Consider the following 68,915-nt stretch of genomic DNA (forward strand, 5'->3'; position numbering starts at 1 on the left):
GGCTCAGGAGGACGCCTCCCACTGAGCATCCAAGAGAGAGGAGCCCAGCACGGAAAGGACGGGGAGGCATCGGAAGGGGTGACAATGCCGTGTCTTCGAGGTCAAAGACAAGAAAACGTCAAGAGAGGTGCTCACAGTTTTAGACGCTTACCTTCCAGAGAAGAAACTGGGGCTGCGGACACTTGAATACTCACGGCCCGGCTCTCCCCCGCTCCCCACCCCCCACCCCCCCCCCACCGCCCCCCACAGCCCACGCTCCCGCTTTGCCGTGGGAACCGCCCCTCCCCTCGCAGTGATGCGCTTCAGTGGGGGCCGATTCCACCCGGAAGCCAAGGCTGGGCTCAGCTCTGCTGCCAATCTGGGCACCGCACTCCCTGGCTTCAGTCCCAACTGATGAGAACCGGCCCAGGTTTTTGTTCAAACCTTTAAATAAGCTGGGTTTTTTTGTTGTTTTGTTTGTTTGTTTGTTTGTTTGTTTTCAACTGAATGACTCTAAAGTGTAGCTGTCGCCGTTAGAGAGACCTGATGTGGTGCCATGGCCCGGCACCTGCCCAGGCAGTGCCCACAGCTCCACGCCCTTAGACGGTCCAGCTCTGATTCCTTGTTATGTTTCACAGATCTGAGTGGGACTTTCTGTCACCAGCAAATCCTAAAATCCCAACTGATAACACGAGGTTAGGTATTCCATATTCAATTCCATCTTCGTCTACGTCTTTTCATTAAACATGGGGAGAGGAGAGCTTGTACTTTCTGAGAGTACACCAGCCTCCTCGGGTTGAGTGCCCAGGTTCAGCTCTGTACTGCACCTCAGCACAGACTGGGCACGGGAATGGCAGTATAGACAGGGCACGGGGTTGGTGTGAAGTGAAATCAGTGAATGCACCCAGAGCCTCAGAGCAGGCCCCGTCCTCAGGAAACGCTATGGAAATGTCAGCTCTTCGTCTTTGTTCCGCTTCCAAAGTCCTCGCGGCATCGTGTCGATAGCTGGAGAGAGACACCGTGGCTTCCGTGGCCAGTGTTTCACCGTCGTGAACACCACGGCCTGGCCGCCTTTGGGTAGGAAGCTCTCTCGGCTGGTGACTGTTCAGAGCACTGGTGGACGCCCTGGCTCTTAGAGCTTGAAGGAGGTAGACTCTACGGCCTTGATCCAAAGACTCCTGTGTTTTTACACCAACGAGCTGTTTGCACTCACCTACTCTCCTCACGATAAGTTAAGCTTATGCCCGAGACCAAGGGAGTCACCACGCACCGCAGGAGACGCAAAATGTTGTCTTTGCTGGGATCACACACTCAAGCTGACCAAGTGCTCAAGGAAATTCAACATCGAAGCAGCCAGAAAGCTCCCCTAAGTGGGGGATTTCCTGAATTTTACTCCCACGTAGTGAGTTGAATGTCTGTGGTGTTTCCGCTGGATGTCCTGGTGCCCTCGGCATTAACAGGGAGTAGATTTCATTATGTTTCTTCATCAGTGAGAACTAGGTTTCTATCACATTTTTCCTAAACAGCTTTCATTTATCACAGCACCCTACGGTTAAGGACATAATCACACACATTTATAACAGAAGCATAGGAATGATCTCCCTTCTCAATTACACTGTCAAATATGCCTTTTTACTGGGGGATGGGTAGAGAGGGGACAAAAGCCGCCATCTTTAAAATATCCACAATCATACACCGCCATTATTTGAATTAAAAGTGTCATCAGGAACTTTCATTCCATGGTCTTAGACTAAGTTGTCTCGAGAGTTCAGAAACAACTTGGAGAAACGATGTTGGCGAGCGGACTGGGAAAAGTTAACTACAGTATTACCCCCGTCCACCTCATCCTCACAACAGACCTGCGCTCGCCTCTTCCTTTACGAAAGGAACATTCACCCCAAAGCCCTAGCGGTGTCTCCACGGGGCATGTGAACTTGGGGGAAGTCGTAGACACCAAAGCATTTAATGCAGAAGGTCATGCACATCAACCTGTATTTCCCCACACAGGCCACAGGCCTGTTACCTGAGTGGACAGGACCCAGGGGCTGACCAAACACCTGCTTCCCACCTACTTCCCGATCACTGCCCAAGACTGCGGCCGGCCTGGTGGCCGGAGCTGGAGCTGGGGCCCCCGCGGAAAGGATGTGTCAGAGCTAAAGAGAACTCAGCACCCGCACCCCACCCAGAAGCTGTAACTCTTGCTCATCCAGTGTCTAGGGGCAACGAGAGGGACCTCTCTCTAGCACAGAGACGTGGGCCTGTGCCTGTTCACTCCAGACTCTTCAGTGGTTCTCCTGGACTTGTGAACACGACACAGTCAAGTAAAATCTGGCCTCGACGCACCCTCTCCAGCCTCACCTCTTACCTTCTTGCCCATGACTAGTGATCTTGACCTTGTCATCGCCTGCGCCCCTCCCCCCCCCCCCCCCCCATCGTCCCACTGCTGCAGCATCCTTCTGTCTGCAGTGTAGACCTCACTTGGTCTGGAACTGCTCTCCTGACAAGCCCCGGTCTGGGCTGGCCTCTCCTGACTCTCCCAGGGCATCCGCTGGCCCCATCGCCACACCCACACCCACTCCCTGTGCTCCGGTCCGCGACCCTCACAACGGAAAGTTCTCCGAGGAGCGTGATGGGGTCTCCCTTGCTCACGGAGGCGTACCTAGCATGGGCAGGCACATAGTGGGAGGCCAATAGATATTTATTGACGGGTGAATGGATAATTGTATAAAGCAGTGGTTCTCAACCTTCCTAACGCCGCAACCCTTTAATACTGTTCCTCATATTGTGGTGACCCCCAGCCCATAAAACTATTTTCATTGCTACTTCATAACTGTAATTTTGCTACTATTAATGAATCGGAATGTAAATATCTGTGTTTTCCGATGGTCATAGGCAACCCCTGCTAGCGGTTCTCAACCTGTGGGTCGCTGCTGTAGAGCCTGGATTGGGTGGGATTAACCGTTGCTGTGGAGCCTAAGACCATCGGAAAACAGACATTTACATTACGATTCATTACAGTGATGAAGCAGCAATGAAAATAATGTTATGGCTGGGGGTCACCACAACACGAGGAGCTGTATTAAAGGGTCATGGCATTAGGAAGGTTGAGAACCACTGGTGTAAATGACAGAAGTTAGGAATACCAAGAAGTGTATCCAGTCACTGGGCAGATCTCCGTGTCTTTGCCTTCCAGAGGAAATGATAAAGCTATTCCTATTTAAACGTTTCTGCACGAATTAAACCTTTTTTTTTTTTCAAGGAGCCATGCCTCCTGCGGCTGCGGATGAGTGTGGCCTCACAGGTAAGTGCTCACAGACATAGCGACTGGCGCCCTCCCTGCAGAGACCCGGCCGTCTCCCTGCCTCCAGCGCGCCTCTCCGGGTGGCTGTGCCCCAAGTTTCACTTTGACGGATCCAGCTCTTCGGCTGAAGATTTTATAGCCTCTTATGTGGAAACACTGCAGATAAAGGTAAGACATTTTATCTTATAAATCATTTATGCTCCTGGAAATTTCATGAAACAACCTCCTGGCCCAATTAAGTCACATACACTAATAAGCAACAGAGCATTTTGGAACCTTGCCAGGAAACGTGTTTCAATATCTCTCAAAAGATATAGGACAACAACAACGAGAATAATAATACTGATGAAGGCGGCTAGCCGCCATGGAACCCCAATGGGGGCCAGGCCGGGCTCTAAATATTTCACACGGACACTCTCACTCCCTGCCCAGCAGCCCTCTTGGGGGGGCCACGGAGCCCCGTCTTACAAGAGGCTAAGTCACTTGCCTGAGTCATACAGCCGATGAGCTGGGATTCACACCCACATCCCCCCCCCCCCCATTCCAGGGCTCTTCGTCACACCACCACTTTTCTGTTTTTAACCCTCTCCCGAGGATATTTTTTCCATTGATTTCTAGAAAGAGTGGGAGGGAGGAAGGGAGGAGGAGGAGGAGAGAGAGAAAGAGAGAGAGAGAGGGAGAGAGAGAAACATCAATTGGTTGCCTCCTTCGCACAGCCCTACCAGTGCTGGGAACTGCAACAAAGGTACTTACCCTCAACAGGCATTCGAATCCTAGGACTGGCGCTCTAACCACTGAGAAACCCGGCCAGGACTACACCATTTTTCTTCTTCTTTTATCCAGAATGAAAGGAAATATGTTGCCAAGGGACTGATTTATTATCTTAGACCTGATTTCACAGGAGCAAACATTTCAAAGCTTCCTTTTACCTAACTTAACAATCCTATTTTCCACACATGTCGGGCATACTGAACTATCTGCTTGTGTCCATATAAACATGTCTCATCCGTGTTGGTGGCCATGAAGGTGTGGAATGTATTCCTGAGATCTCTTAAAGAAGGGGTTCCTTGTGTGTTATTTATTTGGCAAGGGACTAGAGCACACCCTACTGGCCAGCTCATAGGAACTGCAGTCTTTCCCTGGGAGAACATGTATTGGTAACATTTGAAGATACTATCAGATGAATATTTAGAAGAAATTTGAAAAACAAAAACAAAAAAAACCCTGTCTTGTAATCACCCACATATCAAATGAACGCATCTATAGAACACTAAGAAATTCTAAATGCTTCTAAGTTCTAGAAACGAGATAGAACTAGAAATAGAATAACCACCAAGAATATCAAATGTCCATTGAAGGGAACGTAAGGTAAGTGAAAAGTGGCTCGATTAAAAAATAACTATTCAAACAACATCTCTAAAACCCCAACTAAGAAAAAGTCGGTTTTAGGAAATAGTTAAGCCAACACTTCAAACAGCAGACCGATCAATCAGAGCCAGCCTGCTCAATCATCTCACCAGCTGAGCATACTGGGCAGGGGCAGAGTACCCCTAATCCATGGGGGGTGGGGGGGGGGGATGGAAATTGTAAAGAAATTTTCTTCTGTGAGACTTTTCGAAGGGCTGCAGAAGCTGACAGCATGCCTGTGGGTGAATCGCACCTCTTACCAGCACGCATGTCTTACAGCGACCCTCACAGCTTACTGGCTACATAAGCTATATGCCTGTGCCCGGATGTCTCCAAAACATACTACAGCACACTACACAAGCCGCCCTGTAAGAAATGCAATTCTTCCTCCCATTGTCATGTTTTTTAACCGCACACTTATTTATAAATTGGTAAATAAATTTAAAGGCATAGTTACATTTGCCAAAACCGGTTTGGCTCACTGGATAGAGCATCGGCCTGCGGACTGAAAGACCCCAGGTTCAATTCCGGTCAAGGGCATGTACCTCGGTTGTGAGCACATCCCCAGTGGCGGTGTGCAGGAGGCAGCTGATAGCTGTTTCTCTCTCAATGATGTTCCTAACTCTCTGTCCCTCTCCCTTCCCCTCTGTAAAAAATCAATATATATATATATATATATATATATATATATATATATATATATATATATATTTAAAGGCATCGTTATATATACTTTATATATATATATATATATATATATATATATTTTTTTTTAAGGCATAGTTACATTTAAACCATGAATGGACCGAAGTCAAGGCTCCAATGCCAACAGCAGCTCCATTGAAAAGATTTCTTTGTTTAAAAGGAGGAACACAAAACCGTTTATAATTAAGAAACAAAAACACTTATAACTGAGAGCAATAAACACCAACGTGTGCATTCTCCTGTGGGATTCAAAGACTGTGGAAATGAGCGTCCGGGGAGGCGGCAGGCAGGGGGAGAGGGAGCCAGCGTCTGAGCTCAGCAGCGACCCCAGTTCCCCGGGTTCTGAGCCACAGCCTCCCTTTGTGCTCTCTCCAAGGACAGCTTCTTCTTACCCCGAGAGAGGGAAGGGCAACGTGACACTTTGGGTCAATGTGCTTCAGTCTAAGGTTTTAGATGTTATGTTTAGGGTTTTTTACATAAACACACACACATACACACACACACACACACAGCTAGGAATGTAAATTCAGTGAGAAGTGGCCTCAAAATTAAATGGACTGTGAGAGATGTAAAAGAGACGCCGTCTGACTTTAAATGTCCTCCGGGCTGCAGGCGGTTTAAAACAAGGGAACTTCAGTACAAAGAGGTGTTCCTCCCTGCACCCCCAGACCAGTGTTCTCGTCTGTGAAAAGTCAGCGGAATGATCGCCAGATAGGAGCAACCTGCGAGCATTATTTCAAGGTACTTAGCCTTTTCCTCTTAAACTCTTCCCCAAACACTCCATTCTTGGCATGTCAGTGGTATAACGAAATAGCCTTAGACTATTGCATCAAAGATCTGCAGGGTATGAGTCTCCTCATGTAACTCACTCACAGTCGAGAGAGCCATAGCGTAGGAATTAGCACCGCAAGCAACATTCAGTAAGCTACCAGCCATAACCGGCTTCCCTCTCCACCCCTCCAATAAAAATAAAAAAATACGTCCGTTTATTTTGCAAGTTTAAAAGAGAGCAGCAGGGGGGAGAAGTCAGATCCATCACGTATTCCTCGTGTGATTTTATGGCTTTGGATGCTTGACCAACACATGAGCAAATTATTACCGCTCACAGCCACACAGCCCCTGCGCTAGTAAGTATCCCGGGTTCTTCTTTCCCTGAGGGGTGTGTGTGCTGGTTGCTGGGTGACTATCACGGTTTTATGAATAGGGGAATGCAAAAGCATGCCAGCAGGGCGGTGCGGATTACAACCGCATTGAGGCAACGCGGAGCAGCCGCAGCCAGGGTTCCCTTCGGAGGAAACCGGAGCCCGAGGTCCCCATTCAGCAAAAGCTGCCCCGAGTCCTGAGCCCCGGGCCAGGATGTTCTCTGGTCCTGGCTGCACAACAGCCTGCCGTGAAGCTGCAAACACAGGTGAAGGCAAAGTGGGGCGGGGTGGGGCACATGAATCTGCATCTTCTGTGAATCAAAAAATATAAATAACCTAATTTGGTAAGAAAACCGGCAATGAGTGGTGACTAATTTCCTCCCTCCTAAACTAACACTGAACGAAGGAGTAAGTAAGCCGTGAACAAAAAGATGGGATTACCGGGGCTGCTGATAAGAGCACAGATAAGGGAAACAGCCCAAAGCTTGGAGCAGGCCCGGGGGAGGCAGGAGGCCTCTCCCGTAAACATTCGTTTATCTGGCAGCTGGAAAAGGGCAGAGAGATACTTCAGATGTTTGTGTGTGTGTGCCTGTGTGCACATGCGTCATGTGTGTGCGTGCGTGTGTGTGTGTGTGCATGCGCTCCAAGGCTTGCATTCAAAACTAAGCCTTCGAATTAAATTTTAAAGAATGTAAGTAAATAATAGGGGAGAAAAGGCAAATCCTTTCATGGAGCGCGGAGTTAATGGTTAACCTGATAATGGGGTCGGTATCTCTCTGGGATCTCTCGTTCCCTGCGGTTCCCTGCGGTAGGCCATCCCGGTGAGGCCGCTCGAGGCACGACCACGGGGACCCCGGGACCCCCGGGCGTTACTGCTGAGCCGCAGGCCCGGCCCGGCCCGGCCCGGCCCGCCGGGAGCCCCCGAGGGCAGCGGGAGGCCTCTGGCTCCGTGGAGTCCCGCTCCGGGGGTTTGTTCTGGTTCCAGCTGGAGGGTTTCTGTCTTGTTTGCTTTTTTTCTCACTTTAGTGACTCTTGGTTTGTTATCATTTGTATTATTTATTTTTCGGTTAAACTATAAGCCTGAGGTTGCATCACCGGCGGCGCCCGGGAGAGGCCGGCGGGCGCTGCATCCTCGGGCATCAGTGGCCGCGGGCCAGGCCGCGGGCTGGGAGGCCGGCGTGGGCCTGGCCCGGAGGCCGGCCCGGGGGCCCGTGGGGCCCGTGGGGGGTCCTGGCCGGGCCCACGGCCACCGGTGGGCTCTCAAACCCGTGGTCGGGGGTGGGGGGAGGCTGGCACCCCCTCCACCCTCCCAGCAGAGGCGGCAGCAGTGCGGCGGCGCCCTCCCTCCGCGGCCCCACGCCGCCCCCCGCCCCCCACTCTGTGGCTCGCGTCCCAGGTGACCCCGCTGCCCCGGGCACTGTCTGCCCCCGCCCCCGGCCGTGGCCACCCCGCACGGGCCCTCGCTGGCCGTCCACGCTGCGGCCCGCGGCCCGTGGTGAGCGGGGCAGCCCCCGCGGCTGTGGAAGAGGAAAGCCCCCGCGGCGCCCCCTGGCGGAGGCGGGGACGGGCTGCCCGCGCTCGCAGCGCCGCCCGGGCCCCCAGGCGCCCCCTCGCTGCCCCCGGAAGACCAGGGCGGCGTCCCCTCAGGCCCCGCGACGCGGCGGACCCCACGCGAGCGCCTCCGCCGCCTGGCGTCGCCCCTTTAAATGGCTCGCTGCCGGGATTGGCTGCCCTGGTGTGGGCGGGGCCTCGACGTCACGCCCCGCCCCCTAGCGTATAAAGCGGGCGGCGCGGCGGGGCGACGGAGGCCGAGTGCGAGCGGGAGCGCGGGCTGGCGGACGGAGCGGCGGCGCCTGCGCGGTGCGGCCCCCACCGGGCGCGGAGCCAGCCGGGACGGACATGCGCGGGAGGGCGCCGGGGGGCAGTCGCGGCTCCGCGGGGTAAGGGGCCTGGGCCGGGGGGAGGGCGGCGCCGCGCCCCCGCCGCTCGGGCCGCGGGCGGCTCCGCCGCAGGGCGGGTCCCAGAGGGTCGCCCAGCGCGGCGCTCCCCGGGAGGGGCGGGCGGAGGGAGGGAAGGAGGGAAGAAGGGGGCGGCGCGGGCGGGCCTGGGGGCCCTCGCCGCTCCCGCCGCGCACCGGGCGCCCGGACGCGCCTCGGCCGGAGACCGGCCGCCTGAGGGGCGCGGGTGTCGGGGCGGGAGCCGGGTCCCGCGGGCTGGCGGCGGCGGCCTCGCCGTCCCCTTCCCCACAATGGAGCGGCCCCGCGCCGCCGTCCGCGGTGGAGGCTGCGGGTGGGCGCTGCCCGGCCGGCCCCGCGGCCCCGCCGGCGGGTCTGCGGCGCCTCCCGCGCCCGCGCCTCTCCCTCCGGAGCCTCTCCCTCCCGGCCGGCTCCGGGGAAGGGCCCGCGGCCCATTGGGCCTCCCGGCGGCCGTGTGTGTGTTTGTGTGTCTGCACCGCCGGCTCCTGCGAATGGGACGCCTCCTCGGCCGCGATTGGAGCCGCGGCGCTGGCTGAGGCTTTATGAGGGTTTCGTCATGGCGTGAAAGAAACCAGTCTCTTACCTGATAAAAAAAGAATATATATATGAATAGATTGTTAGTCATAAACTTAAGTGCAGGCAGAGCAGCGACTGTAGCTTTAAAAGATGTGCGGCGACTTCGGGGACACCTGCCGCACAGGTAGGGCAGGACCGGTTTCCAGGCAACTGTCAGGGCGAGGGAAGGTGAGGCCAAAGCGCTTTCTTCTTCTCCTTCTTCTTCTTCTCCTTCTTCTTCTTCTCCTTCTTCTTCTCCTTCTTCTTCGGGGCGGGGTGGTGCACAGAGTGGAGCCTTCACAGATCATACGAATGCGTTTGCCGAGGAGACAAACGTCTCAGTTCCCCACAGTGTCCCCTTTTTGTTAAAACTGCTTTCCCCCCTCTCTGTCTGTCTGTCTCTCTCTCTCTCTCTCTCTCTCTCTCTCTGCGTGTCTGTAATTACACAGTTTTGAGTGAAGCTGTATTTAAACAGATCAAAGACCTGCTAGGTACCCATTTGAGGAAATGACCAGATTTGGGTAAGACCAGAATAAAAGCCGGTTTCATGTTTCGGCGCTCACTGTGGCCGGGATGCGAGCGGCCTAAAGAGAAACGGAGGCTTAGCTCGGCCGTCAGCGCGCCGTCCTCCCGCTGCTTCTGTGTTTTTTATCGATTCCAGAGAGGAAAGGAGAGGGAGAGACATCCATGATGAGGGAGAACCATGGATCCGCTGCCTCCTGCACGCCCCACACTGCGGATCGAGTCCACAACCTGGGCCTGTGCCCTGACCGGGAATCGAACCGTGACCTCCTGGCTCCGAGGTCACACTCGCGGGCCGGGCCAGCTGGGTTCCAGTGGCTGTCCGCTAATAGGTGCCAGAGGTCTTGGACTAGCAATGTACAACCTGACACACATTAGATTGTAAACTCCTTAAGGGCAGGGCCTCTGCCTCGCACAGCTTCCATCTTTTAGGCCCGGGCACATAGTTAATGGTTGATAAATAATTGCACGAAAGCAGATTTTACATTTTAAAGTTCAGCAGAAATGAATCAGTGGCTGATAAGGGTCGCGGAGCACACCTGTAGTTTAGTGACGGATAGGAAATGTGCGAGTTATTCCTATTTTGTTAGGTAAAAATTACACTTTCCATGAATTGTCTTTCCTTCTTCCAGCTCCCTAAAAACAGGTCTCTCTTCCTCTGACATTTAACGATCACACTGCAGACCCGAGCGTTGTGTGACTATAACTCTTAACTGCCGCTTCTCCGAAGCTGAGCCACATCACACTTCCTCTGCTCACGCTGACGGGAGCTTCCCGAAGCCGGTTGCTAAATTACAGGTACAACCCAGCACGCCTGCAACCGACCTGACTGGCCACATGCCATCCGGTTGCTGTAGAAAGGGGCAGAGGAGGGAGGAGGTGGTGCCGGGTAATTCCAGGAGTTTGAACGTCCTGGGCTCCCTCTGCCCAGAGAAACAGCTGCTCCCATTCGGCCAGGCCCGCAGCACCCCTCCATGCCGGGGGGGACCGCGCTGATGGGAGCCGAGGAGCAGCCCTGATAAGCGGTGCCGTGTGGCATCCTGCCTCGTTGGCCCAGTGGAAACACATGCTTTGTGCAGGCAGGTGGAACGGGGGGTTCCAGGTTCTGAGTGTGAGTTTGGTAGAGAAGTTGGGCCGTGTGACTCAGTGGCAGTGTTGTCCGGCTCACCAGAGGGTCTCAGGTTTGATTACCAATTAAACACTCTGAAAACCATCCTCTGGTGAGGTTCAACAACAACAGAGAGGTTAGTCTGAAGGTAAGGGAAAGTTAGTGCCAGCTCCCAGCTCGGAGGCTCAGAGAGGAAGCAAAGGATTCTGAGTGGAGTCATTGCTGAGACTTTAATCCGATCCCTGTGCCGTCACACAGGGCAGTGTTACTAACAGGCCACTTCCGGGCCGCAGTGAATACTCGTTTAAATACGGGTTCTGGCCGCATGTGTAGGCCTCTTCAGCTCCTCATGCCACAGTTCAAAAACCATCACCGTTAGAGAGGAATCAGGAGGATGGTCAGGATGGAAGACAGTGTCCGTGGCTCTGAGGAAAGACCCGGAAGGAGAATCTGGACCAGTCAGATTGCCTAAAAAATACTACCCCGCCCGGGGGCGCTTCTGACTGCTGTGACTGCTCTTTCCACCCTTTGGATTTTATACAAAAGCCACCTGAGGCCGGCTTCGGGCTCAGTGGTTGAGCATCGACCTATGAACCAGGAGGTCACGTGCCGGGCTGCAGGCTCCCAGTAAGGGGCCGACTGAGCTTCTCATCTTACGTTTCTATTTCTCCCTCTCCCTTCCTCTCTGAAATCAATAAAAATACATTTTTTTGAAAGTTACCTGCAAGTCCGAGCAGGAGTGGCCTGGTTGGTTGAGTGTCATCACGTGCTCAGAAACATGACTAGTTTGAGCCCAGTCAGAGCACATACCTGGGGTGCAGGTTCGACCTCCAGGCAGGGAGTGCTAGAAGGCAACAGATGGATGTTTCTCTCCATCACTCTCCCCCTTCCCTCTCCCCCTCCCCCCCCTCCTTTCCTCCCTCGTATCCTCAGGTGAGAGTTTTTAAGTCACCCGCAGAGGCCTTCCCTAGCCACCTGTGCGAATGGCTCTCTGGCTCCTCGGCCTTGCTGTCCTGTGTCCTTGGGAGGCCTCACAGTCCGAAATGGCTGCTTTGACTGTTGTCTCCCTCACCAGTTTGACTCCTCGTTGCTGAGCATGGTGTCTGGTCCAGAGGAAGCATTTGGTAACCATTGGTGAAAGGAATTAACCCCTGCCCTCTGAGGGCTTGTGAGCAACACTGAGTCCAGTTCCTGTTTCTCTCGGAGCCGCTCTCGTAGCCATCCATCCACCTCCGCGTCCCTCTCCCCGTCTGGAAACGTGTCGGAGGAGGACCAGGGTCGCCCAGCACGAAGCCACTCTGCAGGGAGAGGCAGGCGAGTGGCCGGGAAATGCGGGGTCCTGGGCGGCTGCACAGGAAGGTGGCGCTTCGTTTCCTGTTTGAAATGGAGCCTGATCCCCTCTTCTCACAGGGATGTTGAGGGACCGAGTGAGATGATGTGAGAAAGTGCTTTCCAATAGGCCTGTGCTGGAGAGGCCGCTGTGCGCTGCCTGGAAGGAGGGTGGGGTGGGGTAGGAAATGGCCCCTGGTCCTGGTGAGGACGCACATGGGGCGTTGAAATGGTGCATGATGGGGGGGGGGGCGCACCGTTAGAGATGGAGCTTCCAAAGAACCGATTAAAGGAGTCAGAGAGCTTAATGCCTTCACCGCCCTTGATTTTATTTTTGTTAATCCTCACCTGAGGATATTTTTCCCATTGATCTTTTTTTTTTATTTATTTATTTTTTTTTTTAGAAGGAGGGAGGGAGGGAGGGAGCATCGATGTGCATCCATTGGTAGCTTCCCACTCACCACACAGGGATCAAAACCTGCAACTTAGGTATGTGCCCTTGACCAAAATGAAATCAAGACCCTTTGGTTTGCAGACCAACACTCTAACCACTGAGCCACATCAGCCAGGGCTCACCCACCCTTTCAGGGGAGATGAAGGGAACAGGAAATGTCTATGGTGGTCAGAGCGCACCTGCCGGGTACCCGAGGGGTTGAAGAGATGGGGGGACTTTGACATCAGGCTCCCACCGTCGCCAGACGTGACCTTGACCGAATAAGTCCCTTACCTTTGCCTCCGATCCTCACCTGAGACTGAGGGAGTCAGCCGTCTCCCCAGGGCTGAGGGTTAAATAAGTTGGTATAAACGGAGCTCAGCACAGGCCTGTCCGGTAGGGTCCGGTGCGCTGTCCTCCGGGGTCAGTGCTCCCGGTGACTGTCCAGAGTGGCTGGCCCCGGTGGCTTTGTGATGCTCGGAGTGGATCTGAACTTCTCAGGGTTTGCTTCCATCACTAGACCACGTGCTGCTGTCACTGCCCCTCCCCAGAGCCCAGAAACGGTGCGGGTTGGGAGGGAGGAGGAGCTCCCGCCTCCCGGCAAGGACGCAGCGGGCCGCCCTGCGCTGGCCTGCAGGAGTCGGTCCGTGTGATGACCAGGGTCGGGAGCCAGGAGGTTCCCTAACACTTAGCGAGGGAACATTCCCAATTATTCAAGAAGTTAGGTCCCTGGGCTTTTCACCTTTCACTCAGCTTTGATTCTGACCATCTGAAGGGAAATTGCCTTCCCGTTGCCTCCGGTTTATCCTTTACAAACAGGCCCGTCTGTGCCAGGCATGGGGACACGTCCGCCGGCACCGCCCAGCCAACTTCCATCTTCACGGGAGCCGAGCTCAGCTTGCATTGGTGCGCGAGTATTTAATTACATTTTATTGACATAACGCAAACCATTAAGCCGCTGAGCTCCAATGTGAAGGCTGCACACACCCCAGGAGCGGGGTCCTCTCGGCCTGGCCCTCCTTCCCCCCAAACCATCACCCAGGAGGGACCCTGTGGGCCTTGGAAGCCTTTTGCTGAGGTAGCACTGAAGGTACAGTGAGTGTCAGACGAGTGAGTTCCCTCCTATTGATCACACCCCAGTCCTCGCCCTGGCCCGCTCAGTGGTTAGAGCGAGGCATCAGCCCCCGGGAGGGTCACGTTCAGTCCCAGTCACGGCATGTGCCTGGGCTGCAGGTTCGATCCAATCGATCGTCTCTCACATCGATGTTTCTCTCTCCCCTCCCCTCCCCCTCCACTCTAAAATCAATGGAAAAAATATCCGTGGGGGAGGATTAACAAAAAATAAAAACAGTTCTACACAAGAGTTCAAATGGCTTGGCTACTAGTGCTTCAGACACGAATCTTTATTCTTATTTCAGAGATTTTCAGAAGGTAGATAAACATGCAGGTGTCGGTTTACGTGGGTAGGTTTAGAATCATGGGGTTTGCCGTGTTCCTAAATCAGTTTCTTTTTACACACTTTGCCCCTAAGGGTCGTACCTTCCGTCTCCGTGGGTCTGGGAGTAGCTGTGTAGGTAATTGTTAAATGCAGCTGAAAAGACCATTTATCGCCCTGAATAAACAGAAATCAGGTTCTAAAACCAGATTGAGAGAAGGAAATTACATCACACTTTTAAATAAGGAAGCGCTGGGCAGAACTGGATGAGTCGAGTGACAAAAATGTGCCCCTCCTCCTCTGTGGGCTGCTTCTGAGATTTATTAATGAGATCTGGTGGCCAGGTAAGCAGATCTAGGTTACTGTCTTAAGGTAGCCTGGTTTTTTAAAGTTCCAGAGAGACCGTCCAAAGGTGAGGTTCACCTTAAGGAACGTGCAGGGTGCTTACGGCGTTGTTTTGACTCTAACCGTAAAGAGACAGTAGGTGCCTTATCAGCCAGAAGTAACGTGGGAGCCAGGGGGGACCCCGTTTTCAGGAGCGCCCCGACTGCCTTAAGTGAACACCAGCTGAGCTCGCGCTGTGCTCGGGGTGCACTCTGGCCACTTTGCTTGGGTTGAGGATGGAATGGAACAGTGCCTGCCTGCTCTGCCCTGAATGGCCCTTAGAATCCTCTTTTTCCCTTGGTTCTCTGCTGATTTGTAGTGTGTGAGTCTTTCACATAATCCCTTTTTTTTTTTTTTTTTTTTAAAGAGATGAATGTTTTCTCAACATCCACGTCACTATTGGAAACTGGTGCGGGACTTCCCGGGAGCCAGGCTGTCCTAGATTCGGAGAGTGGGCAGGAGCAGGTGGCTCAGCTGGCCCTGAGGAGCAGTGAGTCCTCAGAGATCTGGGGGAGGAGGAGCTGGGGCCCGAGCGGAGCAGCCAGTGAGCAGGAAGGGGGACCATGGAGCTGGGGGGCTGAGCTAGAGGGGCTGAGGCTCAGGTTAAAAACGGCCCCTCTAGGAGAGTGGGCCTCCTGGACCAGCGGTGTCCTCATGGGACATCAACTACTAAAATTCTGGTGCACCAGAAAATACGTTTGGGGCTATAATGTTGGTTCATTCACACTGGATGGCTGTTGTTGTGTTGGCTATTGTCATTTTTGGACAGTTTTTTAAGGGAAAAGCGGTCGGTGCCCCTACTGAATCGTCAGGTATCACATGCTTTAAACATTCTTGGGGCACCAGCTGCACATCGCTGACCTAGACCCTGAGCTGGCTGGGAAAGTGGGCGGGGTCTGAAGTGAGTGACAGGAACCCGGTTTGTAGAGTTGGGGGTGCCAGAGGACCACCCACATGCAAAGATCACCACCAGACAATGGACGCCGGAGCCGGGGCTGGAGCCAGGATTGGGGCGCTCTGTGCAGAGGTGAAGGATTAAAATGGGGAGGGGGGTCTAAAAGGACACCCACCCACCCACCCCCCCCACCCCCAAGAAACATGCCGGGAAAAGTTGTTCGCATCTGGGACAGCATCAGCTGCATTTGACACTAGAGCCGAGCTGGGTGTCAGGAAGGGAGCGAGCCCTGGGGTCCGGGGACCAGGCTGCCTGGGCTCACACAGGCCCTCTGCCCCAGGTGCCGGCTCCCGCAGGGCTGTGTGTTCCTTCCTCTGACGGCCGTGAGGAAGGAAGCAGGCTTGGGAACACTGCAGCGCGTTTCCTTTCTAACCTGAGGGTGACCGAGGGCTCACCCCCACCCCCACCCCACCCAGGCCTGTGGCTGCATACCGGAGACCTGAGAGCGATGCAGGCGGCTCAGAGGCTCACCCTCAGTTTGCCGTCCGCGGGCACGGACCACGCGGCGGGTTGCCCCCGATCCGCAGCATGGAGTGTTTTCCGAAAGAAGGGCATAAAATTATATTGCCCTCCGCGCTCCCTGCCTGCGAGTAGGAAGTTCCGACGTTTCATAACGCGCCGCGCACAATTCCCCATTGAGCCGCGGAGGCAGGTCACCTCGATGAATGCACAAAGACACCATTGTGGCCAGGGGCGAGCTGGCGCAGCGAGCACAATTCTTTTTAGACTAGAAAAATTTTTTTCTTAAGAAAGCTAACAAGTAGGTGATGGGAACAATGAGTGAAAAATAACTTTTTCTAGAACATACACATAACTCCCAGGGCCATTGAGATGTAAGTTTAGGATCGAGGCGATTCTGCAGAGGCCGTGGTTACACAATTACCCTGTTGAAAGCTCAGATGTCGGTGGTGAGGAGCCGACAGGCAGTAATTACTAGCCCTTGGCCCGCGGACAGGTGGGGGCTGGGCCCGCGCCTCGCCCTGCCATCTGGGCGCAGCCTCCACACGTGGGCCCCGCCGCCGCTGTGCTCCTGCCCACCCGGTTCTCACGTGGAGGCGGCAGGCGCTCGCCGGGGTCTGCAGTGCCTGCAGGCGCCTGCAGTGTGTGTTCCCTGACGGGGGGGGGTTAGATTGCTCCCAGCTTTACTGATTCCGGTGGAGGAGGGAAAGCACTGCATCTCAGTGATCTGAAAACCAAACCTCCCGCTAACTGAGCTTTACCAAGTGATGTTTTCTTCTCTAGAGAGCGACTGGATACTCTGGAATACTGTGTTAACCTGTTTGACCCCCTGCCTGAGATTTAAATGTTTCCGATGGACCCAAACATATTTATCTATCTATCCATCTATCTATCTCTTTCTCTCTCTCCTTTTCTGTGGAAAAAGCAAACCCTGTGCATGTACGTTCTGACACCGATGGCAATAATAGACGTCACTATACAGTCACTGACTGAGCTCCCTCTGGGCAGCGATGGCTAATGAAGGGACCAGCCTGTATCTGAGCTCAATCAGCTCAGAGGGGTCAGATCTGTCCCTAAATCAAAACAAAAAATAGCCTGTTGCCCCCTCCCGCCCCAGGTCTGGCACACCACCCTCGGTGTGCACGCTTTCGGCGAGAATGTGAGAGCAGTGTAGAGTGTACGCACACATCTCCGAGGGGCTCTGCACACAGCTGGGTCCAGCCCCGTAGGTTATCTGAAGACGGCGCCCACAGAGATGCCAGTCACGTTGGCATTGATGCGATCGTGAACAATAAAGGAGCGTTGAGAAGAGGCAGAGGGCCTGGCCGGGCCAGTGACAAGCGGCATCCTGTGCCCTGACAGGCCGCTGGTCTGATGTCCGGGTGGGCGTGGAGGTTCAGGTTCGGTGCCCAGTTGGGGTACATCCCATAGGCAACCGATCAATGTTTCTCTCCCGAGAGAGGGAGGGATCCCTGAAGCTGAGGAGTCGCTGGCCTCCTTGCCCAGGCCTTGCAGCGAGGCCCTCAGAGAAGGGAATGTGAAGAATGCTCAGGCCGGGGAAGCCGGCCAGCCGCCCGCAGCGGCCAGCGGGCAGAACCTGGTTTTACAGGATCGGGAGGTTGGTGTCTGCCTGTGTTCCTCTCTCCCGAGAGGGCGTCCCCGGAGGGTTTGTCTTCCCGGGCCAGCCCTGAGGTACAGCCCCCGAACTGGTGCTGGCTGTGGGCTGGCGAGGCCTGGGCTTCGTGCGCCTGAGTCCTGAGCGGCCTCAGGGGCAGGGGGAGTGGTGCGCGTCCAGGGGGCTGCCCCTGCACCCCCACCAGGAGGGCCCCTCTTCCTGGCCATGGGTATTTCCCTCTGCTCAAAGCACTGCACATCTCAGACCAGGACTGGGGAACTTGCTCTCAGGGTGTGCATTTGAAGTTCCCTCACAGGAAGGAGGAAGGCTGTGCCGGGAGAACGGGGAGAATGCGTCTCTGTGCGGCGCTCGGACCCCGTGTTTCTGAGCTGTCTCTGCACCTCTCATCCTTCCCCCTCCAGGGACCAGACGCTGCTCGCCACCTGACGCCCAGGGTGCAGGATGTCCACCGCGGGAGTCGCTGCCCAGGAGATCCGCGTGCCGCTGAAGGCATTTCTGCACGATGGCCAGGCCCTGGGGAGCCTGAACACATGCTGGGGCCGCCGCCGGGAGCTGGGGAAGTGAGTGGGGGCGCGAGGGGCGCGGTGGATGGGGCGGACGGGGTGGGGTGGGTCACTGGTCTCTGACCGAGATGTCTTTGCTGCATTTCAGTAACTTCCTGAACATCCACCCGATCGCCATGGCCTACAGCCTGAAGGCGACCACTCAGGCCCACCTGATGTCTCTAGGTACGAGTCCCGCAGGTCCCAGAGGGCGGCCCGGGGGAGGGAAGGGGGCGGGCGGGGGGGGGGAGGGGGGAGGGGGCAGGTGGCAGAGGGCTGTTAGCGGGTCCAGCTTTGCTCTTTAAAAAAGAGGAAACAGCCGAAACCGGTTTGGACTGAAAGGTCCCAGGTTTGATTCTGGTTGGGGGCACCTACATTGGTAGCGGGCACATCCCTGGTAGGGGGTGTGCAAGAGGCAGCTGGTCGATGTTTCTCTCTCATCGACGTTTCTAGCTCTCTATCTCTCTCCCTCTCTGTAAAAAGTCAATAAAATATATTTAAAAAAAAAAAAAAAAAGAGGGAACAACCTGACTGTTCCAGCAGCAGTGTGCCCCCTGGTGGCAGCAGGTCTGAAGATACCCTGTCCCTCTCACACTCACGTCCCTGGTCCCAGGCAGGAGGCTCCACAGGCGGTCTGTCCGGCCGCGCACAGCCGTGTGCGAGGGCACAGGAGTGGGGATGTGGGCAGGAGCTCGGAACGGCACACAGTACACCACACGGCCCTCGTCATGTGGCCATCCTATCCCTTAGGCTTTTGCCGGGAGCTGCTGTCACACTGCAGGCTGCCACCCTCGTGGCGTTCCCGGGCGCCAGCCGGGGGCTCCCTCTTATCTCGGCCCCGCCCTCTTGTGACCTGGCGCTGCGGGTGGCACTCAGGGAAATTATATGCTGCCGTCTTCTGCGAATTGTGCACATGTCACAGAACCTGCCTGCGTGTGTAGGCGTGTGCCCTGCGCATGTGGGGGAGATGGAAGAGATAGTCTGTTCTTTGAACCAGATCATGTGCGCTCACAACTCCAGGCTAATTACACCTGTGGGGCGGCGCGGTGTCCGCGGCCCGTGACGGCGCAGGCGGCCGCCCCAGGGGAGGGTAGGCGGTGGGCTGCCCACGCGGGCACTGCTGGTCCTCACTACCCCGTCCTTTGCAGGGCGCGCCTCGGCACCTGCCCCAACCAGCGGCCACCGCCTCGCTGAGCACGGCCCCTCTCAGAAGCCCAGCCTGCCCCCGCTCGTCCTGCCCCCGAGCGAGAGCCCGGGGCCCCTTGACGAGGACCCGGTGGTGTGTGGCTTTAAGAAACTGTCGGTCAACGGGGTGAGTGCCCCCACGCCCCCGCTCACGCCCATGAAGAGCGGCCCGTCCCCCGTGCCCTGTGTGGCGGGCTCCCGGCCGCTGCCCCCACTGCCCATCTCCGAGGGCCACTCGCTGGACGACACGGACTGCGAGGTGCAGTTCTTCACCTGCTCCGACACTGCCTTGCTTCTGGGAGACGGCGCGGCCCCCGAGTTCAAGTACGGCGGGCCCGGCCGGCGGAGCTTCCGTGGCTGCGGGCAGATCAACTACGCCTACTTCGAGACCCCGACGGTGTCCGTGGTGGACCTCAGCCAGGCCGCCGAGCAGACGGCGGGGGCGCAGCCCTCGGACCCGCCCGCGCCGCAGAGCCACCGGCGGCTCCGGCGGTCGCACTCGGGCCCCGCCGGCTCCTTCCACAAGCCGGCCGCCAGGGCGCACGGCCACGTCCCCCGAGCCTCCCCCCACCCCGACACAGACAAGCCCGAGGTGCCCCCGCGGGTCCCCATCCCCCCGCGGCCCGTCAAGCCCGATTACAGACGGTGGTCGGCGGAGGTCACGTCCAGCACCTACAGCGACGAGGACAGGCCCCCCAAAGTGCCGCCCCGGGAGCCCCTGTCACGGAGCAACTCCCGCACCCCGAGCCCCAAAAGCCTTCCGTCTTACCTCAACGGCGTCATGCCCCCCACCCAGAGCTTCGCCCCGGACCCCAAGTACGTCAGCAGCAAAGCGCTGCAGAGACAGCTCAGCGAGGGCTCCACCAGCCGGGCGCCCTGCATCCTGCCCATCATCGAGAACGGGAAGAAGGTCAGCTCGACGCACTACTACCTGCTGCCCGAGCGGCCGGCCTACCTGGACAGATACGAGAGGTTCTTCACGGAGGCCGAGGAGGCGAGCGCCAGCTCCCCGGCACAGCCCTTCCCCGCCGACGGCGGCCTCGCCGCGGCCCCCGGGACCAGGGCGGACGTGGGCGGCCACGGGAAGCGGAAGCACTTGTCCTACGTGGTTTCTCCGTAGCCTCGGTCCCGGTGCAGCAGAGGGTGGAGTTTTCCAGTCTGAGGTCCAGGTGCAGAATAAACTTGAACTCTGTGCAGAGAGGTGCTGTCCTGCTGAGGACCCCGTGCCCAAGCCCCTGAGGTGTGAAGGGCAGACGGGGGGACACTCGCCCACAGCATGTGCCGTAGGAAACGCGCGGCCTGGCCGTAGCCGGTTAACCAGTTAGTCACGTCTCCGCGAAGTGTCTGCAGCCGCACCAGGGCTCCTGAGAGACCGCACACAGCGAAGGAAGCACGCAGTGTTGGGAGTCACAGAGGATTATTTTTGCTGAGACGTTTGCAGATTCCTGGCTCTTTGGTCTTCATGTTTGTTGGATGTATTTTGCAGCCTTTTCCGTGGGGAGCGGGTGTGTCCTTACCGTGGCTGTACCTTCCCAGTTAAAACCGCCCAAACCCGAGACGTGCAGACTTCACTTCCTGTCGCTGCGGGGGACGGGCAGCTTACCTGCCAACCATGCTTCCACCCGGACGTGTCCCGCTCCTCTTCCTTCAGCCCAGTGGCCACCGGCACGCTGCCTCACGGAAACGGGGGACGTGGTGGCTCCACGGTGTGCCTCTAAGCAATGATGGAACAGCCACGTGACTGAGAGTGACTGCGAATGTGTGTGTGGGGTTTCAGACTATTAATAAACATACAACACAAGCTGGCCTTGTGTTGCTGGTTCCTACTCAGTATTTCCCAGGAATTGTCGGCTTTGAAGTAAAGCCTCTGACCAAGAGCGACTGTGTCTTAATATGAGCGTGCCGTCAGCACCGCCTGCTTCCAGGCCCACGGCCGCTCACACTGCCTGCACAGCCCCGCTGTCCCCGCACCGTCCTGCCGGGCGGCGGAGTGCTCCCCGCAGAGGTGCGTGGCCGCGACGCTCGCGCCAGTTAAACCGCTGTTTACAGTCCCACTGCTGCGTGCTGTCTGAGCTCCGTGAAGCGGATGTTAGTCTGAACTAAATGAAGGTTAAACCATGCTTTAGGAAAATGCACTGATGTCTGCATTACGTGTACAGTATTGGACAAAGAATTTATCCATTTTTGTTGCATTATTTTGAATATTGTCTTCATTTTAATAAAGTTACAGTACTTATTTATGATACTGCTAACAATGTTTCTTGCCTACACGCTCATGACCTCTGGTGGGACACAGGCCAGAGCCAGGCCGTGTGAACCCCGCCCTTCAGCAAGACAGACTGGCCCCATGGATGACAAAGTGCTGTCTTTCCACGACTTGATCTGCATCTCATTTCTTTGCCTCTTGCCCTTCTCCACTGTCTTTGCTTTGTATTGTGGTAGAAAATATAAAGATAATTATAGTCTAACTAGAAGCCCAGTGCACAGAATTCAGGCATTTGCGGGGGGGGATTCCTTAGCCCAGCCTGCACCCTCTTGCAGTCCAGGAGCCTCAGGGGATGTCCAGCTGCCGGCTTAGACTGCTCCCTGAGCCATCAGTCAGACATCCTTAGTGCTGCTGCAGAGGCGGGAGACGCTCCCTCCACCAGCCGTGAGCCCGGCCAGCTCTGGTGGAGTGGCGTGCCCCCTTGTGGGAACACACTGACCATCAGGGGCAGCTCCTACATTGAGTGTCTGCCCCCTGGTGGTCAATGCATGTCATAGAGACTGGTCGTTCTGCCCTTTGGTCGATTTGCATATTAGCCTTTTATATAGGAATTAGAGGCCCGATGCACAAAATTCGTGCAAGAGTAGGCCCTTGTGGCCGCCTCAGTCCTGCAGCTGCAGTCCTGGTTTCAGCTGGAAGGTTGTCCAGACGGCCATTCAGTTGATTTGCATATTATGCTTTTATAGATTTTTTAAAATATATTTTTATTGATTTCAGAGAGGAAGGGGGACAGACATCAATGATGAGAGAGAATCATTAATTGGCTTCCTCCTGCCCACCTCACTCGGGATCGAGCCTGCAGCCCGGCCATGTGCCCTTGACCAAGAATCGAACCATGACCACCTGGTTCATAGGTCAATGCTCAACCACTGAGCCATGCTGATCAAGCAGTTTATAATCTAATTTTTAACTTAAGATCAGTTCCACATCTGTTTCCCTCTTCCTTTGGGGTTGCCTTTGATTTTAAGACAACCCGCATTTTCCTGTTATTTCCTGCCTGTGCTGGTGTGTGCAGCCATGCTAACATCATGTGACCAGAACCCTGTCCACAGCACCGTGTGCCAGCTCAGTCCTTAGCCCGCACACTGAGCCAAGTGCCCTCAAGCATTCTCACGACATCGCTCAGCCTCGGCCGACACACACAGCTGCTGCGCAGACAGTCCTAGTGAGGAGAACTGTCTGTCCGCTGCCACTTGTGCGCTGAGGCCTGGAGGCAGGTATTATCTGGAAACAAAGTCAGGTCAGGAGACAGGCTCCAGTCCTGCCTTCACCTCCTGCTGGAAGGCTTCCCTTCGCTGAGAGCTTCTTTCCCGTCAGCGCTGGGCCAGGCGGAGCCAGACAGTGCCCTGCGGACCCGAGGGGACTCTTGTAAGTCAACTCCAAATCAGGTAAATGTGAGTCTGCCCAGGCCACCATTATCGGAATGCACTGCCTCTTATTTTCACCAAGGTTCTCACGCTAACAGAAGTTACATCCTGTTTACGTCTTCACTATGTTCAAGAGGCTGTTTCTTCACTCTGAGGGGCCCTCATCCAGAAGAGAGGCCCATAGATCCTTCCAGAAGGTTTCATAGCTGGAGAAAGGAGAGCTACTCCATCTGTGAGAGCTATTCCATCTGTGAGAGCTACTCCTTCTGTCAGAGCTACTCCATTTGCCTCCTGATTCAAGAGTCAAAACATGTACTGAGCTAGTCTTATTTTAGTTCTTTATTTCACCACGTAACTTACAGTTTTAGGGTATATGAAGTCTTTTTCTTAAACATAAGCTCCTAACATGGTTATTGCATATACAGGTGTTTGTGGGGATTTTTTACTTTTTATTTTCAAATAATTACAGATTCCCAAGAAGTTTCACAAATAATACACAGAGGTCCCCCTGTACCCATTCCCCCGATTCTCCCACTGCTAACATCGTATCTAGTTACAGTCCGTTATCAAAACCAGGAAGTGGACATTGTCACTATATAGATAGAAATAGTGACTATCAAAACGGACTTCGGCTCTACTCTTTAATTTACAAATTAATATTGGCATTCTGCTAGGCATTTTGTGCAAAGCTAATAAAGCTTTAAAAACACGTTGCCGTGTAACTACGTTACGGTGATGGTGCCGAGAAGGTAAACTGAGGCTCGCGTAGACAGCCAAGGCTTTCTGCAGGGTCCACGTGCGTCAGCTCTCGTGAGCCAGCACTTCGCCCTGAGGGTGCGTGATCAGCGTTTCCTTTAGGTTTGGGGCGCACACACCTGAGGCCTCCCTCCCGTCCTGGTAGACCAGCCAGGAGGCGCCTGGCTCTCTAACCCGGGCCCGGAGCTTGAGGTGTTGCGTCCGCAGGAGGGGATGTCTGTATCCAGGTGGCGCAGGGGCTGGGTCTCGGACCACGGTTCTGGCCCTTTCCCTCCCCACACGAGAATCACGGCTTTTGAGAGAAGTTCTGGGGACTTCCTTGGGGAAAGTTAGGAGCGGAGAACGGGGTAGAACCGTGGTCGGCAAACCGTGGCTCCTGAGCCACTTGCAGCTCTTTGGCCCTTTGATTGTGGCTCTTCCACAAAATACCACGGCCTGGGCGAGTCTATGTTGAAGAAGTGGCGTTAGAAGAAGTTTAAGTTTAAAAAATTTGGCTCTCCAAAGAAATTTCAATCGTACGATTGATATTTGGCTCTGTTGACTAATGAGTTTGTAGAAGATTCAAATGGGTCCCAACCGGCAGCCTCGCCTGTGCTCCCCTCACTACGGGAGCACAGGTGTCTGACGCTGTGGGAGGGTGTACATCTCCTGCTTTCCTTGCACTTGGAAGTTCGCACTGGAAGACACTGCCGCCTGAGCCGCTGAGCAGCGCCCACAGAGCGAGTGTCCACAGGCTCAGCTCCATGTCCGGGCCGGGCCAGCATGCTTGGCGGGATGCACCTGTCGGGACCCCGGCCACCCTGCCAGGACCCTTTGTTCCTCAAGGCCCACACCGCCTGGCAGGGAGATGGGGTCTGGGGTGGGGGAAGGCTGGGGCCGGGGTTGACCTGCCGAGGAAGAGCTCAGCTCTGGCCACGGGGCCAGCGAGGGGGGTCTCCAGTGCCCTCACCCCTCAATCTATGAATCCAGAAAACTGCCAGAGACCCAAGCGTGTCAGCCCCAGCAAGTTCACCAGAACGACCCGTGTGGCCACACACTTCTGCAGCTTCTGCCCCCTCCCTCCCCCAACCCCGGAGTAGAAGGGCCGGTGGGAGGGCCAGGCCACGGGAGAGTGTGCCGGCCTCCAGGGCTGCGCCCCAGGGACACAGGCACCACCTTCATTCCTTGGAAATAACTTGGATCCCCGTCAAGCATCTTAACCACCGCCTGCTGCGTGTCCCCCGCGGTGGGCGGGGCGCCCAGGCCGCCCCCGGAGCAGGACACGCCCTCCTTGTGCAAGGCCGAGGGGAGGCGGTGGAGGACGGAGGTGTCTCCGCCGGCCCCGCCCGGGCTGTGCGCAGGAAGCGGTGGTGAGTGTGCCAGGTCCCCGCGGGCCCCGTGCTCCCGCGGGAGCCAGGTTCTCCCTCCACGTGCTTTTCCACGGAGAGAGACCTCCACGCAGGCCCCTGGCTGGGCAGGAGCCTGGACGGCTCCCGGGATCGGCCTGGCGCGGAGCCGGCTCGCCCGCGCCACGGAGGGAACGTGCACCCACGGCCGCCCGGACGCGATAAGACTTGTCTGCGCATCACCGGGCCCGGAGCCTCTAATTACACGTCTGGGCCGCCGGGGCCGCGTGGCCAGCTCACAGCCCCGCCACGGGGAAGGCGCTGGGGCCCGCCCGCCCGCCCGCGGGGGGCGGCGCCGAGCCGTGCGTCACGGCCGGCCGGCCGCAGGGTAATCACACGTTCCAGCGACAGGAGTCCCTCTGACAGGCTGTCCTTCCTCTGCGCGGCATTGCCACAGCGCTATCGCCCATCAGCGTTCCGGGCCGACCTCCCTCTGTGGAAAGTTCGCCTCGGCTCCCGGCCTGCTCCCAGCTCGTGCGGCAGAGCCTGGCCCGGCGCTGGGCGTCCCCCGGGCCGGCGAGGTGCCCGGTGAGACGGGACCGGCTGCGGTGTGTGATGATCAACAGCCACCAAGTTACCAGGACCGCCATCTGCCGCGGAGAGAAAGCAGGCAGCTGGGCGGTGTCCTCACAGCCCCGGGAGCCGGGCGGCCGCGTGTGAGGGAAAGGACGCTGTCCGAGGCCGGAGAAAGCCGCTGTGCTGGGCCGAGCCCCCAGGGCCGGGCCGGAGGCCGCGGAGGCGCCGGCTGCCTGTGGGAGGCGCCCTGGCTCGGCCTGTCCGCCCTCAGCATGTGGGCGGGTTGGAGGACTGCAGCCAGGAGCCTGCTTTGTTTTTGTTTTTGAAGCTGCACCCCACCACCTTACCCCCCACCTCCCCCCAAACTGCGTGGACGCTGAATCAGTGCAGACGTGTCCTTACAAGAACCCACACACGTGAGCGCTAAGCAGCAGGCGCCGGTCACCTGCTCACGGATAAGGATCTCATCAGAGATCGGCTTGGGCTGCAATGTTCGCTCCCAGGGGTTCCTCTGACACCTGCATTTTGCCGTTGATTTTTAGAGTGTGGAAAGGAGAGAGAGAGAAGTCTATGTGAGAGAGATACATCGATGGGTTGCTTCCCACACAGGCCCCAGTCAGGGCCTGGGATCGAGCCTGCCACCGAGGTGCATGCCCGGAATCCAACACGGGACCCTTCAGTCCATGGGCCTACGCTCTATCCACTGAGCCATACCAGCCAGGGCGTTTTCCTTCCCTTATTACAGGTGTACTTCACAGGTGTCTCAGATCCACCTCCTGACCTCCAAGTCACCTCTCCTGCCGCCCCGCCCCAAGGACATGGCATCTCCATCTGACCTGGAGTTCAAGCTGGGAATCGGGGATTATCCACCTCCCCCACGTGGCCCCGGCACCCTCAGGTGCCAGCAGCCACCCACCTGGGCCTCCTTCTCCACGAGGGAGCCGGCGTCAGGCAGGATCAGGGCCCCCGGGCTCCGCCGGCCCTGGCTGCCCCCGCACGCCCGGCTCTCCCGCTCAGGCCCCTGCCTGCGTCTCGCTGCCTGGACCGAGCGTGAGCATCCTGGATGCCGCCGCCTCCCACCAGCTCTGCAGGCGCCCGTGGTCCCTGCGCAGACGCTCCCTCCCCCGCCTCCCCCGCCTCCTCCCCGCACGTGTCTTCTCGGGGCAGATGCTCCCAGTTTCGCCTTCCCTCCTCCCCCACGACACAGCTCTAGGAGGTCAGACGGTGTGACTCTCGGGGGCTCACAGCCCCCAGGCGGAGGCGGGCACACAGCACAGCGGGCACAGAGCGAGCTACTGACGGGATGAACCCGAGACCCGTCACGGCCCACAGCCCACAGCCCACAGCCCACAGCCCACCACCCACCACCCACCGCTGTGCAGTGCTGGCCCTCAGCGCCCATCAGGCCCTGCAACTGCACGTGTCCCCTAAGGACTCACCTGCTGCCTCTGGTCCAGGGGTTGCCGAGCCGCCAGCGCTGCCCGCTCCGTGAAGACGCAGCCCGGCTCCTGGCCCCACGTGTGGTTGCTCCGGGCGATCAGGAGAGGGGCACCGGCCCACGTGTCCGATACCGGCCACCTGGGCTCCGCAGGTTCCGACGCCGTGCGAGCAGAGGAGGGAGAGCAGGACCGGGCCCACGGCGGGAGGGGACTGGGGCCGTTCTGTCCGGAGGCCTAAGCCGCGGCTTTCGGAGGCCTGGCCCGCTCCGCTCCTGCGAGCTGGGCCCGTCACGCACAGGCCACGGACACAGGAAAGCAGGGCGGTGCTGGGTCCGTCAGCAGCCCAGTCCCAGTCAGCTCCCCACGCCCGTGTTGGAGCCGTTCTCATGTGACAAGGTGGCCGCCCGCGGCCCGTCTCTGCCCGCACCCTCGGCCAGGCACCGCAGCACCGGCAGCGAAGGCCGCGCCAGGCTGGGGGCTGCGGAGCGGCCTCACTGGGCTGGTCAGTGAAGGCTGATCGGCCTGGGCATGCCCTCCCAGGTGTTACCCTCGTCCGTGGGAGCGGGCGGTTCCAGGCGAACAGCTGGGAGTCGTCACCCGAGGAGAAACAGGCTGCACCACTCAGAGCTCTCCACCAGCCCGGGCTCCTCGGCATGGAAGAGGCCTGGTCCCAGCCCCACCGCCACAGCCGCCCCCGCAGCCCGGCCACCCTCCCGGCCCGGCCGCCCCCCCGGCCCTCCCGCCCCCCCGGCCCTCCCGCCCCCACGGCCCTCCCGCCCCCCCCGGCCCTCCCGCCCCCCCGGCCCTCCCGCCCCCACGGCCCGGCCGCCCCCCGGCCCTCCCGCCCCCACAGCCCGGCCGCCCCCCGGCCCGGCCGCCCTCCCGGCCCTCCCGCCCCCGCAGCCCGGCCGCCCTCCCGGCCCTCCCGCCCCCACAGCCCGGCCGCCACGGAGGTGCGGTTCACCCGAGTCATGGCAGCCTGTGATCTCATCTGCACCTTTTGTCCTGGCTGCACACGTGCTGAGAGGGGTTCCATGCGCATGCGTGAGAGAGTGCATGTCTGTGCGTGTGTGTGCAGGCTGTCCCACACCAACAAGCAATCCTCAGGTGCCACAGGTGAGGGCCCAGGCTCAGCCCACCCTCCCGGCTGCCGGCCACACACCCCAGCTGCTCCCTGCCCAACACCAGCCACAGGCCGGGGTCCACACGCCCTGGTGGGTGGGAGCTGCTGGGACAGGACCGAGACCACAGGGCGGGCGTGAAGGCGGCATCACCGCGGGGCAGGGGCGGGCAGGGCGAGGCCTCGGGAGGCGTCTCCATGGGGAACTGGCCCAGCGCGCTGGCAGGAGCACGGGGTCCCCCCGTGGAAGCCCGAGGACGGACCTCGCCTGACCCTGCGGGCACTGGGGCCGCACTACGTCCCACCTGGCTCAGCCAGGGCCTTCCCGCCGGGGCCGGGGAGCTCCGACAGGCCAGCCTCACCCGCGGCATCCAGCCCCGCCTCGGGTGGGACCCCAGAGCAGCCTCCCTCACACAGACACACGATCACTCACCCAGCAGCGGCGAAGACCAAGCACACCTCGTTAAAAGCCACTGCCCCTCACCCAGCACAGCCAGCCTGCTCAGAGCCGAGGATGAGTTTAGTTTCACAAAAGAAATGGGAGAGAGAAGGAACCGGTGGTTTGCCACGTCTGTTTATTCTGTAACGAGGTTCGGAAATGTGGGGACAGCGCGGGGGGATCTGAGGAAGCTTGGCGCCCCTTTCCCAGGGCAGCCCCGCTTCCCCACCAGCAGCACAAACACGGGAGGAAGGGGGGCAGGGCCCGGCTAGTCTCTCAGCACCAGCGGGGCCTTCACCTGCTCGGCCACCTCCTTGCCGCTCAGCGCCTCCACGATGGCCAGCGCGAACTCGAAGCTGGTGCCCGGGCCGCGGCTGGTGAGGATCAGGCCGTCCTTCTCCACGCGGCTCTCCGAGTAGCTGTAGTGGTCTGGGCGGGAGAGGACAGGGTTACGTCCTGCAGGCCACACGCACAGTGGGCATCGCTCAGTGCCTCCATCCCTGTCCCGCCATCACCGCTCCTCAGCACAGCCCGGACCCCGGACAGGCGCCCTCACGCCTGGCCCCGCCCCTGTGCCAGGCGGGGGCCGTGCTGGGAGGGAGGGGCAGGGGCTGTGGAGGGAGACCCCTGTTCCTCCTGCAAACACAGTCACAGGCGTGTGCTTCGCCTCCACCTGAGCAGGACGCAGACACGGGGGATTCCTCCGCACGGTGGTCATCAGAACCGCCCGCCCTGCCCCTCCCTGGCCCCTCCCTCGCACGTGGAGGCCCTGTTCTGAGCTCACCGGGTCTTTCCTGCTCCCTCGCCCATTCTCTTCACTCACGGCCTCAGCGTCAGCACAGAGGCCCGTGCCCTCCTCCCTCCCTCAGCCGCGGCCCACGGCGCCCTGCCCGCAGGGACTCAGCTTGAACAGAGTCAGCTCCGGGCACTGCCTCTCCCACAGGCGGGCCCACCACACTGCTGGCCCCACGGCCCCGGCTCCAGGACGCTCCGTCCACTGCGCCCGCTCAGCACCGCACAGGGACCGTCCCACAGGCAAACCACAGCCCGCCCGCTCTCCCCTCCAGCGCCTCCGCCCTCGCCAACGTCCCCCGGTGCCCAGGGAAGAAGAGCCCATGGCGGTGCGCGGCCGCCGGCCTGGCCCGCAGACGGCACGGGAAGGAACCGAGCAGCAGAGCGTCTGCCACCCAGGAGGGGAGGGGGCAACAGGGGAGATGGAGTCTGAGGTTTGCTGAGGTGCAATGTCAGACCTCAGGGAAGGCCTAGACAGAGAGGCATCCAGGATGCCGCCAGCGTCTGTGCCAGGACTGAGGGGAGGCGGTGCCCACAGCGACGCAGACGCGGTGACAGGGAGGGAGGCCATGCTGCAGGTCCTCCCTGAGCTCCGGCCCGCAGCACACACCCTCTGACCCCCCCCCCTCCTTCCCCACCCCCCCACGCCCTCGCCCGGAGCCTGAGGACGCTCAGGAAAAGCTGGTAACGACCCCTACGCAGAAGCACGCAGCTGGCGTCACGATGGCTTTGGAAGCCGCACCGCGGCTCCTGTCCCTCAATGTGGCTCACACCACACTAACGGCGTCTCTTCATCTCCCAGGACAGGCCTCCGGTGGCTGGCGCGTCGTCTGTACACCGAAAGGTTACAGGTTCGACTCCCAGTCAGGGCACATACCAGGCTGCAAGTTTGATCCCGAGCCGGGGCATATACAAGAGGCAACCATCGGTGTTGCTCTCTTTAAAAATTAATAAAAACATTTCCTTAGGGGAAGATTAAAAAAATAGCCCAACCGGCCCGGCTCAGTGGTGAGGGTGGACCTACGGGCCAGGAGGTCACAGTTCCATTTCCAGTCAGGGCACAGGCCCGGGTTGTGGGCTCCATCCCCATTGGGAGGCGTGCAGAAGGCAGCCAAACAATGATTCTCTCTCATCACTGATGTTTCTATCTTCCTCTCCCGTTCCCTTCTTCTCTGAAATCAATAATATATATATATATATATATATATATATATATATATATATATATATATTTTTTTTTTTTTTTTAATCCAGAGACCTACTGAGGTAACGGGACACAGCTCATCAAAAACCACCCTGTGGCACCGCGCAGCCTCAGAGACCTCTGGTGCGAGAGCTCGCGTCGCAGGCCAGAGCATTCCCCATGCTAACCATGGGGTGAGCGGCCGAGACTGGGCAGCGGGAGGCACGACCCTCAATGGCTAGTTGCTCACTTAACAATCTCTTTAAGAGTACGTGTAACAAACACCCTTAACTGGTTAAAGAAGTTTCAAGATGTTCCATGGAGCTTCTCAGAATTTCTACCAGGAAGAGCCAATGGTCCGCCCTTATCCACTACCGCCCCCTCGTGGCGTCGAGGGGGAGAACAGCGCACGCCCACTCACTAGCAGGGGACGCCCAGGGCGAGGCCTGGAACTTGTCAAACCCACACTCACAGCCCATCTGGCCTCAACCGGCTTCGGCTTCGTTTCCTTTGCTCCAAGCAAACGCCCTGAAGACAGAAGTCTCTTCGGAGAAAAAGCACCTGGGAGGCATGAACCCGGCGCCTCGGGCACCCCATCGCCGAAAGCCTTAAACATTTCCAGAATGACCTTCAAGGAAAAGTCCCGACCCCTGTGCTCCAGGGGCCGGGGTCATGTCTACTGAGGGACCCAGTGAAGCTGATCGCCAGCACAGAGGGGGCACTATCACCAGAGTGGAGGGAGGGCTGCCCACCCGCCCTCCTCCATGCGGCCAGGCCGGGCAGCGCTCCCAGCGTGTGAAACCCGGTAACTCGCTGAACCCTCAGCACCCACGGCAGGTGCCATGTGACCCTCAGACGGCGAGAGGAGGACTCGGAGGCTCTGAGAGTCAGAGCCTGCGCAGCCGCAGCGAGGGGTCGCCTGGCCGAGGCCCGGCTCCTCGCCACTGTGACCGGCGTTCGGACGTTCTCGAGCAGCGGACAGTGAGAACGGAGGAAATCCACAGCACTTTACACAGTGAGCACAGGGGCGGCTCTGCCCGTGGTGGGCCTGCTCATGTGAATAAGACACCTTGCCCTGACCTAGTAAGTTCCCGGTGGTCCCCTGTAGGAGGGCCTCGCCCAGGACCCCAGGGAGTAACCCAGCTCCCCCTCAGACCGCGTCAGGGCGACCTCACACGCCGTTCTCACACTGGGCTCGCCGGCCTGGCCCCTCAGAGCCAGGGGTGGGCACTGGGACGAGAGGCTCCGTCCAGATAATACATGTGATCAGACCGCGTGGACACCTGTGCTCCCATCTCATTTACCTGCCCCTCCCCTTCCCCCTTCACACTCTGGTGGCATCACAGCAGCAGACACAACAGACACACCTTCAGGCACGTGTTGTGTGCACACCTGCTTCCTGATAAATCCTAACGACCACAGGAAGCCCGATTTGGCTCGTCTCTTGCCCTCCAAACCTCATTACCGCAGTCAACTAAACTCCCAGTGACGACAGTGTGTGGGTGTCAGTTCATGGACTGTGACCGGGTCCCACCTGGTGCAGGCAGGAGGCTGGTGGTGAGGGACTGCGTGTGGGGGCAGCAGGTCCACAGGAGCTCTTTCAGTTTGATCTTTCTGTGACCCTAAAACTGCTCTCAAAAACAGGCCTATTTAGAACCCTAATCCTAACCCTAACCCTAACCCTAACCCTAGCCCTAATCCTAACCCTAGTCCTAACCTTGAAAAACAGAATTTTAAAAAAATAAGCCTATTTATTTTAAAAAACAGCAATATAATGAGAAATGCTTCCTTTGCTGTTAGATATGTCAGCTGTTGTCCTTTATGTTTTAGTTCAAAATGTAAGCCCAGAGCAGGACAGAGGGAGACACTGGGTTAGTTGCTGTCAACTTCAGATTCGCTTTTGATACTATTTTGTCTGTCGGTTTATTCGCTGATTTTCGGCTGGCTGGAATTTTAAACTCACTTTCCACGCTGGTTGAATACCAGGTGATCCTCATTTTGTTTGTCCTGGAAATGTCTGTTTCTCTGCCATGACCCACACAGGTGTGACTGTTCTCTCTCTGTGAAGTTCAGGGTCTCGGCCTCTGTCACGTGCACGCCAGGCAGACAGCAGAGGAGAAGACACTCCCACTGCTGCTGCGTGCACAGGAGGCAGCCCTCGCGAGGCCGCGCTGCTCAGGGTGTGGGTGGACACTCAGGGCCCGTTACACTGAGCTGCCCCAGTGCTGCCCCTTGTGCTCTGCATGGGGTGGAGGTGTCTCTGGAGCAGGTCCCTCCTGAGGACAGGCAATGGCACGCTCCTTCTACAGCCTCCAAATAACAAGCCTCCCAGAGGATTAAAGACATTTGTGACAAATAACAAAGAAATATGTAAGACGACGTTAGTTTTAAAAAGCAAGCTGCAGGACAAGACAAAGCAGCTCTCATTGGAGTAAAAACATTAAACTACAAAGGACAATGAGCAGAGGTAGAGAACGTTCTAGAGGCACACACAGAACTCTGAACAGGTAGAGGAGGACAGCATTTACGTCACCCTCCTGCCTGTGTGCTTTCTCGCCTTGTGAACATCAGCTACCACGGGGAAACGTCCAGCTGATGCCGTAAAAGAAACGGGTCACTGGGCAGCAGCCACCACCCCGCCTCTGACGGGAGAGCAACGTGCACTGGACCCCGGACCCTGGGCAAAGGGCACTTTCTGCAACTGCTGTCGAGTTAAGGTTTACCTCAGCCACTGGCAACGTGTTTGGTAGAAACACTAGCTGACCTGGCCTGTCACCAGCACCTCCACCGGGGACGGCGGGAGCCGCCCCGCCTGGCCCCGCACGGCCTCCGCCCAGTCCTCTGCCCGGCCAGCCTCTCTCTGGTGAGGACACTGGCAGAGAAAGCGAGGGCACAGCACTCCTCACCCCCAGGAGCCTCTCCAGACGGATCACACCCGTGGGAAACGATGCTCAAGGGCAGCTTTTTGAGAAGTCTGTTTGTAACTTAGAATATAAGCATGTACTTACTCCCATTCATCATTTTGTCTTTAGCCAGTGGGTGTGTTGTGACTTTGCTTCCAAAACCTATTTCATGAGCCAACAGAGCCGTAGGACCTAAAAAGAGGATTAATAAAGATTTAAGTGTAGTTATTGGAAAAAAAAAAACCATGTCTTAAAAATTGCAGGAGCAAAAATATTCTTCAAAACCAGGAGGCTCTTACCTAAAATATACTTATGATTCTGAAGTTATACACTTGTTAGTACAATAGACAAAGTATCTTTCTATATAATAAAAGCCTAATATGCAAATCTACTGAACAGCAGAATGACCAGTAGCTATGACATGCACTGACCACCAGGGGGCAGATGCTCAACGCAGGAGCTTCCCCTAGCCCACAGGCCCCAGACCAGCCAAGACAGGTGCCAGCGGGGACCCTCCTGAATGCCCTGCTGGTAGCCCCACAGAGGGAGGCGACTGGCGGTGAGGCCAGCCAGTGAGCGGGCAGTGGCAGGGGGCAGGGCCCACCAGCAAGCAGGGGGCAGGGAGAGACAGACAGGGCCGGTTGATGAGCAGGCCAGCGCTGCTGCCCCCGCCCCCCTATCACCCCGCTGGTTGGTGGGCCAGGCTGGTGCCAGCAGGGACCCCAATCACCCTGCTGATCACCCCACAGATCGGCCCTGATCGCTGGCCAGGCCTGTACATGGATTTTGTGCACCGGGCCTCTGGTGTTTATAATAAACCATCTCCCGAGCACTTCTGGCAAGTGCACAAAATCAAAAACATCAAAAACCACTTCATCAAAAAGATTCACCTTGACACCTAAGGTTGGAGCACACAGGTCAACAGACTGTGGCCCCGCCTCAAGGAACAGGCAGTATGCATGTCAGAGGTACAAGATGGGGAGACCCTTGTTGTCTGAAAAAGCCCATCCTTCCTCTTGACAAATGAAAATTTTAGTTCCATAGCAATCCCAACGAACTCCTGGGCCTCACTGCTATTTTAGAGAGCACTTTTATTTTCCCGCTTGAATCTAAAAAACCTGCACTCATCCACTCATCCACTCATCCATTCATCCAGCCACCCATCCAGCCACCCATCCAGCCACCCATCCATCCATCCATCCATCCATCCAGCTAGCCATCCATCCATCCAGCCAGCCAGCTAGCCATCCATCCATCCATCCAGCCATCCATCCAGCCACCCATCCACCCATCCACCCATCCATCCATCCATCCATCCAGCCAGCCAGCCAGCCATCCAGCCAGCCAGCCAGCCAGCCATCCATCCAGCTAGCCAGCCATCCATCCAGCCAGCCAGCCATCCATCCAGCCAGCCATCCATCCATCCATCCATCCATCCAGCCAAATGGACCAGGTGCACTAGGAGGGCATTAAAATGAGCGGAACACCGTCCGCCCTGGAGGAGTTTCCCGTGAAATGTGTGCACGTCTGAGAGATGAAGCTCTAAAGCTACTGAAGAGAAGAACCACACACAAATGATTTGCGATCCTCTGTATCTTTCTTCTTAAAATGAAATTTATCAACATGTATTCACTGATATGGTCAACATCACTGATATGGACAATCCCAAGAAGATTTTGTAACAGGTTCCTCAAATAAGGACTAAAACCAAGAAGGTTTTAAACCATTGTTATATGATCTTAAAGACTTTTTAAAGTTAGTCTCCTTTTTTCCTCTAAGACACACACACACACACACACACACGTCTAAGCCCTTACGTCGAACCGAGAACAGCAGGCTTCAAAATCGCACCCGACACCCGAGTGGTGGGCACGTGGCCCGTCCCCAGGGCAGCCACACACTGCGTCTCAGCAGCCCGAGCACTACTCTTTTGCAACAGGAACCCGAGTAGAAAGCAGTTACATAACCAACCAACAGGCTCCTCAGACCGTAGCGGCTACAGAGAAGATCAAACAAACAACACGGAATTACGTAAGCTTTCTGCCAACGCCAGGTGTCAGTTTCAGACCCAGTCCTGACTTAACCTCTCTTCAATCAAAATCCTCAAATATAATCGATGTCTCTCTCCACCTTACTTTTATCCTCAGCATGAGACAGCTACATATGGCAGCAAGTTTTAAAAGTCCATAAAAATTGCATAATGATCACTCACTTTTTTATTCTGATGAAGTCATGAATGACCCTTCGTTCTTATTTTCTAAGATTTTCAGAAAACAAGGAGTCATCACCGACATGACCGCATGTTTTCAGCAATCCCCCAGGTGCCTGAGCAGTGAGGAGGGGGCGGACGGGAAATTCAGGCTGCTCCTCTCACGACACACGTGCTACCTCCAGTAACGTCACGGTTGAAGGTAGAACCCTGCTGATGCCTTACTCACTATGGTGAGCTCATCATTACTGCTGTCTGGAGCTTCCAGATCCGACTGGAAACTGAGGACAGAGGTATTTAACTACTATTGTTACTTCAAATTCTGCAGAGACCAGCTCTAGCAGGAGGCAGGGTGAGCGGTAGACAGAATCCCTAGACAGCAGATAGGAAGCCTGCAGCGCCACCGTGTGGTGACTTACAGGAAGAACACCTCAGCCACCCCAGCCCCTCCAGGGCTCCCTGAGATTGTACCTGGACTCGGGCATGGACCACTGCTGGCTCCTTCCCCCACCCTGAGTGAGGCTCTTATTTCCACAATAGTCCCCTTCCACTCTGTCTCACTCGCTCCGTATTTAGGACCAAGTTCCTATTCTTTCTGTTCCCCGTTTGTAACTGCAACACTAAGAATCACCTCATTTCCCGTCACACTTCCCTGTTCGCAGCACCCAGGGGAGTGGGGCAGGGTCCTGACCGGCACAAGCACTCGGTCAGAGCTGTCACTTTCTCGTGTCGGTGTAGGTGACGCTCAGGGCTAAGCACTCAGGCCTGAGTGAAAACAGCCACCAGATGCGGCTGATAACCTGCTACCCCTGACAGGACGAGCTGACATGTGGTTTACGGTCCGCAGAGTCTGCAGGGAACAGCCCCAAGGTCTCCTTTCCTCCTGCTGGAGAGCACCAAGATGGAGGCTGGGGCACCTGGACCAAGTCCTTACAGCCAAGCGGCCCTGCGCCTTCCTCCCCTCCCCATAGAGGGCGCTGCTGCAGGGGCTGCCTGACAGTCCCCAGCAGAGAAGCCCCTGTGCCCGGGGGCAGGCCCAGAAGCTGGTCTGAGCAGGACCCCAGGACAGCGCCTGCAGGGCGGTCCCCACCGCTCCCGTCTCTCACAGCGGTTCTCAAACAGTTAGGTCCTAGGAACCCACTAGCTTTCATGTGGATTCTCTCTCGTAGTTAATAACTGCCCAGCTAGAAATTAAAGCTGGAAACCTTACAACACCATGCTCGAGCACACACACCCTGCCCGAATAAAAACATTGGCACTCTGTTATCCCTCCTGCGAGAGCCAGAAGGAAAAAGGCAAACTATGTCTCCATCGTATCTGCTGACCTTCCAGCCCCTTTGAGATGACGCTGGCCACCACGGCTCTCATACCCAGTCCCGAGAATCCCTGGCCTACAACTATTGTAAAAACGCCACCATACTGAGGAAAAGATCACTTCACCATTCAATCCATTCCACCAGACATGCATTCACTTCAGGCTTGACAAGCATTTAATAAAGGCCTATGACAAGGAGGCCCCGATGACAAATTACACTGTGGAGGTCCCGGTTCGATTCCCGGTCAGGACGGGCTCTGTCCCCAGGGGGGGGCAGGAGGCAGCCGAGCAATGTTTCCCTCTCATCCATGCTTTTCTCTCTCCATCTCTCTCCCTCTTAAAAAAACGGTACTGAAATAAAAACATTTATAAGTTTCTAAGCGGGGGGAGAGGGGGCATCTATGAAGCACAATGACCTTCCTCTAAACTCGCTGGCAGTGGATCCAGCACCAGCACCAGCACCGAGGGCCAGGCAGGAGCGCCGAGGCCTGGGAGCCACGGGCAGGCGCAGGGCAGGGCAGGGCTGCGTTTCTGGCAGCGATTGGTGCTGACGGTGCTGGCAGAGTCCCTCCTGGCGCGGAGATTGCTGTAACAAGCTGTTTACTGAACTCCTGGGGGCCTGGCTTTCCTCCGAGGTCAACCAAACAGAAAACATGATGTGTATCAGAGGGCAGCCAAAGCACGGGGAGGCAGAACTGTTCTCATTTCTGAATGACCCCCTTCATGCACCCAAGCCAAGAGCCGCTCCAGAAGCCTCCGCGCTCTGCGAAGGGGAGGAAGTCCGCGGACAGGCCCGTGAGGTGAGACCCCGGTCAGGCGGCTCCGGGGGAGAAGCCGCCGCCCATGGCGGAGGGTCCGGTCCGCATGTACCTGCACAGATGGCGGCGATGAGGCCCTGGCGGCCATGCTGCTCCTTCAGGACCTCCTTCACAGCGGCAGACTGTGCGGACAAACACACCGAGTCCTCAGTGAGCCTCCGGCCAGCAGCTGGCCAGCAACTTCACAGAACCTGAGCTTAGCTTACTCCACAAGATCTGAAACCTAACCACTTTTAAACAGTACTTCTAGATATTAATATAAAAGTTATCAAACTCATGTTTCTACATTCCTCCCTAAGCCCAGTCAAGGCACTTGTTATGATATAAGAGAAAGGCATCCTTTCCTTAAAGATGTTTGAAGCTGCCCGGCAGGCGGGGCTCAATTCCCGGCCAGGGTGCATGCCTGAGCCGCAGGCTCATCCCCAGCAGGGGGCGTGCAGGAGGCACGCGGTCAATGATACTCTAATGTTTCAGCTTCTCCCCCTCTCCCTTCTTCTCTGAAATCAATAAAAATATATTTATTTTAAAAAGCTGTTTGAAGTGGAGACGAGGAAAACCGCTTTCCCTGGGCACAGTGTCCCCCTCTCCCTGTCAGTGTCCAGCCTCGTACTCGGAGAACAGAAGTGGACACAGGGACTGCGGCATGGGGCGTCTTCAGCTGCGAAGTGAGGACAGGCCCACAGCCCCGGGGCTGGTTCCGCCTGCCTCCCGAGCCTGGCCACGCCTCCCCCTCCCTGCAGGGACTCCTCACCTGCTGCAGCCCAGCCCCTGCGGCCCCTCCCCGGCTCCCCATTGGCGAGGAGACAGCTAAGCTCTTATCCCTCCATGTGTAACCTGAATGGAACACACATTTTTTCTTCTGCTGCTCAGAGGGGAAACGGGCTCTAACATCCGGACTGTGTTCATAAGCCACTGTCCACCAGCTGACTGCCTCTGTAGCATGTGTCATCAGAAACGGCTTTTTTAAATGAAGACGGATTGTTCACTTCACCTGTTCCTATTCTATTCCCACCCCTTTCCTGAAATACTTTAATAGCAGCAAATCCACAGCACACAGGCCCACGCTGACACCCTGTCTGTATGTGGTGCTTACCTCACACAGACTCTGTGCTTACCTCAGACAGATTCTGGGCGCCCAGGTTTCCTCCCGGCAGAACCACAACATCGTAAGGCCCCTGTGACAGTTTAAAAATAACATTCCATGTGAAATGTGCATGAACACGACAGTCAGTAAAACTTCCTTATTTTAAATATGGGTCACAGCAAAAAACTGTTCACTGAAAAGTGAAATAAATTAAGGTGTATCTCTATGATGAAATGCTGTAACCAGCAAAACATGCAGAAAGTCTGTGCATGAGAGGACATCCATGTTGCAGAAGATGTAGCATGACCTCCTTCTTGTAAAAACTGCATGTGTGTGCGCATGCAGATGTACATGTATGATATACACACCCATACACGTGTATAGTACACACTCACTCACTGACAAAGGAGATACTCCAACAGCTAATGGGGAGCAGTGGGATGGAGGGGAAGGAGAGAATGAGACATTCGACATTTTAACTTTCTGTGTGTCTACACTGTAAGAGTTCTTTTTCGACAAGAATGTACACAGTAATGAAGGAGAGTCAAAAGAAAAACAAATTTTAAGTTTGGCAAAGAAATCTTAAGGCAAAGAAAAATATTTTTAACCTTATGAGAAATGAAACTTGAGGGAGAAATACGATGTAATGTTTTAGTGTCCCAGTAACCAAAAAACCCTAGAAATCTAATGACTTCCAATTTGCTGAAATGACACTTATAAGGCTTTCAGATGTTAAAAAGTTTTAAAAATGTAGTCATTAAGCAAATTACAAAATGAAAATGTAGCCTATATTTAGAGCAACATCTGTTAGTTAGAATTACTTTCAGATACTATAAACATCCCCCTGGTGTTTTAAAACAAAGCAAAATTAAACACTAAAAAGAAAATATGTGAAGCATAGATTCTCCTTTACTCTTCGATCTGAACGGGCCCACGCATGGACACAAAGAAAACAGCCGATCTGAAACCCAACGGGCTGAAGAAGAGAAGGAACCTTTACTTCGACTCTCGCTTGTTACGTGCCTCTTGGGAAGTTTCAACCATTGACATGTAAATACCAATATTCCAACACCCCACGATCCACCACCGCAATACCCCAACTTCCAGAAGATAGGAACTGCGGTCCACGCAGCCGAGGACGCTCAAGACCTGGGACGCAGACTCCAGGCTCCTCAGAGAGCTGGCTCTGCCTCCTCTCCGGCCAGACCTCCGCTCAAGAGGGCAGAGCCCACTGGCTGGCAAAAGGGGCCGGGCAAGCCTGCCGCCATGAAAGCATCTGTGCCCATGTGCGGGCACCTCCCGAGGAGAGAGATCTCAGCTCTGCCAGGGGCCCACAGCGCTGGTCACCCCTCAGAGTTCGAACCACAATTCTAAGGACCCTGGAAAAGCGACACCAGGGAGGGGAACTCCTCTCCTCAATCCACCCACTGACCAGGGAGGAGCCGTTGACGCAACAGGAACCACACAACTCCTCTGTCTCAGCGCACAGGAGAGCGCGGCTTCTGAATAGAGGCTCGGAGATGAATGGGGACACGGCGGCTGATCCACCAAGTGACAAAGCGGTAACAGGAGGCAGGGCTGCCGTGGAAGCCAGGACACTGCTGCCTGCAAGTGTCCCCTCACTCCACCGGCCCACCCGGCCTCTGACTGAGCCCAGGAGGGACCGGACTGCCAGCTGCGAGGTGGAGAAGGCAGAGCCCTCCCCTGCGGGCGGATCGGGGGAAGATATTTAAGCAAAGTCACTTCCCTAAAGCAGGTCTGTGCGAGCAGCAGCCTCAGGCGGACTCACAGACCTCCGCGGACCGGGTGCAGCAGCCAGGGAGGAGGGTTCAGCAGAGAACCAACCTGTTTCCTGGCATCTTCCAGGCTGGCATCGGGACAGATGACGACGTCTCGGCTGCACTGCACGGGGTCCTTTCCCGCCAAACCTGCAACGGTGACCTTGATCTGAGAGAAAGAAAGAGGTCATCTTGGTATTTAACAGAGTCACGCCTGCACATCTGTTCTGGGTTTTAGAGTAAGTGACAGGAAATAAGGCAACAAAGCCACGCCGGCGTTACGCTAATAAATCGGCGAAATGCATTCACCAACGAGGTCTGTCCCCGTGTGCCTGGGACGGTGATTATACACTCCCCAGCGCCCCGTCTGGTGTGGCCTTTCTCCCACAGGTGTTCTGGTTTGGGAGGTAAAGTCTATGGTCCTCCCATCACTAACCCACCGTGCAGTCGCTGCTGCCATTAGAGCGAGGAAATGCTGCTTTCTCTGGCACAGATTTACCAAGTTGACGACACCAAGAGCTGAGTCGGGGACAATGGGGAGGTTCCTACGCGGCTGGTGGATCCTTGGAGTCATTAACAAAATCTAGTAACACCCACTGGGGGGGGTCCTTCACCCACCCCGCTCACCTTCAGGCCGAGCCTGGGAACCCTCGCGCCCGCCTGTATGAGAACGTGAGAGTATTGCAATGCGTGAGACAACCCTCCAGAGGGAGTTTACAGACAGACGGCGGCATAGCCACCGAGGAACACCAGGCAGCCATTTTGAATGAACTCCCTGGACCACACGTGCCGTCACTACGGAGAACCGGAGGAATGTGGGGTTCCCAGCTCTCCCACTCACGGACTCTCCAGTGGGGGCACTTTGTTTAGTGTCTCTTGCCTCAGTTTCTTCAACTGTACAATAAGGATGGCAATTACACACAGGGTGGTTGTAAGATTCAAACAAGTTTCTAGAAGCGCTCAGAATGATACCTAGCACTGAATAAATGCTATTTACGCATTCCCAATGGGCCTAGAGCAGTGATCGGCAGACTCATCAGTCAACAGAGCCAAACATCAACAGCAAAAGGATTGAATTTCTTTGGAGAGCTGAATTTTTAAAACTTAAACTTCTTCTAACGCCATTTCTTCAAAATAGACTGGCCCAGGCCGTGGTATTTTGTGGAAGAGCCACACTCAAGGGGCCAAAGAGCCGCGTGTGGCTTGAGAGCCGCAGTTTGCCGACCACGGGCCTAGACGCCTTATGTAGGTGAATGGCACAGAGAAGCACGATGAGAACTAGTCTCACGCTGCTTGCTCTCTGGGTGGGAAGGGGAACCGCACGGGGACGTTCACAGAGCCCTTTGCAATGTTCTCTCTCTTGTTTAAAGCATTTGTTCTTCAAGAAACGCTCAGACAGAAACAGGGCAAACTGCTAACAAGCATTAAGCGCAGATACTGGTTAAACGGGTAATTATCATGCAGCCTGTTCTGTCTGAAATATTTCACCAAGTTGAATACTGTTTTATTCCAAAACGACTTTTAAAAGTCAAAGCAGCTGAAACCGGTTTGGCTCAGTGGATAGAGCTTCGTCCTGCAGACTGAAAGGTCCCAGGTTCAATTCCGGTCAAGGGCATGTACATTGGTTGCGGGCACATCGCTGGTAGGGGGTGTGCAAGAGGCAGCTGGTCGATGTTTCTCTCTCATCGACGTTTCTAGCTCTCTATCCCTCTCTCCTCCTTTCTGTAAAAAATCAATAAAATATATTAAAAAAAAAAAGTCAAAGCAGGTTTCTAAAAGGGGGAGGGACTTACTCCAGCGCGTCTCATGATATCTACGGGGACCACCGTCTCAATCTCCTCCGCTCCCTTCGCCAGGATGACCAGAGCTCTCTTTGAAGCCATTTTCTCGCTGTGTTCTTAACGACTGGATTTAAAACATAAAAGGCACTTTAAAAACTCTTACTGCGACCCTGGAATAGCCACAATTTAAAAGTTTTGGATTATCTTTAAGCAGAGTAACCAAGTGCCTCCCAGGGAAACAGTTCTGATAGACCAGTGGTCGGCAAACTCATTACTCCACAGAGCCAAATATCAACAGTACAACGATTGAAATGTCTTTTGAGAGCCAAATTTTTAACTTATACAGGTAGGTACATTGTTATTAACTTAATTAGGGTCCTCCAGAGCGGGCCTTTGCTAAAAACTCAAGGGGCCAAAGAGCGGCAGGTTGCCGACCCCTGTGATAGACAAACACCACTGACTATGAAAGCAGCATTTTTGGTTACTATTGGTTTACACAGGATTTCCATTGCCGTGTTTTCTAAGATGAAAACACAGTATGGTTGCTCACCCATGTTCGTACTGAATTTCTTTGAAATTTAAAAAACCCAATTTCTAATAACATATTGCAGATGAAGCTTTCTGAAACACAAGGGCATGGGTCTTGCATTTCACACAACGCAGTTTTCTTTTTGCAGCACGTTTCTCTTACATAGAAATGACGAAAGCTTTGTATGGGCAAAACACTACATTCACAGTCTTTAGCAACCGGCCTATAAAATTTTTGGAGGGGATTTTTTTTTTAAATTCCAATAACTGTACTAAAAATTCGGGGCGGGGGTGGGGTGGGGTAGCAGTTTAAAATGTGAGCACAGGCTTTTTTTAACGAGGGCGAAAGGTGGGAATCCCCTCCCCAAAATCAACCCGACTAGACAGTTCTTCCATTGACAGCGGCCACCCCGGGGTCTGCACAGGTTTTGGCCCCTCCTCCTCCTGGAAAGCTTGCTGTCCGTGCAAAACAGACTGTATTTTACTACAATTTCCACCAAACCGGTGGATGCTGTGCACACCCTTTCGGAAGTTTTGGCGTTGCTACGCGCTGGCAGCGGAAAGCCCATCTATTCACACTAGAAGGCCGCGCGGTGCTCAGGCGGCGAAATCGGGGACCCGTCTGGGGGCGCTTCCTCCCGAGGCCCCGCCCCGGCGGCGCGGACGGTCCAGCCGGGGGCCGGGCGCCCTCTCGCCGCCCGCAGCACCACGGCCTGCGCCAGCGCCGAGCTCCCAGGCCCCGACCCGAACCTCGCCTCTCCGCCCACAATCACCACTCCGCTTCCCGTCCGCAGCGCTTCTGCACCGGGAGTGAACCGGAACCGGACTAACGGACGGACGCACGCACGCACGCACGCACGCACGCACGCCGCCCTATCAGCGCCCTCAGCTCCGCACTGCGCAGACGCACGCCGCCGGGCCTCCTAGCTCCCCTCACTGCGCAGACGCAAGGCTCGCGCGTCGCGTTACGTCACATCCGGCCGGCCGCTCTCACCTTAAAGAGCCGTTGGGAATGGGCTGCCTGTCTGCGTCCTAATAGGGTTCCCATTGGAACCTCCGTCACCGCGAGAATCCCGGGGACTCACGTGACCGCACAAAATCCCGCCCCCGAGTGGCCGGTCCGGTCCGCCCACAGCCCCCGCTGGCTGTGACCGCGCTAGTGCCGCAGCCCCGCCGTGCGTTCCCGTCGCCGAGCGGGGTCTGCTGTAAGCAGGTTTAACTGGATGGCATTGTCCCTTGCACACGGCAGGAGCTCGCTGGTGCAGCATGAAAGGCTTCGAATGGAAAACGGCAGCCTTCGCACCCAGTCCTCCCCACCCCGCAGCCCTGTTGTTCAGAGGCAAATAGTTCCAACCCTTCAAATTATTTCACCTGGTCATTACCTCGGTATTATAAGACAATATGCGAATACTGTTACTTCCCAGTTTCTGGTTTTAAACACTATATGTTGGCGTCTTGGCAGGTATTAACATAATTTTCATTTCACAGATGAAGAGGTTGAGGTCCAGAGGCGTGAAATGATTGTGTAAGGTCCTGATGTTCTGCAGTGTTTTACTTTTTTAAATATATTTTTATTGATTTCAAAGGGAGAGGGTGAGCGAGAAACATCCATGATTAGAGAGGATCATTGATTGGCTGCCTCCTGCATGCCCCATACTGGATATCAAGCCCACAACCCAGGCATGTGCCCTTGACAGGGAATAGAACCTGGGACCTTTCAGTCCACAGGCCCACGCTCTCTCCCCTGAGCCAAACCAGCTAGGGCTGTTCTGCAGAATTTTAGTCAAATTCAGATATTCTGATACCAAAGCTCACACTGCCCACCACAGACTCCCAGTATTACTTAGTAAGCCAGTGACACTCATGACACGCTCTTAGCGCTGTAGTGCAAACCCATTTCCTATCACACGTTTACAAAGTCAAAGAATTAAGCCACTTACCAAAAACCATTGCTCTGGGACTGGCAATGGAGACACTTCCTAGTCAAGTCTCTTATTTCCAAGTACAACAACTCTGTCCCATCCAACCACATTTTTTCATTCAACAAGTGGACACTTCCATTCAGCACGTGTGGATGCATCGCAGGAAGCACAACCTAGAAGACACATCAGTTCCTTGCAGCACTTCAGCTTTCCAGAAATGTGAAGAAATACTGTCTGCCCTGTGGCACTCACATCCCCAGGGAGAGAAACAGTGTGGCTGTCAGCGAAGGCCTTTGGGGAGCATCACCTGCAGACATGCAGCCTCCATGTCGATCATGTTGAGTTAAAGACATCTAGAAAACAGCAGGTGCAGAAAGAAAAAGGTGAACGCAGAAGGTGAAAACTCTCATGAGAGAACAGCCCTCTCGCCGAAACCGGTTTGGCTCAGTGGATAGAGCATCTGCCTGTGGACTGAAAGGTCCCAGGTTCAATTTGGGTCAAGGGCATGTACCTTGGTTGCGGGCACATCCCCAGTAAGGGGGTGTGCAAGAGGCAACTGATCAATATTTCTCTCTCATCAATGTTTCTCTCTATTCCTCTCTCTTCCTCTCTGTAAAAAATCAAATATATATAAAAGAACAGCCCTTCCTCTGCCAGGAGGAAAAGAGACATTTTTACCCCCCAAGAGGGAGTTGAGTCCAGCAGAATTTGTGCAAAGGGACCTTGTTAAAATAACTTTCCTCCTTTAGTCTCCCCATTTTATTGTAGTTACTTCTCCACACTCTCTCTCTCTGTTTAACCCAGTATGTAAGCATTTAAGTTGTTGCCTCTTCTTTGGGCCATGTCCTCATGGAGGCTCTCAGGTCACTGTAAAACGTGTGTTGAATAAATGTGTGTGCTTTTCTCTTATCTTTTGGTGTAAATTCAATTCACAGGCCCAGCAGAGACCCTAAGGAGGCAGAGGGAAAGTTTTTGCCGCCCCAGCATCAGCGCGTCACCCATGGCCTTTTAGACAGTCGGCCTAATCACAATAAATAAACTGCTGCCAGGTTATTCTTCTCCTGGGACCCTTACCTCTTGCACCTCGTCTTACTGAGTAATACACTCATTCCCTCTGAATGCATCCTGTTTCATCAGCAGCACTGACTTCAGCGCTTTCTTGTCTTTTTGCCTTTCACCTGTGTCTCTGCACCCTGTGGGCTCCATGCAGGCACCTTGCCGTCTTGGTCAGACCCTGGGGCATAGCAGGTGCTCAATAAGTGCTTGCTTAGTATCCTTCTAACTCCAGCCTGTAAGATGTGCCTTCCTCTCTGACTATGGCTATGGATTAATGTCAACCCGTTTCTTAGTCCTATTTTCATCTTTACTTCCCAAATTCCTTCAACCAGACGGCAACTGGGAAGTTTTAGGTGCCGTGGGACGCTCCCATTTTCACCTTTTTCTATTCATTAAGGGAGTGCGGGGTGAAACTGAAGTTTCTGGGCAGAAAGAGGCCATGTGGGCCATTGAATAAAGGTGTTTTTTGTAAAGAGGTCCGGCAAAAACGGCGAATTTCCCCACCGGAGCCCCCGAAAGGTTAGGCCGCCGACGCCCGAGAAGAGTGGGCGAGCCTGACCTTTGAGGCAGCGCTGGCGCCGGGGGAAATTCTGACGCCGAGGCCCGCGAGGGGCCGGGGGGCGGCCTCGCCCCTGCGCCCACCGCGTGTGAAATGCCGACCGCCCCCCGAGCGTGGGCCGCCGATCACAGCTCCCACGGCCGCCGGGCGCCGGAAGTGGGCGGGTCGACCCGCAGTGACGTCAGTCCGTTCCATCCGCCTCGGCGCTCGGGATTGGTCGAGCCGGGCCGCAGGGGGCGGGGCGTGAGGGGGCGAGACCCCGGGTCGCGTTGTCAGACGTCGGCCGCTGTGTGCGGTCACGTCCACCGCCGGGCCGGCGCCCCGAGCTCCTTGGTGGGCCCCGGGAAGTGTGTGAGCGACGCGGCCCATCACGTTGGGGTTCCCGCCGCACCTGGCCGCCCCGCGGGCCGCCGGGGGAGGCGGTGGCCTGGGAGTGAGAGGCAGGAAGTCGACCTTTCCCACCGCCTCCTCCCAGGTGTACGATACTGCGCATGCGCGAGGGGGCAGGCGGCCCTGAACCTGCTCCCGCCCGGAGTCTGGGGTGTCCGGAGCGTCGCCGTCCGGGCTCAGCTGCGTCCGGTGCATCCATCACCTCCTTGAGGGCGGAGGCACCGCCGTCTTCTGCTTCTCCGCTCTCGGAAAACACTTAACTGCCATGCTCTGCCCTTCCTGGCATCTTAATTCTGGAAGGAAAGATGAAGATCTGATGAGGCTTTCAATAATGGGTTATCAAAGCTTTAAAAAAGGGTTTGGCTCAGTGGATAGAGCGTCGACCTGTGGACTGAAGGGGGTCCCAGGTTCGATTCCAGTCAAGGGCATGTACGTTGGTTGCAGGGCACATTCCCAGTAGGGGGTGTGCAGAAGGCAGCTGATCGATGTTTCACTCTCATCGATGTTTCTAACTATCTGTAAAAAAATCGATAAAATATATTTACAAAAGAAAAAGGAAAGCTTTAAAAACACCTTTCCTGCCCGGCCAGCCTGGCTCAGAGGTTGAGCATGCACCTGTGAGCCAGGTCACGGTTTGATCCCCAGCCTGTGGGCTCCATCCCCAGGGTGAGGCCTGCAGGAGGCAGCCAATCAATGATTCTCTTTCAATGATGCTTCTTTCTCTCTCTCCCCCTCCCTTCCTCTCTGCAATCAATAAAAATATATTTCAAAACAAAACACCTTTCCTTTGTCAAATGTGAATAGCAGCGCCTGCCCAGAAACTCGGCGAGGACCTGCTGAGATCTTACGTAAAACAACAAACCCAAAGGAATTGACATGTTGAGCCCCTTCTCTTTCCTTCCGGTTGAGTTTTTTTATTCTGCTGCTGCTCCCCTGACGTTTTCGGGTTCCCGGAATCTCAGCAGCACTCAGCGACCCTGGAGCCAGGCCAGCGCTCCTCTCAGTGGGCAGAGCGCCCAGCGTTCCATCCAGCAGGACACATTGGGGCCAGGCCAAGGGCCCCGACTCCCCGCCCTTGCCCTTGGTGCGTGTTTCCCTCTTCTCGAGGCTCGCTTACTCTGCAGGTGGGGAAGCCACGCCTGCGCCCAGGGTGAGGACAGAGGATTGGGGTGATGTCTGGCATGTCTGCACGGTCCTGTGGGCCTGCTGACCTGGGCAGGGCCCTCCCATGTAAGGGACTGAACATCTCCGCACGGTGCCCGAACATCTCTCCTGCCTTATCTTCCATTCTTACCTACCTCTCCCCCACTCACATACCCGGGACTCTGTCTCCTTCATGCTTCCGCAGTTTCCTCTCCTGGAATGCCCCTGCTTCCGTGCCGCTTGTCCATGTGTTATCCACGCTGGAAATCCCCGTCCCAGGGCCAGTCCCTCCAGGGAACTTTCTCTGTAGATTCTACTTAGGACAGTTCTTTGCCCTGACTCAGTTATTTGTGTAAACTTCTTCAATCCCCTCTAGGCTGTGAAGGCTGCTGGGATGGTGCCTTATCTATATATGCCTCACAAGACAAAACAACAACAACAACAAAACCCTCAGCATTTACTGTGTGCCCGTCATGCCGGGCACTGCTGAGAAAGCCCGTCTCATGGAGCATATGTCCTTTCGGGAGGAGGCAAACCATTGGCAGTGAAAACGGTACCGGGGGTCAGGCCGGTGGAGTCAGACTGGACCCGGGTTCAGCAACCTCAGGATTTGAGTTCAGGCTAAGAGAGATCCAGAGCCCAGGTCAAGCTCTAGGAGAGAGTTTACCAAGAAGGGCACTGGGGGGAGTGAGCTGTGGCAGAAATGGGCCCAGGAAACCAGTGACAGAGACCAAAGGGCCCTGGGAGCTCAGGAGAGACAGACGGGACAGGTCCTGGGGAGGCAGGCGGGTGTGCTCCACAGAGAAAGTCGGGGTGCTGATCTGAGGTCTCAGGGGGGATCCCAGCAGGCAGCTCCTCGGCTTTCCCCAGTGTCCTTTCAGGTTCCAATAGCTGATTGGTCGGTGCCAGGGGGTCATCAGTCCTCGCAGCTGGTCCCCAGGCCGCCATGGCGTTGTTGTCAGGTGCTGCTCTTGTCTGGGCCTGGAGCTGAAACACAACTGCGCACAGGTGCTGACACACAATTTGGTGTGAAGGGCTGTCCTCTGCCCCTTGTTCCCCTCCAAGGGCCTCACCCTCACGACCAGCAGCACCGTCGGGAAAGGCCAGGGGGGGTCTGACCCGCAGGACCCCACATCCAGGGGAGGGAAGCTCACCTGGGGGCTGGTCCTTGTTTCCCAGTTTTGTCCCTTGTTGCTAGGCACCCGGGGCTTTCCGCCTGTGACCTTCTGCCCTGGCCCATCCTCCTCCGTCTGCTCTTGTCTGTCTGCCTTCTCACTGCAAAACCATGAACCAACGCACTGAGAGCCACATGTGCTGGGGGTGACGTGCTTGATGGAGGAGCATAAAGGGGAGAGAGCAGATGGAGAATGGGGAGGGCTGTTCTTTCAGAGAGCGGTCCAGGAAGGCTTTTTCTGGGGAGGAAACCTGAGGAGGAGGAGGGAGCAGGTCCCGGAGAACGTGGGAGGGAGAGCATTTCAGAGGAGGGAACCGCACAGGGAAGGCCCTGGAGCAGGAGGGCCTGTGGCGCCTTAAAGAACAGCAAGCCAGGGCCCAGCCAGTGTGGCTCAGTGGTTGAGCATCGACCTCGGAACCAGGCGGTCGGGGTTCCATTCCCGGGAAGAGCACACGCCCAGGTTTCGGGCTCCATCCCCAGCTGCGGGTGTGCAGGAGGCAGCCGATCAATAATTCTCTCTCATCATTAATATTTGTATCTCTCTTTCCCTCTCCCTTTCTCTCTCCATAAAATCAATAAAATATATCTTAAAAAAAAAAAAAAAAAAAGAACAGCAAGCAAGGGAGACAGCCTGGAGGCGGTGGCAGGACTCAGAGCAGAAGTAGGTGGGTCAGATCACGTACACTTGTGTTCGATCTTCAGTAAATTTGTGTTAAATTGAGCTTGTTAACTTGATGAGGGCTAGAGAATGATGATAGTAACCATGGAACTTGGAAATTATATAGACCCAGGAGGCATGTATAAAATATTCAGAACTATACACATGTATGTGGGAACTCTTTAGTGTGGCAACATTTAACTGAAAGAAATATTTTTAAAAAAAATATTGATTTTTTTTACAGAGAAGAAGGGAGAGGGATAGAGAATTAGAAACATCGATGAGAGAGAAACATGGATCAGCTGCCTTCTGCACACCCCCTACTGGGGATGTGACTGCAACCAAGGTACATGCCCTTGACCGGAATCAAACCTGGGACCTTTCAGTCCGCAGGACGAGGCTCTATCCACTGAGCCAAACCGGTTAGGGCTGAGAGAAATCTGAATGAAAACCAGTGGTTCAGGCAGTGATTTCCCATCGGCATGTAAACCCCGAGGAGGAGGCAGATCTCACGGAGGAAGAGATGGCTGGCACAGGAGTGGGATGGTCTGGTGGGTAAACTGACGACCACTGAAAAGCTCACAAGGAAACAAAACGCATGTCCTGACGCTGTCTTGCCTCTTTTTTTGGGGGGGGGGGGGGAGTTTATGGAACAATTGGAGAGATTTCCATATTTATAATTTCCTTCCTGAGGGTTATGTCACTGCTGGGAGCCGGGAGCCGGCATGGCACCCGCAGGCAGGGCCGGGCCTTGGGCGCAGTCACCAGACCCGGCAATGGCATTCATTGGAGCGGAACTGCTCTGTGCACAGTGTCCTGTGCGGCCCGAAGCACACGCTCCCCTCGGTGGACGTGACAACACTCTCCCCAGGATGCAGCCCCGGCTGGTGTGGCTCAGTGGGTTGGAGCGTCACCCCATGAACCAACAGGTGGCGGGCTTGACTCCTGGGTATGTCAGGGAACATGCTCAGGTTGTGGGTTTGATCTTTGATTGGGGTGAGTGTGGGAGACAATTGATCCATGTTTCTCTCTCCTCCTCCCCCTCTAAAATCAATAACATAAAGTTAAAAAATACAGAACACTTGTTTACGTCCATGCTCCGGTTTTTTATTGTTATTTTGCAGTTAGTCTGGCTCCCTCCAAAGGCGGCTACTAAGGGCTATTGATCCCGCTCCTGATAACGTGTCTTGAAGCGGATGAGCGATCAGCTTCTGGGCACTCATTCACGTCGATGAGATCAATGTGGTTTCCGGGGTGGCTCTCAAACCGCCGAGCTGACGGTCTCGTGGCGCTGAGTCAACGCTTCTTTTGATTCATTCACAGGAGTGAGCAGGCCTGATGCAGAGCCTCTGAGTCAGTCAGATCGCCCGGGCCAAGGTCACGGGAGCCGGGAGGGAGCGGGAGGACGAGGCTGGGCCGCATCCCCGGCTTCTCCTTCCCTCACACGGGGCAGAGTGAGTGTGTGCGCCCGCCGAGGCCGGCCTGTCTGGGTTCAAGCCCAGCTCTGCCCCGTGCTAGCTGGTGACCCTGGACAACCACCTTTGAGGATAGTAACATGGAACATGGAGATTATATAGGCCCAGGAGGCACGTGTAAACTATTCAGAACTATACACACGTACGTGGGAGCTCTGGTTTAGTGTGGCAACCTTGAACTGAGAGAAATCTGAGTGAAAACCAGTGGTTCAGCCGAAACCGGTTTGGCTCAGTGGTAGAGCGTCGGTCTGTGGACTGAATGGTTCCGGGTTGGATTCTGGTCAAGGGCATGTATCTTGGTTGCAGGCACATCCCCGGTGGGGGGTGTGCGGGAGGCAGCTGGTCGATGTTTCTCTCTAATCGACGTTTCTGGCTCTCTATCTCTCTCCCTTCCTCTCTGTAAAAAATCAATAAAATATATTTAAAAAAAAAAAAAGAAGAAAAAGAAAACCAGTGGTTCAGGCAGTGATTTCCCATGGGCATGTAAACCGCGAGGAGGAGGCAGATCTCACGGAGAAAGAGATGGCTGGCACAGGAGTGGAATGATTTGGTGGGTAAACTGACGACCACTGAAAAGCTCACAAGGAAACTAATGCATGTCCTGGCGCTGTCTTGCCTCATCCAGGGCCTTGAAGACAGGGCTGGCCGGCGGGGTACCGTCAGGCAAGGGGGGTCCCGGAGCTGAAGCCAGCGCCTGGCCCAGGGGAAGCCCCCCACAGCTGCCCCGACACTGGCTCGGTTACACCAGTTCGCTCAGCTCTGTTTCTTTCACGTTAGAAGAGTCACAATAGTTCTTTTTAAATTATTGTTACTTTTTTAATCCTCACCTGAGGATATGTTTCCATTGATTTTTACAGAGAGTGGGAGGGGGAGAGAGAGGAGCATTGATGTGAGAAAGACCATCAACTGGCAGCCTTCACACACACCCTGACCAGGGCCGGGATCGAGCCTACAACCAAGGTGCATGCCCTTGACCGGAACCGAACCCGGACCCTTCAGTCCACGGGCTGATGCTCTTTCCACTGAGCCAAACCAACGAGGGCATAACGATAGTTTTTTGTTTTTTGTTTTTTAATCCTCACCTGAGGATATTTTCCCATTGATATTTAGGGAGTGGAAGAGAGAGGGAAAGACAGAGAGAAACATGGATGTGAGAGAAACATATGGATCGGCTGCTTCCTGCACGGGCATGAATTTCCATGCACTGGGCCTCTAGTAGTCAATGAAAATAAAACAAAATCCATTCCGTGGCTGAAGATCTAGAAGGCGATGAGACATATTATCGCTAAACTTGCTAAACTGTTGATGTTTGCTTGGGGTCGTCGCTGATGTGGTCTGGGCAGCCTGCGTGGACAAGATGACATGCTTGCCGCCTCAGAGCAAAGGAAATGTGTGCCAAGAGGACCCTGTGGCTGGTCAGAGAGCAAGTGCCTTCGCCCCCGACCATCTCATCCAATAAGAGCCGCATCGCCCCCTGCGAACAGCGGGAGCTGGGCCTTCAGCAGCGCGTCTGAGTGGAGCGGAGTCTGTGGCTGGCGAGGCGTCTGGAGGGTCTCAGCTCAGGGAAGGCTTGAGGGTGCCTGTGGCTGGTGAGGTGTTTGGAGGGTCTCAGCTCAGGGAAGGCTTGAGGGTGCCCGTGGCTGGTGTGAGGTGTCTGGGGGATCTCAGCTCAGGGAAGGCTTGAGGGTGGCTGGTGTGAGGTGTCTGGAGGATCTCAGCTCAGGGAAGGCTTGAGGGTGCCTGGTGTGAGGTGTCTGGAGGGTCTCAGCTCAGGGAAGGCTTGAGGGTGCCCGTGGATGGTGAGGTGTCTGGAGGGTCTCAGCTCAGGGAGGCCTTGAGGGTGCCTGGTGTGAGGTGTCTGGAGGGTCTCAGCTCAGGGAGGGCTGCAGCCCACCAGCTCACCTCGAGAGCTGATGACTGTGCTGGGAAACTGCGTGTCATTCTCAGGGGCGGCGACAGCTCCGCCCACAGAGGAGCCGCACCAGGCGGCGAGGGAGCAGCCCTGAGCCCCATGGGCGGCAGGGAGATGTCACACGGGGTCACACGCAGACACCGCCTGCCCACGGGGAGGCCGCTGGCTAGGAGCGTGCCGGCCGCAGGGGGTCAGCGGAGGCCGGGTGCGGGCGGGGACTCGCTCTGCAGGAGCCGGGCAGTGTTTCCTCCTCTGCCACCCGCTCTGGGCGGAGTCCCGGCTGCCGGTCTGAGCGGCGGGAAGGGGCATCTCAGAGCCTCCGGCTCCGAACGACCACAGGCCGGGCGCCAGCTCAGGGCCTGGCTTCGCTGTCTCCTTCGCCCCTCGCTCGGGGAGGAGGGGGAGCTGTCTGTAAGGGGGGTTCGAAGGACGGAGACTGAGGGCGTTAAGAGACCTGCGCGAGGTCACATGACCACCCGTGCCCTGAGCCTCGATGCCATCCGTCGGCCGACAGGGAACGTGGGCATTCCCCACGGGCACCCCCTGCTGCCCCACGGCGGAGGGGGGGTGGTAAAACTGGGGTGAAGGCAGCAGACCAAACCCACACGAGACAGCACTTTACACCTGCTAAAACGGTGTAATCAATTCCTTTTTTTTTTTTTTTTTAAATATATTTTATTGACTTTTTACAGAGAGGAAAGGGGAGAGAGAGAGAGCTAGGAACGTCGATGGGAGAGAAACATCGGCCAGCTGCCTCTTGCACACCCCCTTGCGGGATGTGCCCGCAACCAATGTACATGCCCTTGACCGGAATCGAACCTGGGACCTTTTGGACCGCAGACCGACACTCTACCACTGAGCCAAACCGGTTTCGGCTCAATTCCTTTTTTTAAGTATATTTTTTATTGATCCAAGAGAGGAAGGGAGAGGGAGATAGAAACATCCACGATGAGAGAGAATTATGGATCAGCTGCCATCTGCAGGTCCCACACTGGGGATCGAGCCCGCACCCAGGCGTGTGCCCTGACCTGGGAGCCGTGACCTCCTGCTTCATAGGTCGACGCTCCACCATTGTGCCCCGCCGGCCGGGCTGTACGTTTATTTTCATTAAAATGAATAACACGTGGCAGCGAGGACGTGGAGACTGAAACCCTCATGCGTCGCCGGTGGGAATGTAAAAGGTGCGGCGACTGTGGAGGACAGCCTGGCAGTTTCCGCAAAAGTGAAGTAAAACCCGGGCGGTGCCCGCCTCCACGCCCCGCACACACTCGGAGAGCGGAGCCCGAGCCGGTTCCCTCCGCGGACCGGCCCTGGCCGAGGGCTGAAGGCTCCGGTGGGATTCCGGCCGAGGGCACGGGTCTCGGTTGCAGGAGATGCTTCTCTCTGTCTGTCTCTCCCCCGCCCTCCCTCCCCCCCCCCAAAAAAAAAACCAATGGGAAAATACCCTGGAGTGAGGATTAACACAACACTTTTTTTAAAGAGAGAACCGGAAACACATGTCCACACAAACACCTGCACACAGGTGTCCACGGCAACATTGCGAGCAGGAGTGGAGAAGTGGCAGCAGCTCAGATGGCCCTCAGCACCAGCAGGGCAGAGCGTGGTGCACCCGAGGAGGAGTGGTCCAGGAGAGGGTGCGTTTGGACGCTGATAACACAGGCTGCGTGACGTACACCCGGCACCAGCACACATCCTGTGCGATGGCGTTTACATGAGACTAGAGGCTTGGCGCAGGAAGATTCCTGCAAGAACAGGGCTTCCGGCTCCATCAGCCCTGGATACACTGTGGCTGCATCAGTCCTGGATACACTGTGGCTGCATCAGTCCGGGATACACTGTGGCTGCATCAGCCTGGGATACACTGTGGCTCCATCAGCCATGAGAGCCAGGGGGCAGCGCAGTGCACAAGGGCTGGCCCTCCCTCTGAGGCGGGTGTCACCCCTCTCCTTCAGAGTTACAGAAAGGGACAAAGTCTCTTCACCAGTCACCTTGAACATACCCAACTGCGGAGAGTGCTTCCAAGAAGGTCTGAAATGCCATCGGCTGAGGGGTTTGGGGTCAGCAGACACCCAGCGGGCTCCCCACAGGGCTGGCGGGGATTTCCCGGAGGCCCCGCCCCCGCTGAGTCACCCGGCGCCCCTGGGTGTCTAACCTGTCAGGCTTTCTCCTCTCAGAGCTCTCGCTGCTCCAGAGACGTCCGGACAGCTCCTCCACAGGCGCCGTCTCCAGGTTGGTGGTCCGGGGCGGACAGGGGTCCGGCTGGGGTGAGGATGGAGGGAGGCTTTGTTGACTTTGTGACATTTCTGGACGTTTCCCCCTTCTAATTGCTAACATCCTCTCTCCCCTCGCTCACGAAATAGAGATCAAATACACATCGCAAAAGAGATTTTTTTTTCCTGTGTCCTCCTTAGATTTGTGACTCTATGAGCTTCAAATCTCAAAAGGAGCAGATACATCTGCTCAGAAAATGGGCACAGCACAGCGAGGACAGCAGTGCTTTTGTGATAACGATGTGTGGTGCCGGGTGGGTGGGCACCGAGCCCACCGGGGGTCCCTTTGTGAGTGACACGAATGTCTGACCACTGTGGTGTACTGACCACTGTGGTGTACACCTGAAACCGACAGAATGGCGAATGTCACGTGTAACTGAACAGTTTAAAAGTGTTTTTAAAAATATACAATATATATATATTTCATTGATTTTTTTTTTACAGAGAGGAAGGGAGGGGGATAGAGAGTCAGAAACATCGATGAGAGAGAAACATCGATTCAGCTGCCTCCTGCACACACACCCCCCCTCAAACTGGGGATGTGCCCACAATCAAGGTGCATGCCCTTGACCGGAATGGAACCTGGGACCCTTCAGTCCGCAGGCCGACGCTCTTCCGCTGAGCCACACCGTTAGGACAGCTGAGAAGTTTCGATGGGAGGAGGAGCGGGCGGAGAGGGGGCTGGCATCCCCGGTGCTGTGGATGCACAGGAAGACGGGGTGTCTTCTCCTGGAGCCGATCGGGAGGTGTCCCCTCCCGGCATCTCAGCCCCGAGGGGCAGCCGGCAGCCGGCATGTGGACATCTGGATGCCAGTGCTAAGCAGCCAAGAAAGTCCCCAAAAGTTCTGCTGTGGTGACTTCTGTGTTTCAGCAAATCGTGCCGGGCAGCGTCCCTCCGGCCGAGGGAGCAGGCACGGCTGCCGTGTGTGCAGTGACCTGGTCCCCGCAGGGAGGTCCCTGGGAACGGCCCCCTCTCCTGACAGACTGTCCCCGACACCTCCGGGCGCAGGGCCCCCTCTCCTGTGACTGTCCCTCCGGGCGCAGGGCCCCCTCTCCTGTGACTGTCCCTCCGGGCGCAGGGCCCCCTCTCCTGTGACTGTCCCTCCGGGCGCAGGGCCCCCTCTCCTGTGACTGTCCCTCCGGGCGCAGGGCTCCCTCTCGGTGTGACTGTCCCCGACACCTCCGGTCCCGGCGGAGTTGGTGGGGGCCGGGCCGTGTGCGGGAGAAGGAGACACCGCCCATCCCTGCCCCCGTCTCCCCTCTGCAGGGCACATTTGGGACCGTCTGCTCTGCTGCATCATCTCTGGGCGAGACCAAGACCAAGACCAAGGCCAAGACCATCATGGGCCGCGGGCACTACCCCCTCGTGGCGGGGCTGCTGCTGGTGCTGAGCGTGGAGAGGGTGCGGTCGGGGCAGGGCTCCTGCCGGGACTGCCCGGCGGGTGAGGACCCGTCACCACGCGGGCGGCTGAGTGAGACGTGGGCGGGTGGCACGTGGTCGGGGCCAGGCGCTCTGCGTGGATGACCTTGTACACGTTTACATGCAAGTGCTTCTGGGATACAGACCGAGCCATGCCACTGTTCCAGCCTCGTCACCGGGGGTAACAGGAACCTGGCTCAGGGGGTGCTGGGAGGACCCCAGGTGGGGAACAGCAGTGCAGGCCCATGGCCAGCCCCCGGGAACGGCAGTCGTGTGTGTGTGTGTGTGTGTGTGTGTGTGTGTGAGGCCCTGGGCTCCAACTGCGGACACACAGGGAGCAAGGAGGAGGCAGGGCGGAGGGTGTGTGTGGGGGGGTGGGGGGGGTGGGCGTGTGTGTGTGTGGGGGGGGGGAGGCAGGCACAGGTATTAATGAAGGATGTTGATCTCCCCCTGACTCCCATCATATTGATCTCCTGGATTGATTAAGAGAAATCATTCTGTTTTATTCAATAGACGAAGGAAACTATTTTTTTGTTGCTGTTGTTGACTTATTTGTTGCAATACCTGCACTTTGTTATTCTTATTTCTGTGATTTTGCTGAGGGCGATCTTGCAAATTTATACTTTAAAAATGTTCTTTTAATCCTCACTCGAGGATATTTTTTAGAGAGAAAGGAAGTGTGGGGGGAGAGGGGAGAAAAACATTGGTGGAACCTGTACCCTTTCCTGTATGGGCTGACACTCCCACCAGCCGAGCCAGCGGGCCAGGGCCCACATGTACACTTAAAAACAAACACAAAAAACATACTTTTATTGATTTCAGAGAGGAGGGGAGAGGGAGAGATAGAAACACCAATGATGAGAGAGAATCACTGATCAGCTGCCTCCTGCACGCCCCCTACTGGGGATCGAGCCCACAACCCAGGCCTGTGCCCTGGACCGGATGGAACCCAGGACCCTTCAGTCCACAGGCGGACGCTCTGCCCGCTGAGCCACACCGCCAGGGCCCTCAGGTGTACTTCTAAGAAGTCCGCCAGCAGAGGAAGCCTCTCCCGGTGGCAGCTGGGGAACGACGGCCGTCTCAGGCCCTCGTTTCCTGTGAAATCACAGGCGTCCGGCCGCGGTCACCGTTGCCAAACGCCCCCTGTGCTCTGCCGCCAGGTACCTTCTGCGGGAAAAGCAGGAGCCCGGCCTGCGTCCCCTGTCCCCCCCGCAGCTTCTCCCGCTCCCCCGGGCAGGAGGCCTGCCAGCCGTGCCGGCGCTGCGAAGGTAGGCCCCCCAAAACGTGTTCCCGAGGGGATGGCTCCCGTGGCCAGGGGTCCGAGGGCGGGTCCGCCGTCCGTAGGCCGCCCCGGGAAGAGCGGTCGCGGTCACGGCACTGCGTGTGGACCTGAGCTTCCTGAGTGTCAGAGGAATCAGTCGTTCGACAAGAGAGAACATTTCCATCAGCGAAATGCAAACGTGTCTCCTGTGGGGACTTGGAAGCACACTTTATCCTAAGGCCGCTGGGAACATTTTTAGAAAGATTTGAAAACTATATATTGACTGAATTCAGAGAGGAAAGGAGAGAGAGGGAGGGAGGGAGGGAGAAGAGAGAGAGAGAGAGAGAGAGAGAGAGAGAGAGAGAGAGAGAGAGAGAGAGAGAGAAATCCATGGTGAGAGAAAATCATTGATCACTGCCTCCTGCACGCTTCGCATCAGGGACTGAGCCCAAACCCGGGCGTGTGCTCTTGACGGGAACCGAACCCGGGACCCTCGGTCTGCGCGCTGCTCTGCCCGCTGAGCCGCACCGGGGCGTTTGGGGACGGCGGGCAGAGGGGCCGGGTCTCCCCGCAGCGCACTGCCCCGGGCGGGGCCACCTGACGTGCCGGGGCTGCAGGTGTTTTCAGGACGAAGAGGCCGTGCTCCCCCACCAGCGACGCCGAGTGCGAGTGCCAGCCGGGGCTCCGCTGCCGCGGGGCCGGCTGCGCCCAGTGCGAGCCCGACTGCGGGCCCGGCCGGGAGCCCGCGGCCCACGGTGGGTGTGCAGCTCGGGCTCTGAGACCCTCATTGTGCAGTTGAGTGTGTGTGTGTGTGAGAGTGTGTGAGTGTGTGTGTGTGACTGTGTGTGTGTGACTGTGTGTGTGTCTGTGTGTGTGACTGTGTGTGTGTGACTGTATGTGACTGTGTGTGTATGTGTGTGAGAGTGTGTGTGTGTGAGAGAGTGTGTGTGTGTGTAAGAGTGTGTGTGTGTGTTTGAGTGTGAGTGTGTGTTTGAGTGTGAGTGTGTGTGTGAGTGTGAGTGTGTGTGTGTGTGAGTGTGTCTCTCTGTGTGTGTATGTGTGAGTGTGTGTGTGTGAGAGAGTATGTGTGTGTCTGTGTGTGAGTGTGTGTGTCTCTGTGTGTGTGTGAGTGTGTGTGTGTGCATGAGAGTGTGTGTGTGTGTCTGTGTGTGAGTGTGTGTGTGTCTCTCTGTGTGTGTATGTGTGAGAGTGTGTGTGTGTGTGTGACTGTGTGTGTGAGTGTGTGTGTGTCTGTGTGTGAGTGTGTGTGTGTCTCTCTGTGTGTGTATGTGTGAGAGTGTGTGTGTGTGAGTGTGAGTGTGAGTGTGTGTGTGTGTGTGTGTGTGTGTGTCTTTTAAACGTGTCCTTAGCACAGACGCACTGCGGCGATGTCACAAGCTAATAGCATACAGGACACTATCCCATCTAGTAAAGAGGGAATATGCAAATGGCCGTTACACCAGGAAGCATAACTACCGACCACGTAACGACCGGTCCCGGGTCAGCAGGAGGGTGGGGCGGAGAGCTCCAGGAGGGCAGGGCAGTGAGCTAAGAAGGGGGCGGAGGGAGGGGGCGGAGGGAGGGCGGGCAGCGGCGGAGAGCTGCGGGGGCGGGCAGCGAGGCGCGGTGCACGGATTCGTGCACGGGCTCCCGGGCTCTGAGTAAGCACCTCTGTTCCTCCCGGGACCCAGCATTGCACACCCGCTGCGTCTCAGGGCTCGGTGTAAGACTCCTCGAACAGTCTGTGCAGGGCGGCTTACGGTCACGGTCAGGGCGTTGCTATGGAAGTGCGGCCGCCGCAGGGCAGTGACGAGATGGTGGAAACCCTCCCTTTCTGACGGCGGCTTTTTGAAATTTCCCCGCCAGGCTGCAGAGACTGTGACCCGGGGACATTCAACGACCAGAACCTGGGCACCTGCCGACCGTGGACGGAGTGCGTATCACTTCCCTCTGCCACACCGCGGGGAGCTGGGCTAATTCTCTTACAGACAAGCAGTGCTATCGCGGGAGCTTTAAGAAAAATGTTTTTATTGGTTTTGGAGAGCGAGGAAGGGAGCCAGAGAGAGAAACATGGGTGAGACATCGATCGGCTGCCTCCTGCACGCCCCCTGCTGGGGAGGGAGCCGTAACCGGGCAGGCGCCCTGGCTGGGAATTGAACCGTGACCTCCTGGCTCATAGGGTGACACACCGGCCAGACTCAGCGAGGCTTTTTGAAATCTATCGGGAATAGAACAGCCCGCCGCCCCCAGGCAGGGTGGGCACAGTACCGGGTAGCGCCTGGCTCAGCAAAGTGGGCATTTTCCCTGGAAATGATGCCGAGCCTCCGGTCAGAGCTGCGTGCTCCCCTCTAACACCGGCGTGGCCTGGCCAGTGTGGCTCAGTGGGTTGGGCATCATTGTGTGTGTGTGGAAAGGCCACAGGTTCGATTCCCGATCCCGGCACAGGCTGGGTTGTTAGCTCAATGCCCCTTAGGGGGAACTCAGAAGGCAGCCAATGGATGGTTCATTCTTGGATCTATGTCTCTCTCTCCCTCCCTCCCTCTCTCTCTGATCAATAAAAAAATATTTTAAAAATATTTTTAAAGTCTTCAGGAGCCCAGGCTCACACGTGGGTGGGACCAGGCTGCCTCGTGGGGCGGGGACCGCAGTGTGCCCCGTTGGCACCATCTGGACCTGCATCACTGACTCGAACCCTTTCCAGCTGCGCCCGGGACGGGAAGGCCGTGCTGGTGAACGGGACGAAGGAGAGGGACGTGGTGTGCGGGCCGCGCCCGACGGGTGTCTCCCCCGGCGCCCCCTCCGCCCCCGCGCCCACCCCCGCGCCGGAGCCAGGTAGCTGGGTGTCGCCCTCGGGTCTGTGTGGCTGGGGGTGGCCGTGCCCGCTGGGACCCGACCCCTCACAGGTCCCGGCTCTGCCCTCGAGGCACCATCTCCCTCCGCTGGCCTCGGGGCCTGTCTGGCACTGAGTCTGATACCCTCCCCAGTGAGCAGAGAGAGAGGAACGTCAGCGATGAGAGAGAATCGTGGACCGGCTGCCCCCTGCACACCCCCACTGGGGATGGAGCCTGCAATCCGGGCCTGTGCCCTGACCGGGAATCGAACCCTGACCTCCTGGTTCACAGGCTGACATTTAACCACTGAGCCACACCAGCCGGGCAAGGTGTTTAAGAAAAGTTTTCTTTTCTTAACACGCGGGCAGGTTTACCAAGTTAGCTGGGTGGATGCCCGAGGACGAGGGGTTTGCCGACGGGACATGAACGTAAGTAACTCATGTGCATGCTCTCTCCTTGGCCCAGGGCCCCGGCCGCCCCTCAGCATCTTCCTGCTGGCGCTGGCGGGGGCAGCTGCGCTGGCCCTGGTGCTGCTGCTGGTGCTGCGGTTCTCGGAGGCCGAACAGGGCCGGCGGAAGCTCCTGTCCCTCCTCAAGCAGCGTAAGCACACGGCTCAGCCGAGCCCGGGCGGGCTTTCCCGGGAGGAGGGAGGAGGAAGGAGGGAGGAGGGAGGAGGGAGGGGGGAGGGGGGAAGAGGGAGGGGGGAGGGGGGAGGAGGGAGGAGGGAGGGGGGAGGAGGGAGGGGGGAGGAGGGAGGGGGGAGGAGGGAGGGGGGAGGAGGCAGAGGGGGCTACGTTCTGGAAACGGGGTCACAACAGCCCGGGGTGTCAGCGCAGGCAGTGCTGCCCCCAAGGGGAGGGGGCCTTCACCACCTGGGGATGGGGGTGGGGGTGGGGGTGGGGGCGGGGGTGATGTGCTGGCACCCAGTGGGTGGTCACGGAGGGTGCTAAACGCCCTACTACGCTCAGGCAGAGCCCCAAGCTCAGAGCTCCCCGGCCCAGATGTCCACAGGGCGGAGTGGGAGAGAGTGGGCAATGGCAGCACAGAGTCCAGGGTTCTAGAAAGGCGACAGTGTAAGTATGTGCATGTGCGTGTGTGCGTGTGCGTGTGCGTGTGCGTGTGCGTGTGTGTGTGCGCGTGCGCACATGTGTGCGGCCAGCCAGCTGTGCACACAGGACACTGGCCAACAGGAATCAGAAAGTCACCTTTGCCCCCTCGGCCCTGCTCCTCGGCTGGTCCCCGCAGGCAGCAGGCGCAGGCCTTGCGGGGTCCGGGCGGGTGCCGGGCCTGGGCTGGACGCCAGCAGTATGGGTGACGTGAGGAGCGCCCCTGCACTGGGCCAGGATGCTATTTCTGTATGGAGCGTGGCAGCGAAACCCCTTAGTTTTTACTCAGAGAAGTTACAGCCCGGCCGGGGTGGCTCAGGGGGTGGAGCATCGTCCCAGGGACCACGAGGCCTCTGACTGGATTCCGGGTCAGGGCACACGCCCAGGTTTCAGGCTCAGGCCCCAGGAGGGGGTGAGCAGGAGGCAGCCGATTGATGTTCCTCTCCCCTCCCTCTCCCTTCCTCTCTCTCTCAAACCAATTACAGAGCATGGATGGACATGTTCTCTAGGTTTATAGACGGGCCTGGGTTTTGTCTCCACCGAGGACAGAACCAGAGACGCAGGCGAGGTTGGCAGGAGGGATTCGGCCGAGGGGGCGGCGCTGTGACCAGACCGTCCCAGGGGTGGGGGGACAGGAGCAGCAGAGTTGGGGGACAGGAGCAGCAGTCTTACCTAAACACGCGCTGCCCTGACTGACGGGCACTTGGAAGCCACACAGAACGCTCTCCACCGCGCACTGAGGCTCAGGGACACAGCCTAACGGGCAGCTGTGGGGTGGACCCTGTCACCCAGCACTCAGCCTGGTGGGACACAGGGTCACTAACCCCCGCCCCCAGCCCTGCCGTCCCTCCAGACAAGGCCTCCGTCCCACCAGTGCAGCCCCGGCCAGAGCCGAGGCAGCCACTCCCTCGCTCGCATTTATCGCTTTGCTACGAACAGCACAGCTTCAGCCCCGAGCAAGTGGCTGTGTCTGCTCCGCCCTCTCTGTGTCTGCTCAGGGTCTGCCTTCTCTGCTGCTGCGTGGGAGCATTCCGACCCGTCCAGTGCCGGGGTCGGCAAACTGCGGCTCTCGAGCCACCTGTGGCTTTTTGGCCCCCGGAGGGCGGCTCTTCCACAAAAGACGCCGGCCTGGGCGAGTCTATTGTGAAGAAGTGGCGTTAGAAGAAGTTTACGTTTAAAAAGTCGGGCTCTCCACAGAAAGGGCAGCCGTTGTCCTGCTGCTATCTGGCTCTGTGGACCGATGAGTTTGCCGACCGCAGGGTCAGTTGGTTTCTGTGGCTGGAAACGCTTCTGCTGAGCGAGCGGCCACCTCACCATGCGTCTGGTCCTTCACACGTGGACGGGCCCTTGGGCTGTGTCCAGCTGGGGCTGTTTCAGACCGCGGTGTCCCGTGTTTCTGTCCATCCATCTCCGCGCACGCCGCACGTGCTTCTGGCTGTTTTAATCCAGAAAGATAACGGCTGGGTCCTTCGAAGACACCCCAGCTCCGCCCGGCGGCCAGGAGAGCTCCTGGGCCCCCGGTCCTGCTAACCGCGGCCTCCATGTCTCCCTCCGGTGGGCGGGCAGATGTCACTGCGGTCTAATCTGCATTTCCCTGATTTCAGTGAGATGGGACTGTTTTCACTAACGATGACCCCTGGGATTTCCTTCTCTCTGCCCAGAAACCCACCGAGTCTGAGCACCTTTCTGTTGGGGGGGGGGGGGAGGGGGACACCCCATCCCCGTCTCCTGGCCGTGCGGGCGCCCTCCGGTGGGCTGCGTGGGCACTGCGGGCACCTCCTCCCCGTGGTCGGCTCCGGCTTCCCTTTCTGAGGCCGGGCCTCTGACTGACAGCTCTGGCTCTCACTGACAGCTCATAGCGAGAACCAACCTCCAACCTTTCCATGGCGGCTTTCAGAGGTGTGTGTGTGTGTGTGTGTGTGTGTGTGCGCGCGTGTGAGTGACGAGCGCGCGGCAATGGAACCGCAGGCCGATTTTTGAAAGCTTTAGGTTATTTTTAGAAGCGTTCTATTTTAAAATAACTGTGGGTTCACAGGAAGCTGTGAACCATGGGTGGGTGGGGGGGCAGGGTCTCGTTCGATGTATCGATAGTGTGAGGTCGGGCCGAGCAAGGACCGCGGGGCACTGTGTGTAGATATTTGTTTTTTTGTTTTATGTGTGTGTGTTTTAATCCTCGCCTGAGGATATGTTTTTATTGACTCCTGAGAGAGAGGGAAACATTGTCAGGAGAGGGAAATGTCAATCAGCTGCCTCCCATACATGCCCCAGCCACTGAAGGAACCACAACCTAGTAAGGTGCCCGGACCGGGATTCGAACCCACGGCCTATTGGTGTCCAGGATGATGCTCCCACCACCGGGCCACGCAGGCGGAGCCGTGTGTGTAGTTGGGTGTCATCCTATCGCAGGTGTAGATGGTACAGCCACCGTGCAAGCAGAACAGAGAACTAGCCCAGCCAGCGTGGCTCCCCGGCTGAGGGTTGACCTCTGATCCATAGTGTGGGGCGTGCAGGAGGAAGCCAGTCCACGATTCTCTCTCATCATTGATGTTTCTTTCCCTCTCTCTCTCTCTCTCTCTCTCACTCTCTCCCCCTCTCCCTTCCTCACTGAAATCAATAAACATATATTTAAACACACACACACACACACTCACACACACACTCTCTCTCTCTCTCACACACACACACACACACATTCTCTCTCTCATACAAACACACACACTCACACACATTCTCTCTCTCTCTCTCTCTCTCTCTCACACACACACACACACTCTCTCTCTCTCACACACACACTCACTCTCTCTCTCTCTCTCACACACACACACACACACTCTCTCTCTCTCTCTCTCTCTCTCTCTCTCACACACACACACACACACACTTTCTCTCTCTCTCTCACAAACACTCACTCTCTCTCTCTCTCTCTCTCTCTCTCACACACACAGACACACACACACACACACACACACACACACACACACACAGTATTCCCTGAGCACAAAGATCTCCCTCTGCTGGGCCTTCACAGCCAACCCTGCCCCTGCCCTTGCCCCTCCCCCCAACCCCAGTCACCTTGAACCTGTGTCCTGTCTCTACACTTGTGTCTCAACACACAGCCTTCGGATATGGGCTTTCTCATTCAGCGCGCCTGAGACCAGCCACACGTGTCTTCTTCGTCATCATCCTCTCTCTCTCTTTCTCTCTAACATTGTATCCATTTTTAAAAAATTTTTATTAATTTTTTACAGAGAGAAAGAGAGAGGGATAGAGAGTTAGAAACATCGATGAGAGAGAAACATCCATCAGCTGCCTCCTGCACACTCTCCACTGGGGATGTGCCCGCAACCAAGGCACATGCCCTTGACCGGAATCGAACCCGGGACCTTTCAGTCCGCAGGCCGACGCTCTATCCACTGAGCCACACCAGTCAGGGCATCACCTCTCTCTTGCTGACGGGCGGGTTCGGATTGAAGGGGAGAACAGCTGCCCTTGGAGAAGTCTGTCCCGCGGGAATGAGCCCTCGGAGGTTAATGTTGAATGATTCAGACAGACCACCAACCACCCGTGTCTGTGCCTCCCCCAGCGTTCCTGAAGCCCGTGCGGACGGCCCAGGAGGAGGACGGCTGCAGCTGCGGGTTCCCCGAGGAGGAGGAAGGAGAGGAGGGTCAGCTGTGAGCGGAGTCCCGGGAGCAGCTGGGACGCTACTGAGAAGAAACAGAGGAGAAACAGGAGTGGTCCCACCGTCGCACCTTTCTCTACTGAAAACGCGGATCCACACAATCCCGGGTTCCCCCCAACAAGTCCCTTAAACTGTACCCCTTTCCTCAGAGGACGGCCAGGGCTGGTGGCTCAGGGCACCTTCCAGCTAGCATCGGCTGGTGAGGGTGAGGTTTCCGTTTTGTGTGTTAATCCTCACCCGAGACCATTTCCCATTGATCTTTAGAGAGCGTGGGAGAGAGAGAAACATCGATGTGAGAGAAACACATCGATGGGTTACCCCCTGCACACGCTCCGACCAGGGCTCAGGCTACATGCCCTTGACCAGAATCAAACAGGGACCCTCCGGTCCACAGGCCACCGCTCTATCCACTGAGCCAACAGACCAGGGCTGTTTTTTTTGTTTTGTTTTGTTTTAATTCAAAGAGAATTATGTTTTAAATTCAGTCCTGCAGATAAATGGTCCAGCTCATATCCCTCAGGGCTGTGTGTGACAGGACATGTGACAATGAGCCATAGATGCATGCATTGTCACAGGTCGGGTCTGTCCCCAGCACGGTGGTCTCAGCCAGGGCGGGGGAGGGAAGGCCGAGCCCAGGCTGGGAGGAGTCTTGGGAAGATTGCACGGTCCCTGCAGGTCTGTGGTCCCTCCCCCTCCCCCCTCCTGCCTCTGTTCTCCCCCACTCTGAGCCAGGGCTTACACTTCATTTTATTCTTAAAAGCGTTACAGGCAATGCTTTATGCACATAAACTAACAAACAAAACACAGTCACAGAGCGAAGCCCCAGAGGCCCATGCAGAGGGCTGCGGAGGGGGGGGGGGGGGGGGGGAGGGGAGGTGCCTGGCTCCCCTGGCTGAATCGGAGACCCACAGCCTCTCTGTGGCTCAGGAGCCAGGAGGAGTTTTCACGTGGTTCTTGATATCAAAAGAAGAAGAAAGTTACATGAGACTCAAATTTCTGAGTCTGTAACTGAAGTTTTTATTTTTTTATTTTATATTTTATTTTATTTTTAAATATATTTTATTGATTTTTTACAGAGAGGAAGAGAGAGGGACAGAGAGTCAGAAACATCGATGAGAGAGAAACACTGATCAGCTGCCTCCTGCACACTCCCCATTGGGGATGTGCCCGCAACCAAGGTACATGGCCCTGACCAGAATCGAATCTGGGACCCCCCCGTCTGCAGGCCAACACTCTATCCACTGAGCCAAACCGGTTTCGGCTATAACTGAAGTTTTTGAAAAAATATATATTTTTATTGATTTCAGAGAGGAAGGGACAGGGAGAGAGATAGAAACATCAGTAAGGACAGAATCATTGATCGGCTGTCTCCTGCAGGCCCCTCACTGAGGATCGAGGCCACAACCTGAGCATTTGCCATGATCGGGAATCGAACTGTGACCTCCTGGTTCATAGGTCCATGCTCACCCACTGAGCCAGATTGGCTGGGCTGTGATTGAAGTTTTACTGGAACCCAAACCACTCTCATTATTACTGACTGTCCGGCACCTTCGCACAGCAATAGCAGACGTGACAGTTGTGACAAGGGACTCGATGGCCCACAAAGAAAAAACCAAAAACATTTAGGGTCTGACCCTCTGTAAGGTCAACGTCAAGGTCAGAGCATCCGTCTGAGTGCTGCTTCTCTCCCTGGTCTTCTGCCGACCTTCCCGACCCACCCCGAGCCAGCTCTCTCAGGAGGCTGGCACTCTCAGCCTTCCTTTTAAAAAACAAAAACCATTGATTGTATCATCATACACTCTACAGTACGGTCTCATTTCGCTCAGTTTGTTTCTGAGATTTCTGAAAAGGGGTTTGTGCCGTGTGGAGACTCCGGGAACCTGCTCTCAGGATTCGAACGTGTATTTATGAGACGCGCCCATGCTGTGGTGTGCAGCTGGAAGACATTCGTTTTGGCTGCGTGTACAGTTTTGCAAATAAACGATAATTTATCTATCGGTTTTCTACCAAAGGCTGTGCAGGCTGTTTCTAGGCGTTTGCGATGATGAACGGCATCGCTGTGAATGCTCTTCCATGTGTGTTGTGTGCAGGAGGGAAACCCCCTGCGAGCGAAATTTCTGGGTTTAGGGCATATGAACTTCCACCTGATGAACTAGCCCAGCGGTCGGCAAACTCATCAGTCCACAGAGCCAGATATCAACAGCACAACGACTGAAATTTCTCTGGAGAGCCACATGTTTTACACTTAAACTTCTTCTAACGCCACTTCGCCAACATAGACTCGCCCAGGCCGTGGTATTTGTGGAAGAGCCACACTCAAGGGGCCCAAGAGCCGCATGTGGCTCGCGAGCAGAGGTTTGCCGACCGCGGAGCTAGGGCTGCGCTAACTTGTGGGGAAATAAGAAACACAGGACGAGGTGCCTTCCTCCGGCCCCCACGCCCGGGGCAGGACGCACCCCCGGTCCGGGCTGCTTCACGCCGGGCCTGGGGAGGGAGCTGCTCCGGCCTGGAAGGGGGTGCTCTCCTGGCAAAGGGGTCCGCTCCACTCCCGGACAGTTGGCTGGATTCTGGCTTTTGGAGACAGTCCCACAGCCCGGCCAGGCATCCCTGGGTGGAAGCTGTCACCTGTGTGCAGGGCGGGGGTGGAGGGGTGGATTTCTGAGCCACGAAAGGGTTACCGCAGCGACAGGTGGCTCTTCAAAGCAGCGGCTCCCGTTCCTGCTCTCGTCAGCAGCCCCTGTGCCCCCTGACCCCACCCTCACTCCCTCTGCCATCGTCAGACTTAGGTCAGATTCTGCGTCACCTGGATGACTAACAAGCCTCTCGCCACCGAAGTCCTTTCATTCCGTTTGTGTTTCCTCTCTGTGAAACGCTTGCTTATGTTTTTTTTTGCTCATTTTTAGAACTTGCTTGTCCGTCTCTTTCTTATTGATCCTCCACGTTCTTTATATATTCTGGACCATAATCATTGGCCACATACATGTCTTGCCAATATCTGTTTTGTCTGTAAATTGTTTCTTCTCTTTCAAATCATATCTTTCTGGTAACGAGAGGGAAGTTCTTCATTTGGTTCAATTTACAACTCATGCTTCACAGACAAAAGCAGCCGAAGGGAGCTTACCACCACCCAGCCAGCAGTGCAGAAAGGCTACAGGGACTGTTGTAAACAGAAGAAATAAGCCCTAACCGGTGTTGCTCAGTGGATAGAGCGTCAGCCTGCGGACTGAAAGGTCCCAGTCGATTCCGGTCAAGGGCATGCACCTTGGTTGCGGGCTCACCCCCAGTAGGGGGTGTGTGAGAGGCAGCTGATCGATGTTTTTCTCCCAT

The 68,915-nt window shown here is 56.4% G+C and overlaps 3 protein-coding genes and 1 long non-coding RNA gene across 8 annotated transcripts; 2 read left to right on the top strand and 2 right to left on the bottom strand.

Moving 5' to 3' along the window:
* Nucleotides 1–8,318: 8,318 nt before the first annotated feature.
* ERRFI1 (ERBB receptor feedback inhibitor 1) lies at nt 8,319–21,296 on the top strand. Its single transcript, XM_084875821.1, has 4 exons — nt 8,319–8,474; nt 17,728–17,886; nt 17,978–18,054; nt 19,017–21,296. Exons 2-4 carry the CDS (start codon nt 17,768–17,770, stop codon nt 20,171–20,173), a joined length of 1,353 nt encoding a protein of 450 aa, XP_084731947.1. The 5' UTR covers nt 8,319–8,474; nt 17,728–17,767; the 3' UTR covers nt 20,174–21,296.
* A 1,851-nt stretch (nt 21,297–23,147) lies between these two features.
* Nucleotides 23,148–27,442, bottom strand: LOC311618388. Of its 2 annotated transcripts, XR_014794315.1 has the most exons (3): nt 26,783–27,442; nt 25,363–25,861; nt 23,148–25,324 (listed from the first exon to the last, which is right to left on the bottom strand). It is a non-coding gene; the product is annotated as an uncharacterized lncRNA (long non-coding RNA). The 2 variants fall into 2 exon arrangements; XR_014794316.1 differs by having other exon boundaries at nt 23,148–25,861.
* Nucleotides 27,443–28,460: 1,018 nt separating this feature from the next.
* On the bottom strand, nt 28,461–46,427 carry PARK7 (Parkinsonism associated deglycase). 4 transcript variants are annotated; one of them, XM_084873342.1, is made up of 8 exons: nt 46,270–46,427; nt 44,673–45,007; nt 42,217–42,328; nt 40,491–40,592; nt 38,677–38,736; nt 37,614–37,683; nt 33,325–33,411; nt 28,461–28,770 (listed from the first exon to the last, which is right to left on the bottom strand). In XM_084873342.1, exons 3-8 carry the CDS (start codon nt 42,304–42,306, stop codon nt 28,610–28,612), a joined length of 570 nt encoding a protein of 189 aa, XP_084729468.1. In that variant the 5' UTR covers nt 42,307–42,328; nt 44,673–45,007; nt 46,270–46,427; the 3' UTR covers nt 28,461–28,609. The 4 variants fall into 4 exon arrangements, with proteins under 4 accessions (XP_084729468.1, XP_084729466.1, XP_084729467.1 ...); XM_084873340.1 differs by lacking the exons at nt 44,673–45,007; nt 46,270–46,427 and adding an exon at nt 43,483–43,676; XM_084873341.1 differs by lacking the exons at nt 44,673–45,007; nt 46,270–46,427 and adding an exon at nt 43,254–43,676.
* An 8,166-nt stretch (nt 46,428–54,593) lies between these two features.
* TNFRSF9 (TNF receptor superfamily member 9) lies at nt 54,594–67,565 on the top strand (the record flags this gene model as incomplete). Its single annotated transcript, XM_084873830.1, has 9 exons — nt 54,594–54,655; nt 55,196–55,250; nt 56,559–56,733; nt 57,872–57,979; nt 58,590–58,727; nt 59,839–59,905; nt 60,674–60,804; nt 61,269–61,403; nt 65,493–67,565. The coding sequence occupies 9 exons, from the start codon at nt 54,594–54,596 to the stop codon at nt 65,582–65,584; spliced, it is 963 nt and encodes a 320-aa protein (XP_084729956.1). The 3' UTR covers nt 65,585–67,565.
* Nucleotides 67,566–68,915: the final 1,350 nt, after the last annotated feature.

The sequence above is a fragment of the Pipistrellus hanaki genome (assembly GCF_964339955.1).
Source record: "Pipistrellus hanaki genome assembly, chromosome: 2".
Classification (NCBI taxonomy): domain Eukaryota; kingdom Metazoa; phylum Chordata; class Mammalia; order Chiroptera; family Vespertilionidae; genus Pipistrellus; species Pipistrellus hanaki.

Bases quoted from the DNA above. Each gene is read 5' to 3' on its own strand.
- ERRFI1 (XM_084875821.1), top strand. From the start codon at position 17,768: ATGTCCACCGCGGGAGTCGCTGCCCAGGAGATCCGCGTGCCGCTGAAG. The intron at 17,887-17,977 runs GTGAGTGGGGGC...GCTGCATTTCAG, and splicing joins CGCCGCCGGGAGCTGGGGAA to TAACTTCCTGAACATCCACC. The intron at 18,055-19,016 runs GTACGAGTCCCG...CGTCCTTTGCAG, and splicing joins GGCCCACCTGATGTCTCTAG to GGCGCGCCTCGGCACCTGCC.
- PARK7 (XM_084873342.1), bottom strand. From the start codon at position 42,306: ATGGCTTCAAAGAGAGCTCTGGTCATCCTGGCGAAGGGAGCGGAGGAG. The intron at 40,593-42,216 runs GTAAGTCCCTCC...TCTTTCTCTCAG, and splicing joins ATATCATGAGACGCGCTGGA to ATCAAGGTCACCGTTGCAGG. The intron at 37,684-38,676 runs GTAAGCACAGAG...TTGTCCGCACAG, and splicing joins GCGCCCAGAATCTGTCTGAG to TCTGCCGCTGTGAAGGAGGT.